Here is a 72089-nt window from a genome sequence, read left to right on the forward strand (position 1 = left end):
TGTGATGTTCTAGAGACGTGATCTTCTGGAGACGGGATTTTCCAGAGATGTGATCTTTTCGAGATGTGATCTTCCTCTGGAGATGTGATCTTCTGGTGATGTGATCTTCTGGAGATGTGATCTTCCTCTGGAGATGTGATCTTCTGGAGATGTGATCATCTCGAGATGTGATTTTCCGGAGATGTGATCTTCTGGCGATGTGATCTTCTCGAGATGTGATCTTCTGGTGATGTGGTCTTCTCGAGATGTGATCTTCTGGTGATGTGATCTTCTCGTGATGTGATCTTCTGGTGATGTGATCTTCTAGAGATGTTATCTTCTGGAGATGTGATCTTCTGGGAATGTGATCTTCTAGAGATGTGATCTTCTGGAGACGTGATCTTCCTCTGGAGATAGCGGCCTACTCATAATACACCGCAATTTACGTAATCGAGCAATACGTTAAAAATGTGACGAACAAATTTGTTAAAATTAAAGCACCATAATATTGATGTTTTCTTTTCATCGACCCTTAGTGTGGTGTTCACTATCCTTAGCGTAGTGTTCATTATCCTTAGTGTTATGTTCACTATCCTTAGTGTGGTGTTCACTATCCTTAGCGTAGTGTTCACTATCCTTGGCGTGGTGTTCACTATCCTAAGTGTGGTGTTCACTATCCTTAGCGTAGTGTTCACTATCCTTAGTGTTATGTTCACTATCCTTAGTGTGGTGTTCACTATCCTAAGTGTGGTGTTCACAATCCTTAGCATAATGTTCACTATCCTTGGCGTGGTGTTCACTATCCTTGAAATGGTGTTCACTACCCTTGGCGTGTTGTTCACTATCCTTAGCGTAGTGTTCACTATCCTTGGCGTGGTGTTCACTATCCTTAGTGTTATGTTCACTATCCTTGAAATGGTGTTCACTACCCTTGGTGTGGTGTTCACTATCCTTAGTGTAGTGTTCACTATCCTTGGCGTGGTGTTCACTATCCTTAGCGTAGTGTTCACTATCCTTGGCGTGGTGTTCACTATCCTTAGCGTGGTGCTCACTACCCTTGGTGTGGTGTTCACTATCCTTAGCGTAGTGTTCACTATCCGTGGTGTGGTGTTCAATATCCTTGGCATGGTGTTCACTATCCTTGGTGTGGAGTTCACTATCCTTTGGTGTGGAGTTCACTATCCTTGGCGTGATGTTCACTACCCTTGGTGTGGTGTTCACTATCCTTCGCGTGGTGTTCACTATCGTTTGTGTGGAGTTCACTGTCCTTAGCGTGGTGTTCACTATCCTTGGCGTGGTGTTCAATATCCTTAGCGTGGTGTTCACTATCCTTGGAGTGGTGTTCACTGAACTTGTCGGGGTGTTCACTATCCTTGGAGTGGTGTTCACTATCCTTGGCGTGGTGTTCACTGAACTAGGCGTGGTGCTCACAATCCTTGGCGTTGTGTTCACTATCCTTTGCGTGGTGTTTATTATCCTTGGCGTGGTGTTCACTATCCTTGGCGTTGTGTTCACTATCCTTTGCGTGGTGTTCACTATCCTTGGCGTGGTATTCACTATCCTTGGCGTGGTGTTCACTATCCTTAGCGTAGTGTTCACTATCCTTGGCGTGGTGTTCACTATCCTTGGCGTGATGTTAACTACCCTTGGTGTGGTGTTCACTTTCCGTGGCGTGGTGTTCACTATCCTTGGCGTGGTGTTCACTATCCTTCGCGTGGTGTTCACTATCCTTGGCGTGGTGTTCACTAACCTTGGCGTGGTGTTCACTGAACTTGGCGTGGTGTTCACTGAACTTGGCGTGGTGTTCACTATCCATGGAGTGGTGTTCACTATCCTTAGCGTGGTGTTCACTGAACTAGGCGTGGTGTTCACTATCCTTAGCGTGGTGTTCACTATCCTTGGCGTGGTGTTTACTATCCAAGGCGTGGTGTTCACTATCCTTGGCGTGGGACGTGTTCACTATCCTTGGAGTGGTGTTCACTATCCTTGGCGTGGTGTTCACTACCCTTGGGGCAGTGTTCACTACCCTTAGCGTAGTGTTCATTATCCTTGGCGTGGTGTTCACTATCCTTGGCGTGGTGGTCACTAGCATTGGTGTGGTGTTCACTATCCATGGCGTGGTGTTCACTATCCTTGTGTGGTGTTCACTATCCTTAACACGGTGTTCACTATCCTTAGCGTGGTGTTCACGATCCTTGTCGTGGTGTTCACTAACCTTGGCGTGGTGTTCACTGAACTTGGCGTGGTGTTCACTATCATTGGAGAGGTGTTAACTATCCTTGGCGTGGTGTTCACTGAACTGGGGCGTGGTGTTCACTATCCTTAGAGTGGTGTTCACTCTCCTTGGTGTGGTGTTTACTATCCATGGCGTGGTGTTCACTATACTTGGCGTGGTGTTCACTTCCCTTAGCGTGGTGTTCACTAATCTTAGCGTGGTGTTCACTATCCTTTGCGTGGTGTTCACTACCCCTGGAGTGGTGTTCACTACCCTTCACGTTTAGTTCACTACCCGGGGCGTGGTGTTCAGTACCCTTATCATGGTGTTCACTACCCTTGGCATAGTGTTCACTCCCCTTAGCGTGGTGTTCACTACCCTTGGCGTGGTGTTCACTACCTTTGACGTGGTGCTCCCTACCCTTAGCGTGGTGTTCAGTACCTTTGGCCTGGTGTTCACTACCCTTGGCGTGGTGTTAACTACCCTTGGTGTGGTGTTCACTACCCTCTGCATGGTATTCACTGAACGTTGCGTGGTGTTCACTGAACTTGGCGTGGTGATCACTGCCCTTGGCGTTGTACGTGTTCACTACCCTTGGTTTGGTGTTCACAGAGCTTGGCGTGGTGTTCACTATCCTTAACGTGGTGTTCACTATCCTTGGAGTGGTGTTCACTATCCTTGGCGTGGTGTTCACTGAACTAGGCGTGGTGTTCACTATCCTTGGCGTGGTGTTCACTATCCTTGGCGTGGTGTTTATTATCCTTGGCGTGGTGTTCACTATCCTTGGCGTGTGTTCACTATCCTTTGCGTGGTGTTACTATCCTTGCGTGGTGTTCACTATCCTTGGGTGTATTACTATCCTTGCGTGGTGTTCACTACCCTTGGTGTGGTGTTCACTATCCTTGTGTGGTGTTCACTATCCTAGGCGTGGTGTTCACTATCCTTGGCGTGGTGTTCACTGCCCTTGGTGTGGTGTTCACTATCCTTGGCGTGGTGTTCACTATCCTTGGCGTGGTGTTCACTATCCTTGGCGTGGTTTTCACTATCATTGGCGTGGTGTTCACTATCCTTGGCGTGGTGTTCACTATCCTTGGCGTGGTGTTCACTAACCTTGGCGTGGTGTTCACTGAACTTGGCGTGGTGTTCACTATCCATAAAATGCTGTTCACTATCCTTGGCGTGGTGTTCACTGAACTAGGCGTGGTGTTCACTATCCTTAGCGTGGTGTTCACTATCCTTGGCGTGGTGTTTACTATCCAAGGCGTAGTGTTCACTATCCTTGGCGTGGTGTTCACTATCATTGGCGTGGTGTTCACTATCCTTGGCGTGGTGTTCACTACCCTTAGCGTAGTGTTCACTATCCTTGGCGTGGTGTTCACTATCCTTGGCGTGGTGTTCACTAGCATTGGTGTGGTGTTCACTATCCATGGCGTGGTGTACACTATCCTTGTGTGGTGTTCACTATCCTTAACATGGTGTTCACAATTCTTAGCGTGGTGTTCACGATCCTTGGCGTGGTGTTCACTAACCTTAGCGTGGTGTTCACTGAACTTGGCGTGGTGTTCACTATCCTTGGAGTGGTGTTCACTATCCTTGGCGTGGTGTTCACTGAACTAGGCGTGGTGTTCACTATCCTTAGCGTGGTGTTCACTCTCCTTGGTGTGGTGTTTACTATCCATGGCGTGGTGTTCACTATCCTTTGCGTGGTGTTCACTTCCCTTAGCGTGGTGTTCACAATCAATAGCGTGGTGTTCACTATCCTTTGCGTTGTGTTCACTGAACTTAGCGTGGTGTTCACTGAACTTGGCGTGGTGTTCACTGAACTTGGCGTGGTGTTCACAACCCTTGCCGTGGTGTTCACTACCCTTCGCGTGGTGCTCACAACCCTTGGCGTGGTGATCACTACCATTGGTAAGTTCTTCACTACTCTTGACGTGGTGTTCACTACCCTTGCCTTCATGTTTACTACCCTTGGCTTGGTGTTCACTACCCTTAACCTCGTGTTCACTACCCTTGGCTTGGTGTTCACTACTAATAACATGGTGTTCACTACCCATGACGTCATGTTCATTGCCCTTGGCGTGGAGTTCACTACCCTTGGCGTGGATTTCACTAACCTTGGCGTGGTGTTCACCACCTTTGGCGTGGTATTCACTGCCCTTGGCGTGGTGTTCACTACCTATGGCATGGTGTTCACTACCCAGGGCGTGGTGTTCACTACCCTGGGCGTGGTGTTCACTACCCTTGGCGAGGTGTTCACTAACCTTGGCGCCATGTTCACTACCCTTGGCGTAGTGTTCACTACCCTTGGCTTGGTGTTCACTGCCCTTCGCTTGGTGTTCACTATCATAGGCATGGTGTTCACTACCCTTGGCATGGTGTTCACTACCCTTAGAGTGGTGTTCACTACCCTTGGCGTGGTGTTCACTACCCTTGGCGTGGTGTTCACTACCCTTGGTGTGGTGTTCACTACCCTTGGCGTGGTGTTCGCTACCCTTGGCGTGGTGTTCACTACCCCTGGAGTGGTGTTCTCTACCCTTCACGTGGTTTTCACTACCCTGGGCGTGGTGTTCAGTACCCTTATTATGGTGTTCACTACCCTTGGCATAGTGTTCACTACCCTTAGCGTGGTGTTTCACTCCTCTTGGCGTGGTGTTCAATACCCTTAGCGTGGTGTTCATTTCCCTTGGCATGGTGTTCACTACCCTTGGCGTGGTGTTCACTACCCTTGGTGTTGTGTTCACAACCCTTGGCGTGGCATTTACTGAACGTTGCGTGGTGTTCACTGAACTTGGCGTGGTGTTCACTGCTCTTGGCGTTGTGTTCACTACCCTTGTTTGGTGTTCACTGAACTTGGCGTGGTGTTCACTATCCTTAACGTGGTGTTCACTATCCTTAGCACTGGTGTTCCCTACCCTTAGCATGTTTTTTCACTACCCTTGGTGTGGTGCTCACTACCCTTGACGTGGTGTTCACTACTCATGACGTGGTGTTCACTACTCTTAGCGTGGTGTTCACTACCCTTGGTGTGGTGTTCACTACCCTTGGTGTGGTGTTCACTACCCCTTGGTGTGGTGTTCACTACCTTTGGCGTGGTTTTCACTACCCTTGGCGTGGTTTTCACTACCCTTGACGTGGTGTTCACTACCCTTGGCATGGTGTCCACTACCCTTGGCGTGGTGTTCACTACCCATGACGTGGTGTTCACTACTCTTGGCGTGGTGTTCACTACCCTTGCGTGGTGTTCACTACCCTTTGCGTGGTGTTCACTACCCTTAGCGTGGTGGTCACTACCCTTAACGTTTTGTTCACTACCCTTGGCGTGGTGTTCACTACCCTTGGCATGGTGTTCACTACCCATGACGTGGTGTTCAATACTCTTGGCGTGGTGTTCACTACCCTTGTTGTGGTGTTCACTTCCCTTTGCGTGGTGTTCACTACCCTTAGCGTGGTGATCACTACCATTAACGTTGTGTTCACTACCCTTGGCGTGGTGTTCACTACCCTTGGCACGGTGTTCTCTAGCCTTGGCGTGGTGTTCACTACCTTTGGTGTGGTGTTCACTATCCTTAGCACTGTTTTCATTACCCTTGGCTTTATGTTCACTACCTTGGCGTGGTGTTCACCTCCCTTGACGTCGTGTTCACTACCCTTGGTGTAGTTCAGTATCCTTTGCGTGGTGTTCACTACCCTTAGCGTGGTGTTCACTACCCATAGCTTGGTGTTCACTACCCTTTGCATGTTGTTCACTACCCTTGCGTGGTGTTCCCTTCCCTTAGCATGGTTTTCACTACCCATGGCGTGGTGTTCACTATCCTTGGCGTGGTGTTCCCTACTCTTGACGTGGTATTCACTACCCTTTGCGTGGTGTTCACTTCCCTTGGTGTGTGTTCACTACCCATGACGCGGTGTTCACTACTCTTAGCGTGGTGTTCACTACCCTTCGCGTGGTGTTCACTCCCCTAGGCATGATGTTAACTTCCCTTTGCATGGTGTTCACTACCCTTAGCTTGGTATTTACTAACCTTGGCGTGGTTTCAACTATCCTTGGCATGGTGTTCACTACCCTTCATTTGGTGTTCACTACCCTTGGCGTGGTGTTCACTACCCCCGGCGAGGTGTTCACTACACTTGGCATAGTGTTCACTCCCCTTGGCATAGTGTTCACTTCCCTTGGTATGGTGTTCACTACCCTCAGCATGGTTTTCACTAACCTTGACGTGGTGTTCACTAACCTTGGCGTGGTGTTCACTACCCATGGCATGGTGTTCACTGCCCATGGCGTCATGTTCACTACCCTTGGCGTGGTGTTCATTACCCTTGGCATTATGTTCACTACCCTTGGCGTGGTGTTCACTACCTTTGGCTTGGTGTTTACTACCCTTGGCGTGATGTTCACTACCCTAGGCGTGGTGTTCACTACCCTTGGTGTGGTGTTCACTACCCTTTTCATGGTGTTCACTACCTTTGGCGTGGTGTTCACTACCCTTAACGTGGTGTTCACTACCCTTGGCGTGGTTTTCACTACCCTTGACGTGGTGTTCACTACCCTTGGCGTGTGTTAACTAACTATGACGTGGTGTTCACTACTCTTGGCGTGGTGTTCCCTCTCCTTATTGTGGTGTTCACTACCCTTGGCGTGGTGTTCACTTCCCTTAGCGTGGTGATCACTACCCTTGGCGTTGTTTCACTACCCTTGGCGTGATGTTCACTACCCTAGGCATGGTGTTCACTACCCATGGCGTGGTGTTCACTACTTTGGCGTGGTGTTCAGTATCCTTAGCACAGTTTTCATTACCCTTGGCGGTATGTTCACTACCCTTGGCGTGGTGTTCACTACCCTTGGTGTGGTGTTCATTATCCTTGGCGTTGTGTTCACTACCCTTGGCATGGTGTTCACTACCTTTGACGTGGTGTTCACTACCGTTGGTGTAGTGTTCAGTATCTTTTGCGTGGTGTTCACTAGCCTTAGCGTTGTGTTCACTACTAATAGCGTGGTGTTCACTACCCTTTGCATGTTGTTCACTACCCTTGGTGTGTGTTCCCTACCCTTAGCATGGTGTTCACTACCCATGGCGTTGTGTTCACTACCCTTGGCATGGTGTTCCTTACTCTTGATGTGGTGTTCATTTCCCTTTGCGTGGTGTTCACTACCGTTGGCGTGGTGTTCACTACCCTTAGCGTGGTGTTCACTACCCTTGACATGATTTTAACTACCCTTGAAGTTGTGTTCACTACCCTTTGTGTGGTACTCACTCCCCTTGGCGTGGTGTTCACTATCCTTATTGAGGTGTCCACTACCCTTAGCGTTGTGTTCACTACACCTGGCGTGGTGTTCACTAACCTTAACGTGGTGTTCACTACTCTTGACGTCATGTTCACTACCCTTGGCGTGGTTTTCACTACCCTTGGCGTGGGGTTCATTACACTTGGCGTGGTGTTCACTACCCTTAACGTGGTTGTTACGAACCCGGATCCAGCATCCGAGCACGGAGTAGTAACGACTACGCCATCTGTGGGTCAGCTCCCGAAACCCCCGCCAAACGAACGACGACACCGGATGAGGACGGCGAATATCGGCCACAAGGGCCAGTTTCCAGTCCTGTGCAGCTCACAACACAGCCGCTCCTGACCTCTGGTGAGGTGGTGCTCCGACGACAGCGCCATCTATGGACTGGATACGTCAGGTGTTTGTGCCCGAGCCCGTAAGTATTAGTGTCCCGGTTATTGATGACGTGTCTCCTTACAGAGCCGACCTGGGACCACTGTGATGGAAGTGGAGTCAGTCTACCCGAGGCAGCCAGTCTCCATACTGTGAAGTTTGCTGCAGCTGTTGTGACGTCGTCCCCCCGGAAGAACACTGTGGTGTGTTAGCCTGCCAGTGGAGTGGCAGTGAAAGGATTTACCCGGGACCGACTGTTGGAGACGATCATCGACTGGGGTATTGAGGACAGGAGGGTGATTTGTGATATCACACGAGACTCCTGTCTAGGGCGTACCCCTTATATCGTTCGTGGAGTGGCCGTACCAGCCTTGGTGGCTCAGTACCTGCCAGCAGACCAGCTGGACGTGTGGTTGACGGCCTCCACGACGGTGCCCCCAGTGGACCTGCGTTTTGGCTGACCTGTGGCCCGGGTAGGCTCGGCATTCTCAGAGGACACGTCGTGAGGCCACGAAGAAAGCACCAAGGACTCAGCACCAAGTGGTGTGGCACCAGCGTCTTCAGCAGAAGACCACGATTATGGATTAATCCCCTTGTATAGTGTTAATACCCCCCCCCCCCCGTTGTGTAACCGTTTTATATATTATTTATTGGTGACGGACATTATATAATATTAAGTTCTTAGCTTTCTTTCCCTACTCCCTTTAAGTTACTTGCGTCACGGATCTCATCCCTTGATAGCCACTACTGGCTCGGGAACGGATACATATATCTTCCTCTAACAACATCAGAGTAAGGACCCCGTTGCATCCCGAGAGGGCGGTAACAGTGGTGTTCACTACTCTTGACGTAATGTTCACTACCCTTGGCGTGGTGTTCACTTCCCATGGCATGGTGTTCACTACCCATGGCGTGGTGTTCACTTCCCTTTGCGTTGTGCTCACTACCCTTGGCTTGGTGTTTACTACCCTTAGCTTGGTGTTCACTACCATTGGCATGGTGTTCACTACCCTAGTCGTGGTCTTCACTACCCTTGACGTGGTGTTCATTACCATTGGAGAGGTGTTCACTACCCTTGGCATGGTGTTCACTACCATTGGCGTGGTGTTCACGACCCCTGGCTTGGTGTTCACTACCCTTCACGTGGTGTTCACTACCCTGGGCGTGGTGTTCACTACCCATTGTGAGTGATCACAACCCTTTGCCTGGTATTCACTGAACGTAACGTGGTGTTCACTGAACTTGGCGTGGTGTTCACTACCCCTGACATGGTTTTCATTACCCTTGGTGTAGTGCTCACTACCTTTGGCGTGGTGTTCACTAACCTTGGCGTAATGTTCACAACTTTTGGCATGGTGTTCACTACTTTTGGCGTGGTGTTCACTTCCCTTGGCGTGGTGTTCACTACCCATGACGTGGTGTTCACTACTCCTAGCGTGGTGTTCACTACCCTTCGTGTGGTGTTCACTACCCCTGGCGTGGTGTTCACTACCCTTAACGTGGTGTTCACTACCCTTGGCGTGGTTTTCACTACCCTCGGTGTGGTGTTCACTACCCTTGGCATCGTGTTCTCTACCCATGTCGTGGTGTTCACTACCCTTGGCGTAGTGTTCACTACCCTTGGCATAGTGCTCACTACCCTTGGCATAGTGTTCACTACCCTTGACGTGGTGTTCACTACCCTAGGCGTGGGGTTCATTACCCTTGGCGTGGCGTTCACTTCCGTTGGCATGGTGTTCACTTCCCTTTGCATGGTCCTCACTACTCTTGGCATGGTGTTCACTATCCTTCATTTGGTGTTCACTACCTTTGGTGTGGTGTTCACTACCCCCAAAGAGGTGTTCACTACCCTTGGCATAGAGTTCACTTCCCTTGGCATTTTGTTCACTACCCTTTGCATGGTTTTCACTAACCTTGACGTGGTGTTCACTACCCTTGGCGTGGTGTTCACTACCCATGGCATGGTGTTCACTACCCATGGCGTCGTGTTCACTACCCCTGGCGTGGTGTTCACTACCATTGGCGTTATGTTCACTACCCTTGGCGTGGTGTTCAATACCTTTGGCTTGGTGTTCACTACCATTGGCTTCATATACACTACCCTTGGCGTGATGTTCACTACCCTTGGCGTGGTCCTCACTACCCTTGGCGTGGTTTTCACTACCCTCGGTGTGGTGTTCACTACCCTTGGCATCGTGTTCTCTACCCATGTCGTGGTGTTCACTACCCTTGGCGTAGTGTTCACTACCCTTGGCATAGTGCTCACTACCCTTAGCATAGTGTTCACTACCCTTGACGTGGTGTTCACTACCCTAGGCGTGGGGTTCATTACCCTTGGCGTGGTGTTCACTTCCGTTGGCATGGTGTTCACTTCCCTTTGCATGGTCCTCACTACCCTTGGCATGGTGTTCACTATCCTTCATTTGGTGTTCACTACCTTTGGTGTGGTGTTCACTACCCCCAAAGAGGTGTTCACTACCCTTGGCATAGAGTTCACTTCCCTTGGCATTTTGTTCACTACCCTTTGCATGGTTTTCACTAACCTTGACGTGGTGTTCACTACCCTTGGCGTGGTGTTCACTACCCATGGCATGGTGTTCACTACCCATGGCGTCGTGTTCACTACCCCTGGCGTGGTGTTCACTACCATTGGCGTTATGTTCACTACCCTTGGCGTGGTGTTCAATACCTTTGGCATGGTGTTCACAACCATTGGCTTCATATACACTACCCTTGGCGTGATGTTCACTACCCTTGGCGTGGTCCTCACTACCCTTTGCGTGGTGTTCACTACCCCTGGCGTGGTGTTCCCCACCCTTGGCATGGTGTTCACTACCCTTGGCGTGGTTTTCACTACCCTTGGCGTGGTGTGCACTACCCTTGGCATGGTGTTCACTACCCATCGCGTGGTGTTCACTACCCTTGACGTGGTGTTCACTACTCTTGGCGTGGTGTTCACTACCCTTGGTGTGGTGTTCACTACCCATGGCGTGGTGTTCACTACCCTTAGCGTGGTGATCACTAACCTAGGCGCTGTGTTCACTACCCTTATGCGTGTTGTTCGCTTCCCTTGGCATGGTGTTCATTACCCTTGGCGTGGTGTTCACTTCCCTTGGTGTGGTGTTCACTACCCATGACGTGGTGTTCACTACTCCTAGCAGTGGTGTTCACTACCCTTCGTGTGGTGTTCATTGCCCTTGGCGTGGTGTTCACTACCCCTAACGTGATGTTCACTACCCTTAGTGTGGTGCTCACTACCCTTAGCGTCGTGTTCACTGCCCTTTGCGTTGTGATCACTACCCTTGGCGTTGTGTTAACTACCCTTGGCGTGGTGTCCACTACCCTTTGCATGCTGTTCACTACCCTTGACGTGGTGTTCACTACCCTTGGCGTTGGGATCATTACCCTTGGGGTGGTGTTCACGTCCCTTGGCATGATGTTCACTTCCCTTTGCATGGTGTTCACTACCCTTGGCTTGGTATTTACTAACCTTGGCGTGGTGTTCATTACCCTTGACATTGTGTTCACTACCCTTCATTTGGTGTTCACTACCCTTGGCATAGTGTTCACTACCTTTGGCATAGTGTTCACTTCCGTTGGCATGGTGTTCTCTACCCTTACTTAGCATGGTTTTCACTAACCTTGACGTGGTGTTCACTACCCTTTACGTGGTGTTCAATACCCACGGCATGGTGTTCACTACCCATGGCGTCATGTTCACTGCCCTTGGCGTGGTGTTCACTACCCTTGACGTGGTATTCACTGAACGTGGCGTGGTGTTCACTGAACTTAGCGTGGTGTTCACTACCCTTGACATGGTTTTCATTATCCTTGGTGTGGTGCTCACTACCTTTAGCGTAGTGTTCACTACCATTGGCGTAATGTTCACTACTCTTGCGTGGTGTTCACTTCCCTTGGCTTGGTGTTCACTACCCATGACGTGGTGTTCACTACTCTTAGCGTGGTATTCACTACCCTTGGCATGGTGTTCACTACCCATGGCGTGGTGTTCACTACCCTTGACGTGGTGTTCACTAATCTTGGCGTGGTGTTCACTACCCTTAGTGTGGTGTTCACTACCCGTGGCGTGGTGTTCACTACCCTTAGCGTGGTTATCACTAACCTAGGCATTTTGTTCACTACCCTTGGCGTGTTGTTTGCTACCCTTGGCATGGTGTTCATTACCCTTAGCGTGGTGTTCACTACCCTTGGCGTGGTGTTCACTACCCTCGGCATGGTGTTCGCTACCCTTGACGTGGTGTTCACTACCATTGGCGTGGGGTTCATTACCATTGGCGTGGTGTTCACTACCCTTGGCATGGTGTTCACTTCCCTCTGCATGGTGTTCACTTCCCTTGGCTTGGTATTTACTAACCTGGGCGTGGTGTTCACTACCCTTGGCATGGTGTTCACTACCCTTCATTTGGTGTTCACTACCCTTGACGTGGTGTTCCCTACCCCTGGCGAGGTGTTCACTACCCTTGGCATGGCGTTCACTACCCTTGGCATAGTGTTCACATCCCTTGGCATGGTGTTCACTACCCATAGCATTGTTTTCACTAACCTTGACGTGGTGTACACTACCCTTGGCGTGGTGTTCACTACCAATTGTATGGTGTTCACTACTCATAGCGTGGTGTTCACTACCCTTGGCGTGGTGTTCATTATCCTTGGCGTTATGTTCACTACCCTTTGCGTGGTATTCACTACCTTTGGCTTGGTGTTCAATGCAATTGCCCAGCAAACACAAATCATCTACACAACGTTCGCCTATCTCTTGCCATAGGTGTGGGAATGATTTGCATTGAGAATGGTGCAGGAGAGCCTTTGAGAAACTTTTACTCAAAAAATCCAAACACAAAGGTTTAATTATAAATTGTTTTTCTACAATTATTTTCTTCCAAATGTAAAACAAATAGTTTTTACATGTTTAAATATAAAATTTATGGTGTTTTTTTGTAAAATTCATTAATAAATTGTGAATGATATATATTGGCTGAGTGAAACCTTTATAATCCATTTAGTTATAATTTGAACAGAAAAAAGTATTTTTCCAAATTTTCTAAAAATTGCTCTTTTTAACACAATTTGACTCCTTATACATTCCACTAAACACTATATCATGTTTAAATATATAATTTATGTATTATTCTCTAAAATAATTTATATAAATTATATAAGTTGCTGGAAAGTGGTGTTAAGGATTTTGAAAACATTTTGTTGTGTTAATATGTTCTTATTAACTATGTCTCAAGTTCACAGTTTATCAAACAAGAATATTAACATTCGTCAACTCTTAAAATCTTATATGTTATCTTGCTGGTGCAAAAAAGGGTGAATCTTTAGGAACAGCTATAGTATCTATATATCACAAATGGTGTTTTCCCTAACTCAAACAATGTAGGGTTTATTATTCTACACATATTTCTAATGACTCTTAGATGTTTACATTCTCTGAAGTATAATTGTGAAGGCTGTGTCCATCACTCTCAACACAGATTCTTAAACTCGTCTCTGCAGGTTCAACTATATAATTAGTTTCCATTTTGAATTTCCATGGACATTTGTATCCAAAATGAAACCAATGTGGTTTCCTTCAGCGCCTTCAGCCAGCACATTTGCTCATTCATTTCCACAGATTCCAACAAGGTAGGGGATTTACAGAAATTTGTATATTCATATTGTTATATATTAAAAATATGAATGCAGTTCAATATGATAAGACAAATACATGAGTTTATGATAAATTCGTTTTCTGTGATATACCATTGATATGCTCTTTTTTTCTTTAAACGGCAGACTAAACTAAAGTGCTCACATCAACAGATTTGATGTATAAATGGTCAACGCTCAACAGAGTTAGTATAAATGTATTAGTATAAATCTTACTTGTCTCATTGTTAATTCACATTCAATGTCAACTTGTGGTTTTGATGTGGCACGTTTGGCCAAGACACCCCACCCCATTATGCACCCCATACCCATCTTGTGGGCGGTTGTGGAAAGGGTTACAGAGGCACATAATGGGCTCAGGGACTGAACCCCACAATTCATTTAGCTAAGCAAGTTACAATCTTGATGAGCTAGTTACAAAATTCAATATAAGTCATCACATCAACAATGGGTTCGAGATCGACCTCAAGTACAGGTTCTAAATTAAGCAACTGACATATGTGGAGAGCTAGTATCAAAATTTATATGTTTGTCCTGCACACCGTCCCCCATCCAGTGGGCAGCGGTGGATAGGTTACAATCACTTAGTTGTTATCTACAGTTAGCAAACTGGGGATATTTGGCTAAAATTTCTGGTAGCAGATCATTTTGAATGAAATATTGACACATCGCTGGAACATTGGTTATAGAATTGTCTCTAAATTCATGTATCTTTTCGCACTCCATCACATAGTGACGGAGGGTGTGCGAATAATTTTGTTGACACAGTTTACATTTGGTCAGGTCTACATCAGCAGATAATGAGAATTCCCAGAGATACTTGTAACCGAGTCTAAGCCGAGCAGTAGTAACATCTAGAAGTCTGCTGATTTTATTGGATGATCCATAGATGTGTGGCTCCTCTTGTATGATATGTATGATAGATGGAATTACTAGTTCCAGTTTCTAGGCAGGCGATGAGTACTCACAATAACCTTAATTAAGCGTCAAAACAAAAATGTGTATACTCTTTTTACTCTCCTGACCTTAGTTCTCGAGCTATGTATTTCATTTTGGTACCAACGTGTTCGCAATAACATTCTCTAGAAGAAAATCAGCAAAAACGGTCACCAAAAGTTATATGAATACCAGCACCCAATAAATACCTACGTAGATGACTCGCCGTGAGTGCCCAAGAGCAACAAAATGTTTTTACTCTTGGGATTGTTATCACTTCCACACTTGTCCTACAGCGTTAATTTTGGTATCAATGTACTCGCAATGAAATTCCCAACACGGTGATATGAATATAAACGTAGAATAATGGTCGCTGCCCACCCGCAAGAGTGTGGGAAGTGGCGGAACTGTTACCCAGTATTGGTGACAAGACGACACATGGGCGATACAGTGCTTTGAAAGTTTATAATTATATCACTGTCCTGACATTATTATTGTATGTACGTCATTCATTTTTGTGCCAATGTTTTCGCAATAGAATGTTCTATGAGCCCGTAGGTAAAAAAGAGCAACAAAGCGTAAGATAGAATAGCACCATATATAAAACAACGCTGGTACATATCAGTGAGCGTCAAACACACACGAAATGTGTGTGTTTGATGGTGGTCAAACGATGTTTGATGTGTTTGATCAGGTGATGTCCTGATCCGCATAATTAAAGTATGAATTATGTTGAGAAAAAATAAGAAAAAAGGGAAAAAACAGGGGTGGGAGAAACATGACAGAAAAAGAGTAAAAATACAATTTGGTCAACAAAACAGCATTGTTTAAAATAAAAGATATGGATTGACATTTTGGGGGTTAGGTTGGTAGGTTACATTGAGTTAATTAGGTACTTAGTGTTTATCTGTTATAGATAGGAGCTGCCTGGTATGGGCCAATAGGCCTTCTGCAGTTACCTTTGTTTTTATGTTTTTGCCCTGTAACCTAAATGGTTAGAGAGGCACATATATGGGCTTAGGGACTGAACCCCACAATTCATTTAGCTAAGCAAGTTACAATCTTGATGAGCTAGTTACAAAATTCAATATAAGTCATCACATCAACAATGGGTTCGAGATCGACCTCAAGTACAGGTTCTAAATTAAGCAACTGACATATGTGGAGAGCTAGTATCAAAATTTATATGTTTGTCCTGCACACCGTCCCCCATCCAGTGGGCAGCGGTGGATAGGTTACAATCACTTAGTTGTTATCTACAGTTAGCAAACTGGGGATATTTGGCTAAAATTTCTGGTAGCAGATCATTTTGAATGAAATATTGACACATCGCTGGAACATTGGTTATAGAATTGTCTCTAAATTCATGTATCTTTTCGCACTCCATCACATAGTGACGGAGGGTGTGCGAATAATTTTGTTGACACAGTTTACATTTGGTCAGGTCTACATCAGCAGATAATGAGAATTCCCAGAGATACTTGTAACCGAGTCTAAGCCGAGCAGTAGTAACATCTAGAAGTCTGCTGATTTTATTGGATGATCCATAGATGTGTGGCTCCTCTTGTATGATATGTATGATAGATGGAATTACTAGTTCCAGTTTCTAGGCAGGCGATGAGTACTCACAATAACCTTAATTAAGCGTCAAAACAAAAATGTGTATACTCTTTTTACTCTCCTGACCTTAGTTCTCGAGCTATGTATTTCATTTTGGTACCAACGTGTTCGCAATAACATTCTCTAGAAGAAAATCAGCAAAAACGGTCACCAAAAGTTATATGAATACCAGCACCCAATAAATACCTACGTAGATGACTCGCCGTGAGTGCCCAAGAGCAACAAAATGTTTTTACTCTTGGGATTGTTATCACTTCCACACTTGTCCTACAGCGTTAATTTTGGTATCAATGTACTCGCAATGAAATTCCCAACACGGTGATATGAATATAAACGTAGAATAATGGTCGCTGCCCACCCGCAAGAGTGTGGGAAGTGGCGGAACTGTTACCCAGTATTGGTGACAAGACGACACATGGGCGATACAGTGCTTTGAAAGTTTATAATTATATCACTGTCCTGACATTATTATTGTATGTACGTCATTCATTTTTGTGCCAATGTTTTCGCAATAGAATGTTCTATGAGCCCGTAGGTAAAAAAGAGCAACAAAGCGTAAGATAGAATAGCACCATATATAAAACAACGCTGGTACATATCAGTGAGCGTCAAACACACACGAAATGTGTGTGTTTGATGGTGGTCAAACGATGTTTGATGTGTTTGATCAGGTGATGTCCTGATCCGCATAATTAAAGTATGAATTATGTTGAGAAAAAATAAGAAAAAAGGGAAAAAACAGGGGTGGGAGAAACATGACAGAAAAAGAGTAAAAATACAATTTGGTCAACAAAACAGCATTGTTTAAAATAAAAGATATGGATTGACATTTTGGGGGTTAGGTTGGTAGGTTACATTGAGTTAATTAGGTAGTACTTAGTGTTTATCTGTTATAGATAGGAGCTGCCTGGTATGGGCCAATAGGCCTTCTGCAGTTACCTTTGTTTTTATGTTTTTGCCCTGTAACCTAAATGGTTAGAGAGGCACATATATGGGCTTAGGGACTGAACCCCACACTACATTTAGCTAAGCTGGTTACAATCTTGATGATATAGTTACAAAATTCTGTATAAGTCGTCACATTATCAATGGGTTCGAGATCAACCACAATTTCCTGAATAGATATAACAAAGGGGATATTAATAGGGTATTAAAATTGTCAACACAAGATAGAACACGAAACAATGGGTATAAATTGGATAAGTTTAGATTTAGGAAAGACTTGGGTAAATACAGGTAAATAAATACAAATTTATAAATAAATCTATAAATCCAACATTATGTTTGTAAATCAACTATGTATGTATGAAAAAAAATGACTAATACGTTCGGCGAATGACTTTGACTTCAACTTCACTTTGACTTCGTTCATGTCATCGTATTTTCCGTAATATATAAAGGTTATGACAATGCAATTATATTATTGTGTGCAAATAAGTTTGAAATTTCATGTACCCTAAAAATATTAAAATAAAGAATAAGAATAATTAAATAATTGTTGTAGTAAATTGTCACACGTTCATCATACGCAAACGAACACACAGTTTGGAGCGTCAGTACAAGACCGCCGCCATTTTAAAACACGGCTTCGAATGTAAGTAATGTTTTTCTCGTACTAACACTGTGTTATACAATAGATTTGGTCTTGAATTCACAAATTTAGTTGTTACATCTGACAGAGTATGTTAGACGGTGTAATGCTGGTCCATGTTAACGTATTTGTGGGCTTGGTTGGTTTAAATGTGGAGGCGAGGCCTGGCAGTGCTGGTGTATGTGGAGGCGAGGCGAGGCCTGGCAGTGCTGGTGTATGTGGAGGCGAGGCCTGGCAGTGCTGTGTGTATGTGGAGGCGAGGCTGTGATGTGAGGCGAGGCCTGGCTGTGCTAGTGTGTATGTGGAGGCGAGGCCTGGCTGTGCTGGTGTATGTGGAGGCGAGGCCTGGCTGTGCTAGTGTGTATGTGGAGGCGAGGCCTGGCTGTGCTAGTGTGTAGGAGGCGAGGCATGTACAACACTCCCCAATAGGAAGAAAACCCACTGGGTTCTAGGCTAGGTTAGGCTTATCTGTAATAATTGAATTAAGCCTAGCAAAGCCTAGAACCTAGTTCAGTAATTTAAAAAATGTTGTAACTTGAAAAATGCCATTCAATACATTACACAATTTAAATATTTTCAGGCAATCAACACAACCCTCATGTTGGCTAACCCTCTCTCATGTTGGTCAATAATTTAATTATTTTTTTATGGAGTAATTTTTGCTGTTGAAATGTAGTCTTTTTGAGACTACATTTCAAATGTAGTGTGTGTGGAGGCGTGTATGTTAGGTATTACCTAATATACACGGTGTAATATATCTATCTGTGTGAAATAGATTAAATCCATTTATTTGATATTCAGCTAATAGTTCTGTATTTTCTACATTCATCCATGTTTTGGTAAGTGCAATAATATGTATTGTTTCATTGCAGATTAGAGATTCAAGATAGTTCTAGATTTCCGAAGTACTGAAACGCGCGCCATACAGGCTTGGTGGATCTAGGTGCAAGGTAAAATTATTTACATTTACTTTTGTATTTATGTTTTGTATTTATATGCATATATGCATTTATATGCATTATTCTATAGAATAATAGATCTCGTAATAATTTTGCAAAAATAGTGGCATTTACTATTTTTAAAAGATTATTAAAAAATTTACTGATATGGTGCATTCGGAAGGGCGAAGAGGGAGAACGGCCTGTTGACATAGCTCGGGTGCAGGGGGGGGGGGTTGTGTAAAAGCCTGGTTTGTGCCTCGGAGAGGCTATGGGATCCAGTAAGTTCAGTAGAACTTCGGTTTCAACCCTTTTACCCTGTTGTAGCTCAGTCGATTAAGGCAGTGTCTGGGATGCTCCCGGACGCAGGTTCGAATCCTCGTCACGGCCCTTGTGGATTTGTTCATTTGATGCATCACGTTATTGTGATCTGTGTGTGTAATTCTTCACTTGCTACAGCAACAGGAATGTGTGTGTATGTATTTGTGTTGTTGAATATGACCGAAAGTGTAAGATTAATGATTCTAACACAAATCGTCTGAATATTTGTTTTTCTTCACTGTCGAGAGTAGTTAAAAAAATTTACTCGAGTTTATTTTCACACTTTATTTATGGTCCTTAAGTCCCTCTCCTTAATGCTGCTGCTGTTTCTCGCATCTTTGCATCGCTTGTATGTTTGGGGGTTTGGCCTCTTGCTATATATTGATTCCATTTGTGTGTGTTTGGGTCTCAGGCCCTCTCGCAATTTCTGTTGAACAAACCCCTTTTCCTAGTTCTGCATCTCTCCTTTGGTACAAATTTTGTTGTGCTTTATATCATATATTTCACAAAACTTGACATACATTTCATTTACTTCATGTCCTATCAGCAAGTGTTTGTCAAATTCTTTAAGGAAAGTTTATCATCCTGATTGCAGATCTCTAGCGATATTATGTCAACTTCTTGTGGATTCGCAATCATTATTTAATTTACCTTTAGGTGTTCTTTCACCAGCACAGCAACACTGTACCTCTCCCAACCAGTTTAAGATAAAAACTAAGTACTAACTAATTAACTCAATGTAACCTACCTTACCCCCAAAATGACAACCCATGTCTTCTATTTTAAACAATGCTGTTTTGTTGACCAAATTGTATTTTTGTTTTTTTCTGCAATGTTTCCCCCCCCCACCACTCTACCACCACATTGAGTTTAGTAGCTCTGTGCACGTCAGGTGCTGTTTAATATACAGACCTACTCCTCCATTTGACCTAGTTTCTCTATCACATCTATATCACTTTGTGCTTTAGCCCTGGTGGAGCTTGGTCCACCAGGCTGTTGTTTGGAGTGGCCCGCAGATCCACATACAGTCTGCATATGATATACAGTCTGTTGATCAATTAAACTACAGTAGTTAGTTTTTATCATCCGAATGCACCAATATGTGTTCATTCTTCCCAGATGAAGGAACTAGGTAATATTCATCATCTGAATGCACCATCTGATGCTTTAACACACTCATGATACACGAGAGGTTTAAAAAACTTTTAAAACTTTTAAAACTTTTTGACCTATGTATTTAAAAGCAATTCTAAAGTTAAAAAGTGTAGCATAGGCCCCTCGCAGAATGTTCTTAATATGATCCTCAGGTTATAGTTTTCTATCTAAAACCACCCTAGATCTCTTTCTTGATCAGAATTCTTTATAGATCTCAGTGGCTCGATCATAGAAACTGCTCTAAATCCTTGTTGGCCTGGATTGTGGAGGTCATTGGTCTCTATAAAACTAGTAATCTGACTCCTGATCACTCTCAAATAATTTTATTATGTGGGATGTTAGTGCAACTGGTCTATAATTCTTTGCCAATGCTTGTGTTGTGTTGTGTTGTTTTGGTAGTGATGTGCAATGTGTTGTTTTGGTAGTGATTCGTCCAGTTCTGGTAGTAGTGCGGTTGTTGTGTAGTGTAGTACTTGTGTGCTTGTTAATGACTTGTATTCCAGTCTTGTGGGTATCTCCTTTCCCCTACGGGCCAACTGCTTTGTTCTTACCTAGCATTTTGCTTTGTTTGGGTATGAATGTTTGTGTGCCGTATATTTTGCAAAATTTGCCATATATCTCATTATTTACTCCTCTGCCTAGCAACAAGTCTGTCTAATTATACTCATTAACTGTTTTTCAAAGTTCCCCATAGTGTCCTTTATTGAAATCGAGTTCATGAACCGTTTCAATGTTCTTATTTTCTTCTAGATTATATCTTAAAGTATATTTAAATGTTATTGTTATTATTGTTATTAAATGTTATTGTGACATTGCATTGCAATTGAGCTATGTTGTTTACCATACCGTTCATTTCGTGAGTATAAGTATAGATGCCACACTTGTGACAGGTAAAACCATGCCTTTTTTGAAAAACAGCACCGTCTGTTGCACGTAAGAGCAACCCACACTATATTATGTTGCGATATTATTTCAATATTTCCGATTGTATTGATAATTTGAATTTTCATAGATTTCAATTTATTTTCATTTCGATTTAATAATTTTGTGTGACATTGCATTGAAATTGAGCTGTGTTGTTTACCATACTGTTCATTTCATGAGTATAGTTTATTTTTTTATTTTTTTCATTTCATTTTTTTAGCTGTTCTTATTTTTCAGTGATGGGAATATCAGATCATTTGATGTTCCCAATTTTCTGATGGAAGCATCAGACCATTATAGAATGCATCGGATGAGGTAGTTTGGAATGGTGGGGAGGACGAGAGGGGGGTATGGTGGGGAAGACGAGGGGACAGAGGAGAGGGTAATGGTGGGGAGGACGAGGGGACTGGGGAGTTGGGGATGGTGGGGACAGGGGAATGCTGGGGAGGACAAAGGGACAGGTGAATGGGAGATGGTGGGGGAGGAAGAAGGACAGGGGAGGGGAAAATGGTAAGGAGGACGATGGGACAGGGAAGTGGGAATAGTGGGGATGATGTGGGGACAGGGAAGTGGGAAGGACGAGAGGACTGTGGAATGGGGAATAGCAAAGTGAATTATAATTATATATATTAATTAATTCTTATAAATTTCCAGAAGCCTGTATCAACACCCACACTAATGCAACTGAAAGAGATGTTGAGACAAGTATTGCTGATATGTTGAAGAACGCCCCAAACAAACTCGGTGGAAACAGATACAAGGTAAAGTTTGCCAATTTGCTGTAGTCTAATTCAATTTCTTTTAGTAATCTTCGAGAACATTTATGCTATGAATAAGATAAAATAATGTAACTGATTTTGATTTATTTACTATTTATTATTTATTTACCGTTATTAGTATAATAGATCTCGTAATAATTTTGCAAAAATAATGGCATTTACTATTTTAAAAAGCTCGGGTGCAGGGGGGGGGGTTATGTAAAAGCCTGGTTTGTGCCTCGGAGAGGCTATGGGATCCAGTAAGATCGTCCTTCCTTTCCTCCCTAGAATCTGGATGTAGCAGGTGCTCAATTGTCAAAAGTGAAAAATTGGTTTTGTCTTCCGAATGCACCATTTGTGTAAATTTGCTAATAATCTTTTAAAAATAGTAAATGCCATTATTTTTGCAAAATTATTACGAGATCTATTATACTAATAACGGTTTGATAAAATACAGTAGACTGCCTACTGGATAATAGTTCCAGTCCACCTGTAGACAGGGATCTCACATCAGCTTGTATATTATACAAGGATAAGATTTGATTTACTTTTGTATTTATATGCATATATGCATTTATATGCATTATTCTCTAGAATAATAGATCTCGTAATAATTTTGCAAAAATAGTGGCATTTACTATTTTAAAAAAGCTCGGGTGCAGGGGGGGGGGGTTTGTGTAAAAGCCTGGTTTGTGCCTCGGAGAGGCTATGGGATCCAGTAAGATCGTCCTTCCTTTCCTCCCTAGAATCTGGATGTAGCAGGTGCTCAATTGTCAAAAGTGAAAAATTGGTTTTGTCTTCCGAATGCACCATTTGTGTAAATTTGCTAATAATCTTTTAAAAATAGTAAATGCCATTATTTTTGCAAAATTATTACGAGATCTATTATACTAATAACGGTTTGATAAAATACAGTAGACTGCCTACTGGATAATAGTTCCAGTCCACCTGTAGACAGGGATCTCACATCAGCTTGTATATTATACAAGGATAAGATTTGATTTACTTTTGTATTTATATGCATATATGCATTTATATGCATTATTCTCTAGAATAATAGATCTCGTAATAATTTTGCAAAAATAGTGGCATTTACTATTTTAAAAAAGCTCGGGTGCAGGGGGGGGGGGGTTTGTGTAAAAGCCTGGTTTGTGCCTCGGAGAGGCTATGGGATCCAGTAAGATCGTCCTTCCTTTCCTCCCTAGAATCTGGATGTAGCAGGTGCTCAATTGTCAAAAGTGAAAAATTGGTTTTGTCTTCCGAATGCACCATTTGTGTAAATTTGCTAATAATCTTTTAAAAATAGTAAATGCCATTATTTTTGCAAAATTATTACGAGATCTATTATACTAATAACGGTTTGATAAAATACAGTAGACTGCCTACTGGTTTTTACCTGTAATAAGGTTTGATACAGATGATTATGATTATGGTTTTGGCATAATGGAATACATGATGAAGGAATTATCAAAATTGACATTTTTATCAGGGGATATCCTGAATATTGTCAAAATGACGGAAACCCATATGTCAAAAACACATGGAGATATACCAATCCTGGAAGACATTCTTCCATCCCCACTTGAAACTGTTGAGCAGGTGGAAAGTCTGTCACATGAGCTAAAAGTTAACAGTGAATATAAAAAGAGTATGGTAAGTGTTGCTTAATTCTTTTAGCCTGAGTATGGTAAGTGTTGCTGAATTTTTTTAGCCTTGTACATATGTCTTTTGATTAGTTTTTTTGCAGATGAAGGAAGGTGGGGTGGCACATAATTGATTGTTCAGTGTTATGTTTAAGGTACAAATAAAACAAAAGCAAAAGTTACTCAAATTCGTTGATTTTTGTAATAGTTAAGAAGGAAAATATTTTAATGCTATTTATTTAATACAGTTGGAAATTAGAAAATCTAATGTTGAGATTGAAAGATATATATTATTCTCTATTACCTTACAGCTTATGCATTATTTTAACAGGTCCAGACGCTGTCTCAAATGGGCGGTGCAAGCTGTGGAGACACAGTGAGACGAATGATGAGGAGGATAGGGACCTATGGGGTCTGGTCTCAGTATTCACTCGTTGGGCGCAAGAGGAAACGTGTCTTCAAAACCTTGGATATTTGTAATGTAATAATAAGTACGTAAATTTGACATTTTTTTGGATTATATATATGTCTGCATGTATTATGTATTATACTTGCATGCTTGTTAATGACTTGTATTCTAGTCTTGTGGGTATCTCCTTTCTCCTACGGGCCAAATGCTTTGTTCTTACCTAGCATTTTGCTTTGTTTGGGTATGAATGTTTGTGTACCTTCATTGTATATTTTGCAAAATTTGCCATATATCTCATTACTCCTCTGCCTAGCAACAAGTCTGTCTAATTATACTCAATAACTATTTTTCAAAGTTCCCCATAGTGTCCTTTATTGAAATAGAGTTCATGAACCGTTTCAATATCCTTATTTTCTTCTAGATTATATCTTAAAGTATATTTAAATGTTATTGTGACATTGCATTGCAATTGAGCTGCGTTGTTAACCATTCTGTTCATTTCATGAGTATATTTTATTTTCTATTTTTTCATATCATTTTTTTTATCTGTTTTTATTTTTCAGTGATGGGAATATCAGATCATTTGATGTTCCCATCAGAAAATTGGGAAAGTCAGATCTTTTGATGTTCCCAATTTTCAGATGGAAGCATCAGACCATCATGGAATGCATGGGATGAGGTAGTTTAGAATGGTGGGGAGGACGACAGGGGGGATGGTGGGGAAGACGAGGGAACAGAGGAGAGGGTAATGGTGGGGAGGACGAGGGGACAGGGGAATGGAGAATGCTGGGGAGGACAAAGGGGACGAGGGGACGGAGGAAGACTGGAGAACAGGGGAACACCTAAATAAAAGCCAACAATGTTATTACTCTGTGGCTTCTTGTCTCCTGACAAAAAGAATTATAATTATATATATTAATTAATTCTTATAACTTTCCAGAAGCCTGTATCAACACCCACACTAATGCAACTGAAAGAGATGTTGAGACAAGTATTGCTGATATGTTGAAGAACGCCCCAAACAAACACGGTGGAAACAGATACAAGGTAAAGTTTGCCAATTTGCTGTAGTCTAATTCAATCTCTTTTTAGTAATCTTTGTGAACATTTATGCTATGAATAAGATAAATAATGTAATTGATTTTGACTAAATATGTAGATATATTTAATTTTCTGAGCACTAATAATGAAAGAAAACCAAAATAAGAGGTGGCTACTATCTCTAATAATGGGCTGGAATAATACAGGATATAATAATATATATATATATATAAATATATATACATATATTTATATATATATATATTTATTTATATAAATATATATATGATATATATATATTCTATTCTATTAGTCTATTCTATTCTATAGTTTTATATAGATTCTTGTTTTAGTTTTTTTCTATAATATGGAAAGGGTTTTTAATTAATAAATTAAATATTATATAATAAAATAATGTATTATTGAAAACAATTAGTAACAAACAATATTTCATTACAGGGTGGTGAAGCAGGAATACATGTGCATCACATAGCAGAGTCGGATATGACGAAAATAGCGGAGAGCCTGGTGCATGGCATACCGCTGAATCTTCTCTAATGTCTATATAGAAGAATCTTTGTTTCTGTGTGTATATATGTATATATATCATTAATAAAATATATATATATATGTATATATAACCTATATATATATATATATATATATATATATATATATATATATATATATATATATATTTATATATATATATATTTATATTTATATATATATTTATATATATATATATATATTTATATATATATATATATATATTATATATATATATATATTTATATATATATATATATTTATATATATATATATATTTATATATATATATATATTTATATATATATATATATTTATATATATATATATATATTTATATATATATATATATTTATATATATATATATATTTATATATATATATATATTTATATATATATATATATTTATATATATATATATATTTATATATATATATATTTATATATATATATATTTATATATATATATATTTATATATATATATATTTATATATATATATATATTTATATATATATATATTTATATATATATATATTTATATATATATATATATATTTATATATATATATATATTTATATATATATATATATATTTATATATATATATATATTTATATATATATATATATATATATATATATATATATATATATTTATATATATATATATATTTATATATATATATATAAATATATATATATATATTTATATATATATATATATATAAATATATATATATATATTTATATATATATATATATATTTATATATATATATATATATTTATATATATATATATATTTATATATATATATATATATTTATATATATATATATATTTATATATATATATATTAGGTTAGGTTTGGTAGGGTTGGTTAGTTATCATATATCTACGTATAACTAGCTAGTTTTACCTTTATATATATAATATTTATATATATATATATTATATAAAAAGTTTGTGAGGAAGACCTCTGGTGCCAATGTGGGGACCCATAGCATAGGAGAAGAAAATAAAAAGTATTCAGAGGAGACCTTGTGGTCACTCACTAAACACTAATATTATCTTCTACCACCCCCCATTCTTTTGTATGTACACATATATTTGCTTTATTTGAACTTTGTTACAAAGAGGGAGTTACATATAGGTTACAAAGATGGTTATCATATATATATTATTTATATATATATATTATTTATATATATATATTATTTATATATATATATATTATTTATATATATATATTATTTATATATATATATATTATTTATATATATATATATATTATTTATATATAAATATATTATTTATATATAAATATATTATTTATATATAAATATATTATTTATATATAAATATATTATTTATATATAAATATATATATATATAATATATATACTATTACACTACATTCTTATGTATTACACTAATATATATATATATATATATATATATATATATATATATATATATATATATTATATAAATTATTTATATATATATTATATATATAATTATATAGGTCATATGTTTTTGTATTTTTGCTGATTTGTTAGTAAATAATAAAAGAAATATAAATTATTTGATTTTTTTACCCTTAAATTGGTTTTAATATTTAAATTGAAAACACTAATATAATATAAAAAATTTATTATTTAAAATATTTAAAATATTTAAATATATTTAAAAATAAATATTTTTTATTTTCAAGAAATTTAACTTTAAACACAAAGATGTGAAAATGGTTCAGATAAGGCTCAAACCTTTCATAAGAGATTCATATTGGTGTAGGAATGGATTATGAATGACTCATGTTAGGAGTGTAAGTTGCCACAACATCTCAAATTAGTGTTAGATACATATGTCTTGGTTATAAGTTTTGGAAACCTATTTAAGTCCACACACAATATCGTATCTGATACGATAAAACAAACGTTTCCAATACTTTCAAATACTTTCCAGATATGTTGTGGCAACCTAAAATTGTTTGCTGGGTGGCTAGATATTCACTACCCTTGGCGTGGTGTTCACTACCCCTGGCGTGGTATTCACCACCCTTGGCGTGGTGTTCACTACCTTTTGCTTGGTGTTCACTACCATCGCATGGTGTTCACTACCCTTGGCATGGTGTTCACTACCCTTGGAGTGGTGTTCACTACCCCCGGCGAGGTGTTCACTACCCTTGGCATAGTGTTCACTACCTTTGGCATAGTGTTCACTTCCCTTGGCATGGTGTTCACTTCCCTTAGCATGGTTATCACTAACCTTGTGGTGTTCACTACCCTTGGCGTTGTGTTCACTACCCATGGCATGGTGTTCACTACCTATGGCGTCACGTTCACTACCCTTGGCGTGGTGTTCACTACCCTTGGCGTTATGTTCATTACCCTTGGCTTGATGTTCACTACCTTTGGAGTGATGTTCACTACCCTTGGCGTGGTCTTCACTACCTTTTGCGTGGTGTTCACTACCCCTTAGTGGCGTAACACTAAGGGTAGTGAACACCCCGCCAAGAGTCGTGAACACCACGTCAAGGGTAGTGAACACCACGCTATGGGTAGTAAACACCATGCGAAGGGTAGTGAACACCACGCCAAGGGTAGTGAAAACGACGCCAAGGGTAGTGAATACCACGCTAAGAGTAGTGAACACCACGTCATGGGAAGTGAACACCACGTCATGGGTAGTGAACACCAAGCCAAGGGAAGTTAACACCACGCCAAGAGTAGTGAACATTAAGCCAAGGGTAGTGAACACTACGCTAAAGGTAGTGAACACTACGCTAAAGGTAGTGAGCACCACACCAAGGATAATGAAAACTAGGTCAAGGGTAGTGAACACCACCCCAAGTTCAGAGAACAATACGCCAAGTTCAGTGAAAACCACGTCAAGGGTAGTGAACACCACGTCAAAGGTAGTGAACACTACGCCATGGGTAGTGAACACCATGCTAAGGGTAGGGAACACTACGCCAAGGGTAGTGAACAACCTGCCAAAGGTAGTGAACCCCACGCCATGGGTAGTGAACACCACGCTAAGGATACTGAACACCACGCGAAGGGTACTGAACACCACATAAAGGGTAGTGAACATCACGTCACGGGAAGTGAACACCATGCGAAGGGTAGTGAACACCACACCAAGGGTAATGAACACCACACTAAGGGTAGTGAACACCACGTCAAGGGTAGTGAAGACTACACCAAGGGTAGTGAACACTACACAAAGGGTAGTGAACACCACGTCAAGGTTGGTGAAAACTATGCAAAGGGTAGTGAACACCATGCCAAGGGAAGTGAACACCTCGTCAGGGATAGTGAGCACCCCGCCAAGGGTAGTAAACACCAAATGAAGGGTAGTGAACACCATGCCAAGGGTAGTGAACACCATGCCAAGGTTAGTAAACACCAAGCCAAGGGTAGTGAAGACCATGCAAAGGGAAATGAACAACATGCCAAGGGTAGTGAACACCACTCCAAGGGTAATGAACACCATGCAAAGGGTAGTGAACACCACGCCAAAGGTAGTTAACACAACGCCAAGGAGAGTGATCACCACGCTAAGGGTAGTGAACAGCACGTTAGGGGTAGTGAACACCACGCCAAGGGTAGTGAACACCACACGAAGGGTAGTGAAGACTACGCTAATAGTAGTGAACACCACGTCATGGGTCGTGAACACCACCCTAAGGGTAGTGAACACCATGCCAAGGGTAGTGAACACCTTGCCAATGGTAGTGAAGACCACGCTAAGGGTAGTGAAGACCACACCAAGGGTAGTGAAGACCACGCCAAGGGTAGTGAACACCACGCTAAGGGTAGTGAACACCATGCCACGGGTAGTGAACACCATGCCAATGGTAGTGAACACCAAGCCATTGGTAGTGAACACCAAGCCAAGGGTAGTGAAGAACATGCAAAGGGTAGTGAGCATGATGCCAAGGGTAGTGAACACTACGCAAAGGGTAGTAAACAGCACGTCATTGGTAGTGTACACCATGTAATGGGAAGTGAACACCACGCCAAGGGTAGTGAACACCACGCCAAGTGTGGTGAACACCACGCCAAGGTTAGTGAATTCCATGCCATGAGTAGTGAACACCACGCCAAGAGTACTGAACACCACGCGAAGGGTACTGAACACCACATAAAGGGTAGTGAACACCACGTCAAGGTTAGTGAACACCATGCGAAGGGTAGTGAACACCACGCCAATGGTAATGAACACCACACTAAGGATAGTGAAAACCATGTCAAGGGTAATGAACACCACACTAAGGGTAGTGAACAATACACAAAGGGTAGTGAACTCCACGCTAAGGGTAGTGAACACCTCGTCAGGGATAGTGAGCACCCCGCCAAGGGTAGTAAACACCAAATGAAGGGTAGTGAACACCATGCCAAGGGTAGTGAACACCTCGTCAGGGATAGTGAACACCACCCAACACCACGTCAAGGTTATTGAAAACTATGCTAAGGGTAGTGAACACCATGCCAAGGGAAGTGAACACTATGCTAATGGTAGTGAACACCATGCCAAGGGTAGTGAACACCTCGTCAGGGATAGTGAGCACCCCGCCAAGGGTAGTAAACACCAAATGAAGGGTAGTGAACACCATGCAAAGGGTAGTGAACACCTCGTCAGGGATAGTGAGCACCCCGCCATGGGTAGTAAACACCAAATGAAGGTAAGTGAACACCATGCCAAGGGAAGTGAACACCACATCAAGGGTAGTGAACACCTCGCCAGGGGTCGTGAACACCACCCTAAGGGTAGTGAACACCATGCCAAGGGTAGTGAACACCTTGCCAATGGTAGTGAAGACCACGCTAAGGGTAGTGAAGACCACACCAAGGGTAGTGAAGACCACGCCAAGGGTAGTGAACACCACGCTAAGGGTAGTGAACACCATGCCACGGGTAGTGAACACCATGCCAATGGTAGTGAACACCAAGCTATTGGTAGTGAACACCAAGCCAAGGGTAGTGAAGAACATGCAAAGGGTAGTGAGCATGATGCCAAGGGTAGTGAACACTACGCAAAGGGTAGTAAACAGCACGTCATTGGTAGTGTACACCATGTAATGGGAAGTGAACACCACGCCAAGGGTAGTGAACACCACGCCAAGTGTGGTGAACACCACGCCAAGGTTAGTGAATTCCATGCCATGAGTAGTGAACACCACGCCAAGAGTACTGAACACCACGCGAAGGGTACTGAACACCACATAAAGGGTAGTGAACACCACGTCAAGGTTAGTGAACACCATGCGAAGGGTAGTGAACACCACGCCAATGGTAATGAACACCACACTAAGGATAGTGAAAACCATGTCAAGGGTAATGAACACCACACTAAGGGTAGTGAACAATACACAAAGGGTAGTGAACTCCACGCTAAGGGTAGTGAACACCTCGTCAGGGATAGTGAGCACCCCGCCAAGGGTAGTAAACACCAAATGAAGGGTAGTGAACACCATGCCAAGGGTAGTGAACACCTCGTCAGGGATAGTGAACACCACCCAACACCACGTCAAGGTTATTGAAAACTATGCTAAGGGTAGTGAACACCATGCCAAGGGAAGTGAACACTATGCTAATGGTAGTGAACACCATGCCAAGGGTAGTGAACACCTCGTCAGGGATAGTGAGCACCCCGCCAAGGGTAGTAAACACCAAATGAAGGGTAGTGAACACCATGCAAAGGGTAGTGAACACCTCGTCAGGGATAGTGAGCACCCCGCCAAGGGTAGTAAACACCAAATGAAGGGTAGTGAACACCATGCCAAGGGAAGTGAACACCACATCAAGGGTAGTGAACACCTCGCCAGGGGTCGTGAACACCACCCTAAGGGTAGTGAACACCATGCCAAGGGTAGTGAACACCTTGCCAATGGTAGTGAAGACCACGCTAAGGGTAGTGAAGACCACACCAAGGGTAGTGAAGACCACGCCAAGGGTAGTGAACACCACGCTAAGGGTAGTGAACACCATGCCACGGAAAGTGAACACCATGCCAATGGTAGTGAACACCAAGCTATTGGTAGTGAACACCAAGCCAAGGGTAGTGAAGAACATGCAAAGGGTAGTGAGCATGATGCCAAGGGTAGTGAACACTACGCAAAGGGTAGTAAACAGCACGTCATTGGTAGTGTACACCATGTAATGGGAAGTGAACACCACGCCAAGGGTAGTGAACACCACGCCAAGTGTGGTGAACACCACGCCAAGGTTAGTGAATTCCATGCCATGAGTAGTGAACACCACGCCAAGAGTACTGAACACCACGCGAAGGGTACTGAACACCACATAAAGGGTAGTGAACACCACGTCAAGGTTAGTGAACACCATGCGAAGGGTAGTGAACACCACGCCAATGGTAATGAACACCACACTAAGGATAGTGAAAACCATGTCAAGGGTAATGAACACCACACTAAGGGTAGTGAACAATACACAAAGGGTAGTGAACTCCACGCTAAGGGTAGTGAACACCTCGTCAGGGATAGTGAGCACCCCGCCAAGGGTAGTAAACACCAAATGAAGGGTTGTGAACACCATGCCAAGGGTAGTGAACACCTCGTCAGGGATAGTGAACACCACCCAACACCACGTCAAGGTTATTGAAAACTATGCTAAGGGTAGTGAACACCATGCCAAGGGAAGTGAACACTATGCTAATGGTAGTGAACACCATGCCAAGGGTAGTGAACACCTCGTCAGGGATAGTGAGCACCCCGCCAAGGGTAGTAAACACCAAATGAAGGGTAGTGAACACCATGCAAAGGGTAGTGAACACCTCGTCAGGGATAGTGAGCACCCCGCCAAGGGTAGTAAACACCAAATGAAGGGTAGTGAACACCATGCCAAGGGAAGTGAACACCACATCAAGGGTAGTGAACACCACGCCAGGGGTCGTGAACACCACCCTAAGGGTAGTGAACACCATGCCAAGGGTAGTGAACACCTTGCCAATGGTAGTGAACACCACGCTAAGGATACTGAACACCACGCGAAGGGTACTGAAAACCACATAAAGGGTAGTGAACACCACGTCAAGGGAAGTGAACACCATGTGAAGGGTAGTGAACACCACACCAAGGGTAATGAACACCACACTAAGGGTAGTGAACACCACGTCAAGGGTAGTGAAGACTACACCAAGGGTAGTGAAGACTACACCAAGGGTAGTGAACACTACACAAAGGGTAGTGAACACCACGTCAAGGTTGGTGAAAACTATGCAAAGGGTAGTGAACACCATGCCAAGGGTAGTGAACACCTCGTCAGGGATAGTGAGCACCCCGCCAAGGGTAGTGAACACCTCGTCAGGGATAGTGAGCACCCCGCCAAGGGTAGTAAACACCATATGAAGGGTAGTGAACACCATGCCAAGGGTAGTGAACACCATGCCAAGGTTAGTAAACACCACGCTAAGGGTAGTGAAGACCATGCAAAGGGAAATGAACAACATGCCAAGGGTAGTGAACACCACTCCAAGGGTAATGAACACCATGCAAAGGGTAGTGAACACCACGCCAAAGGTAGTTAACACAACGCCAAGGAGAGTGATCACCACGCTAAGGGTAGTGAACAGCACGTTAGGGGTAGTGAACACCACGCCAAGGGTAGTGAACACCACACGAAGGGTAGTGAAGACTACGCTAATAGTAGTGAACACCACGTCATGGGTCGTGAACACCACCCTAAGGGTAGTGAACACCATGCCAAGGGTAGTGAACACCTTGCCAATGGTAGTGAAGACCACGCTAAGGGTAGTGAAGACCACGCCAAGGGTAGTGAAGACCACGCCAAGGGTAGTGAACACCACGCTAAGGGTAGTGAACACCATGCCACGGTTAGTGAACACCATGCCAATGGTAGTGAACACCAAGCCATTGGTAGTGAACACCAAGCCAAGGGTAGTGAAGAACATGCAAAGGGTAGTGAGCATGAAGGGTAGTGAACACCATCCCAAGGGTAGTGAACACCATGCCAAGGTTAGTAAACACCACGCCAAGGGTAGTGAAGACCATGCAAAGGGAAATGAACAACATGCCAAGGGTAGTGAACACCACTCCAAGGGTAATGAACACCATGCAAAGGGTAGTGAACACCACGCCAAAGGTAGTTAACACAACGCCAAGGAGAGTGATCACCACGCTAAGGGTAGTGAAGACTACGCTAATAGTAGTGAACACCACGTCATGGGTCGTGAACACCACCGTAAGGGTAGTGAACACCATGCCAAGGGTAGTGAACACCTTGCCAATGGTAGTGAAGACCACGCTAAGGGTAGTGAAGACCACGCCAAGGGTAGTGAAGACCACGCCAAGGGTAGTGAACACCACGCTAAGGGTAGTGAACACCATGCCAATGGTAGTGAACACCAAGCCATTGGTAGTGAACACCAAGCCAAGGGTAGTGAAGAACATGCAAAGGGTAGTGAGCATGATGCCAAGGGTAGTGAACACTACGCAAAGGGTAGTAAACAGCACGTCATTAGTAGTGTACACCATGTAATGGGAAGTGAACACCACGCCAAGGGTAGTGAACACCACGCCAAGTGTGGTGAACACCACGCCAAGGTTAGTGAATTCCATGCCATGGGTAGTGAACACCACGCCAAGAGTACTGAACACCACGCGAAGGGTACTGAACACCACATAAAGGGTAGTGAACACCACGTCAAGGTTAGTGAACACCATGCGAAGGGTAGTGAACACCACGCCAATGGTAATGAACACCACACTAAGGATAGTGAACACCATGTCAAGGGTAATGAACACCACACTAAGGGTAGTGAACAATACACAAAGGGTAGTGAACTCCACGCTAAGGGTAGTGAACACCTCGTCAGGGATAGTGAGCACCCCGCCAAGGGTAGTAAACACCAAATGAAGGGTAGTGAACACCATGCCAAGGGTAGTGAACACCTCGTCAGGGATAGTGAACACCACCCAACACCACGTCAAGGTTATTGAAAACTATGCTAAGGGTAGTGAACACCATGCCAAGGGAAGTGAACACTATGCTAATGGTAGTGAACACCATGCCAAGGGTAGTGAACACCTCGTCAGGGATAGTGAGCACCCCGCCAAGGGTAGTAAACACCAAATGAAGGGTAGTGAACACCATGCAAAGGGTAGTGAACACCTCGTCAGGGATAGTGAGCACCTCGCCAAGGGTAGTAAACACCAAATGAAAGGTAGTGAACACCATGCCAAGGGAAGTGAACACCACATCAAGGGTAGTGAACACCACGCCAGGGGTCGTGAACACCACCCTAAGGGTAGTGAACACCCTGCCAAGGGTAGTGAACACCTTGCCAATGGTAGTGAACACCACGCTAAGGGTAGTGAAGACCACGCCAAGGGTAGTGAAGACCACGCCAAGGGTAGTGAACACCACGCTAAGGGTAGTGAACACCATGCCACGGGTAGTGAACACCATGCCAATGGTAGTGAACACCAAGCCATTGGTAGTGAACACCAAGTCAAGGGTAGTGAACAACATGCAAAGGGTAGTGAGCATGATGCCAAGGGTACTGAACACCACGCAAAGGGTAGTAAACAGCACGTCATTGGTAGTGTTCACCATGTAATGGGAAGTGAACACCACGCCAAGGGTAGTGAACACCACGCCAAGTGTGGTGAACACCTTGCCAATGGTAGTGAACACCAAGCTAAGGGTAGTGAAGACCACGCCAGGGGTCGTGAACACCACCCCAAGGGTAGTGAACACTATGCCAAGGGTAGTGAACACCTTGCCAATGGTAGTGAACACCAAGCTAAGGGTAGTGAAGACCACGCCAAGGGTAGTGAAGACCACGCCAAGGGTAGTGAACACCATGCTAAGGGTAGTGAACACCATGCCTCTCTTGACCTCTGCATCCCTCTCTTGAGCCTCTGCATCCCTCTTTTAAGCCTATGCATCACTCTCTTATGCCTCTGCATCACTCTCTTAAGCCTCTGAATCACTCTCTTGAGCCTCTGCATCACTCTCATTATCCTCTGCATCCTTCTCTTAAACCTCTGCATCAATCTCTTTAGCCTCTGCATCACTCTCTTGAGCCTCTGCATCACTCTCTTGAGCCTCTGCATCACTCTTATGAACCTCAGCATCACTCTCTTAAGCCTCTGCATCACTCTCTTGAGCCTCTGCCTCCTTCTATTAAACCTCTGCATCACTCTCTTTAGCCTCAGCATCATTCTCTCTAGCCTCTGCATCCCACTCTAGAGCCTTTGCATCACTCTCTTAAGCCTCTGCATACCTCTCTTGAGCCTCTGCATCCCTCTCTTGAGCCTCTGCATCCCTGTCCTGAGCCTGTTCATCCCTCTCTTGAGCCTCTGCATCCCTTTCTTGAGCCTCTGCACCACTCTCTTAAGCCTCTGCATCACTCTCGTAAGCCTCTGCCTCACTCTCTAAAGCCTCTGCATCACCTCTGCATCCCTCTTTTGAGCCTCTGCATCACTTTCTGAGGGATGCAGAGGCTCAAGAGAGGGATGCAGAGGCTTAAGAAAGTGATGCAGAGGCTCAAAATAGGGATATAGAGGCTTAAGAGGGTGATGCAGAGGCTCAAGAGAGTGATGCAGAGGCTCAAGAGAGGGATGCAAGGGCTCAAGAGATTGATGGAGAGGCTCAAGAGAGTGATTCAGAGGTTTACGAGAGTGATGCAGAGGCTGAAGAGAGTGTTGCAGAGGCTCATGAGAGGTATGCAGGAGTTCAAGAGAGGGATGCAGAGGCTCATGAGAGGGATGCAGGAGTTCAAGAGAGGGATGCAGAGGCTCAAGAGAGTGATGCAGAGGCTTAAGAGAGGTATGCTGATGCTCCAGAGAGGGATGCAGAGGCTAAAGAGAGTGATGCAGAGGGTGAAGAGAGAGATGCAGAGGCTTAAGAGAGTGATGCAGAGGCTCAAAAGAGTAATGCAGAGGCTCAAGAGAATAATGTAGAGGCTTTAGAGAGGGATGCAGAGGCTAAAGAGAGTGATGCAGAGGGTGAAGAGAGAGATGCAGAGGCTTAAGAGAGTGATGCAGAGGCTCAAAAGAGTAATGCAGAGGCTCAAGAGAATAATGTAGAGGCTTTAGAGAGGGATGCAGAGGCTCACGAGAATGATGCAGAGGCTCAAGAGAGTGATGCAGAGGATCACTCTCTTGATCGTCTGCATCACCCTCTTGAGCCCTCTGCATGACTCTCTTTAGCCTCTCTATCACTCTCTTTAGCCTCTGCATCACTCTCTTGAGCCTCTGCATCACTCTCTTAAGCCTCTGCATCCCGCTCTTGATCCTCTGCTTCACTCTCTTGAGCCTCTGCATCATTCTCTTGAGCCTCTGAATCACTCTCTTGAGCTTCTGTATCACTCTCTTAAGCCTCTGCCTTTTACTCTTGAGCCTCTGCATCACTCTCTTGAGCCTCTGCATCCCTCTCTGGAGCCTCAGCATCCCTCTCTTGAGCCTCTGCAGCACTCTCTTGAGCCTCTGCATCACTCTCTACATGATCCCAATTTTACATGCTGTGCCACAGAGTGGGCCTCTCGTGCAGGCCCATCACCTCAACCACCATCCCCAAAAGCCCACAAGCAATCCAGCTGGGATGGCCCCATTGTAGACAAAGTTGCTGCAGATTGCCTGTGGGCTGCAACAACACAACACGACATTGACTCGCCTCACAGCAGTAGCAGCCCCACATGCAGGGGATTTCCTGTTAGCAACCCCAATGTCGGCAACTGGCACGCATCTCACACCACACGCCCTCCGAATTGCTGTGGCCCTCCGCCTTGCAGCCCCAATCCACACCAGATATAGGTGTATTTGCGGCGAGGTGGTGGCTGACACGTGCGGCCACTATGGCCTACTCTGCCAAAGCACAGGGGGATGGCACTCGAGGCACAGTGAAGTTAACGACATCATCAAGAGGAGCCTCACCACAGCTGGATGCCTAGCTGAAAGAGAGCCCCGTTACCTAACGCCCCGTAACTCTGATGCTCTTATTGGTTGCCCGGATGGTATCACAGTGAGCCCCTGGAAGAATGGCAAGCAGTTAGTATCGGACTACACGTGCGTATCAATTCTGGCTAACACCTACATTGACCTCAGTGTTGCACAACCAGGTGGCGCTGCCACCCACAGGGAAGCAGCCAAATCCCGTAAGTATAGAGAACTGGATCACCACTACAATTTTGTCCCCATTGCTTCTGAGACACTCAGCGCCTGGGGTAAAAGTGCTACCATTTTTTTGAAGGAACTGGGTTCTAGGCTCATTGAAACAACAAGGGACCCTAGAGCTGCCAGCTTTCTTTTCCAGCGCCTCAGCGTGGCGATACAGAGGGGAAATGCGCACTGCATCCAGGGTTCCTGCCCGCCATCTGAGGAGCTGGAGGAACTCGACAACCTATGAGAACCATCTTTGTAACCTATATGTAACTCCTTTTTTGTAACAAAGTTCAAATGAAGCAAATATATATGTGTGTATATATATATATATATATATATATATATATATATATATATATATATATATATATATATATATATAAATGACTGGGGTGTGAGTTTATATATATATATATATATATATATATAAATATATATATATATATATATATATATATATATATATATATATATATATATATATATATATATATATATATATATATGTGAACGCCAAGAAATCCGGACTCCACCTGCCAAAGATCATTGGGGAATATAAACCTGGATATGCGTATGGAAATGTCAAGACGCACAAGCCTGGAAACCCACTTCGGCCAATCATTAGCCAGATACCCACACCCACGTACAGATTGGCGAAGCGACTCAACGGCCTGCTGACTCCTTATGTTCCTTGCGCCTTCAGCCTGAAGTCTCCAAAGGAATTTGTGGACTTACTGCGGGGCGCACGGGCCACAGGGATAAGAGCCTCGTTGGACGTAGAATCGCTGTTTACCAACGTACCTGTGGACGAGACAATCGGAATGATAGCCGACAGAGTGTATCGTGATCCAGCCTGTACTCCTCTTGACATGCCAGAAAGTATTCTGAGGAAACTACTCCAAGCTTGTACTAAAGAGGCACCCTTCTTGAGCCCGGATGGGCACATGTATAAGCAAGTAGATGGGGTCGCTATGGGTTCTCCCCTAGGTGTCCTGTTTGCAAACTTCTACATGGGTACCATCGAGCAAAAAGTCTTAGTCGACATGAACTTGAAACCGGCCATATACTGCAGGTATGTTGACGACATTTTTACACAGGTACCTGATGTCAGACATCTGCAGGAGCTGAAGGAGGCATTTGAGCAGAGTTCCGTGCTGCGTTTCACTTACGAGACGGAAAAGGATGGGAAGCTGCCTTTTCTAGATGTAACAGTCATGGAAAAGGGCGGAGGTTTCCACACTGCAGTCTACACAAAGGAAACAAACATAGGAATGTGCCTAAATGCCAACAGCGACTGCCCTGACAGGTACAAGAGGAGTGTTGTTAACGCATACGTCGACCGTGCTCTCAGCCACAGCTCAGAATGGAAGCAAGTCGACGAAGAACTCTGTAGGGTAAGGCAGGTTCTAGTCAATAACGGCTTCTCCAATGGTTTCATCGAAGACATCATAAGAAGGAAAGTGAAAAGCCATGCAACCTCCGAAGAGACAACTAACACAACACCTATACCCCCTATTAGACTATTTTACAGGAACTTCTTTTCCACAGCTCATAAAACAGAGGAAAGGGTCCTGAAAGATATTGTTAATAGAAACGTTATCCCTACAGACAAAAATCAGAGGATACAACTGACGATTTACTATAAAACCAGAAAAACGGCCAGCCTACTCATGAGAAACTCTCCAGACACGAAACAGAACGCTTTAAAAGAGACTAACGTCGTCTATGCCTTCAAATGCCCACTTGGGGACTGTAAGCTCCAAAAAACCCAGTATATAGGCAAGACAACAACATCTCTTTCTAGGCGTTTAACGATGCATAAACAACAGGGCTCCATTAAGGAACATATAATCTCTTCCCATAACCAAACCATCGCCAGAGAAATCCTAGTAAACAACACAGAAATCATCGATAGATACAGCGATAGCAGGCGGCTAGACGTTTGCGAGGCACTACACATCAAGAAGTCAACACCAGCAATCAACAGCCAATTATATATATATATATATATATATATATATATATATATATATATATATATATATATATATATATATATATATATATATTTATATATATATATATATATATATATATATATATATATATATATATATATATATATATATATATATTTATATATATATATATATATATATATATATATATATATATATATATATATATATATATATATATATATATATATTGTTGGGGTTTACACTTACTCTTGCTCTTACTCTGGGTGAGCAACGGTATCTCAAGGTCACTCACCGTAGCCCTGCGGGTCTTCACTCTAATCCTCTCGGCGCCACTGCACGCCAGGAGAGTATCCCAGTCAATTCCAACCGGCCTTCAGATTGAGAAGGAGTGGGAACACACTTCTTGTTTACTTAACTGTTGTGTGGCCCGTCCCAACAAGAGGGCTTTACTATTAACCACAAGGTCACCAACTGGTGTTTTCGGTGTCCAGTAACACCTCAGTGGACTGGTTGAATTAGTGGTAGCCTTGGCAAGGTCACACTCAAAAGATCAGGAATCAGGCAGGTACTTACTTTTATCACTCTTTGCTTTCTAGTATAATATAGCCACAAGATCAATGTCGGGGATGATATAAACACAAAAGTAATTTTGTATTTTACTTAAAATTCATGAAAGATGTCACAAGGTAATATCAATAAATAAATCAGCTGATCTTGGCTGTAGCCGGTCGTTCCCACGAATATTATGCACTCACTAAGTGGCAACACCTCCCCCTCTCGTCAATGTCAAGAACAGCTGAGCGCCTGGCTCCGCGTGAAAGTTTATTGTTTGTTTTTCTAGATTCACGCGCGCTGTTTCTTTAAATTCTCCAATATTGCTAGAAACTCGCACACTCGATATTGGCAACAATAGCACGTATTACTTAGTTACACTGTACTCGGGCTCAAATATTCGTTTCTACAATCAATGCGACAATGACTCACTGTAATGGTTTGACCTGCCCTTCATTCAATGATATATTATGAAGTATTTAACACTGGAGTTTTCAGTACTTTCTCTCGTGGGCGATAACACAATAATTCACTGTACTCACAAATGATTAATCACTGCATGAACATAGACATATATAATGTATATAAATCAGACATCAATAAATGGTAAATAAATAGTTTCTGGGCACATAGCCTAACTTCCAAATACTGGCATAATATTATCTATAATTTATCACTATATGTTCACATTAAAGTCTCTAGAAAGATATACACAACACAGTAAATTTATCACTTGTTCCGGGTGCCTGTACACACCAATAATAGACATGAATATTACAAGTACTCTTGATAGTACTACACTGCACACTGGTGCCTTACTGTGACACAGGTGAGACTTGCTCACGACATACAAAATCCTCAGGCTGAATAATATAGCCGCAAACTATAGCTGACTAAAGGGGAATGGGGAGGAAAACTAGAAACACCTACTTCCACCTATCCTCCGATGAGAGTTGAGTTGTAGCTCCTGGTCCTGGTGTCGGGAACGCCCCCACACACACGTTGTCGTGTCCTTCCAGGAAACCACTCGCTGTCCCACCGTTTAGCGCGTCGTCTCCGTGCCTTCTTCCCTGTAGGTCCGTCCTCCTCCTCGACTTCTGGTAGTGTTGGAGTCGGTCTCCTGGCCGTCGACTTCTCCCAGCAACGGCTGCCGCCTACGTCTCAGCTGCAGTCGTCCGGATTCCCAACTAGTCCTCTTCTTCTTCTGCTACCCAGTGGCTCTGTCAGCCACTACGCCGTCACGAATGGGTGAACTGCCTCAGACGTCGCCTACGTCACTGCACAGTCTTCACTTCTTCTCGCACAGTACCTGACTGGAGCACTTGTTGCTCAATAACCGTCGATTCCCTCTCTGGTTCAACACATGAACTAGGGAAGACCTCACAGAGTAGCAGACTTCAGGTGACGCGTAAATCCACGGGAGCGGGAAACAACTGTCAAACTGACAGGACCAATCGTCGCACGTCCAACCTCCTTGACGTGTCGTGTCTGACTGCTGGCGCCAGTGCGGCGCGCTGCCCGGACCCCCTTCCTTTCGTGACGTCACTTTCGCCACGGGAAGTTCTCATTGGCTCCCGGTGCCACATTGCTGTCGGAGACCAATCCTGTGCCACTGACGTCACACCGTTTTGGTGGGGAATCAGGAGAGCCAGCGCCATCTTGGCTTCCTAAAGGGCCTATACCGCAGGCCAAAATATTACTGTTTCACAAATTTCTCGGCTCTCCGAGAACACTCCACTCTCTCCCATATATCAAATTGATGCCTGCTACGTAGAGAACGCTTGGGAAAAGTAGACATGACTCTTACTGCAGGCGTGGGAGAAATATAAGGGGGGGGGGGGGGAACACCGTCACATACCTCTCCCCTTAAAATAAGAGTCATGTCTGGTTAGTGTATGCGGGATAGGGCATCTGCTACTACGTTGTCCTTCCCCTTGACGTGCTTGACCTTGATCTTTGTCAGACTCTCAGTGTTGGTGAGACGGGTGCCGTCCGCCCTGGACCACTTTCCTTCCTCCTCCTGGAGTTCTCGGTCCCCCAGTACACACAGAACCGTCTTCCGCTGGGGTTCTCGGGACATCGTTCCGTCTTGCCTGGCGGCTCCTCCTTCCACAGTAAAGAAAGGTTTCAGGCGGTCTACGTGACACACCTGTTTCTTTCGGGGTCTGTCCGGTTTCCCAATCTCGTACGACACTGGACCCAACCGTCGCAGCACCTGGAATGGTCCCTCGAACCGCGTCTCGGTCGCCCTACCTTTACCTGAAAGCAAAACCATCACTTGGGATCCGACCTGGAAATCCCTCTGCGTCGCTCTTTTGTCGTACCACTCCGACATCTTACGCTGCGCCTCTTTCAGGTGTTTCCCAGCTAGTTCCTTCGCTCGAGTGAGACGTTCTTTGAACTTCTGGACATATTCATTCACCGTTCCCACGGTCGCTCCTGGTGTCCATTGTTCCCTCAGCATGGATAGCATGGCACATATAATATAGATAAATGGAAAGTAAGCCTTCTCAGGACCAACACGTCCTCCTTTGGCCTCACTAATAATTTCGGGGAACTCTTCCTGCTGCAACTCTCCAAGACGAGTGCGGTCCACCCCTAGAGAACTGGTGAGGGTCACCTGCAACTCACCATTCGGGCTACCTTTGCCCTCCGCTCGTTCTCCGGGTCCTGCGAAGAGGTGATCTATTCCCAGGCTGTCGGACGTCTCCTCAGCCCCATCAGATCCACAACCTCCTTGTTCTTCGCGCTGTCTCGGCCTCACAGCACAAACTGGGAACGCCACCGCTGCGATTCCCTTCTCGCCCCCACAGGCGTCTAACTCTCCGCCTGTCTCCTTGTATTGTTCTAGGCACTCTTCGCCTTTCACGAGATGCGGGAGGACATATCCTCCACATGCGTCATTCCCCAAGATGACCTGTGCTTCCATCTTGGGCATTGATGTACAGACCCCTACCACTAGGGTCTGGCATCCATAATCGGAATTCAACGTTACCTGGTGTAGGGGCATCCTCACTGGGCCTCCCACAGTGGTCACACTTGCCACCCCCACACTGGTATTCTCGTAACCCTCAGGGAACAGGGTTTCACTCACCAGGGTAAAATCAGCCCCAGTGTCTCTTAATATTTTCACTGGGATGGGGTCTGCGTCCCCCATCCTTACGGTTCCTTGGCACACGAATGGGTGAACTTTCTTCTCCCCACTCAGCACAGGTTCATCCCGCACTCTCTCGGCCCTCTGGTCCTCGAACATCACTAAAGCAACGTGTCCCCGTTGCTTAGGGCGTCTGCATTCCCGCGCGACGTGTCCGATTATTCCGCAGTTGTAGCAGCGGACCCTCGGCGGAGACCATCCGCCACCGCTCGCCTTAGCACTGCCTTCAGAGGCCGTCACTCCCTGTGTCTTTCTCGCTCCACTTGTCGTTTCCTTCGTTGCAGAAACAGCTCCCGAGCTCTCAGCTTGGTTCTTCTCTATCGGCTCTACAGCACCTTTTGTTCCTCTGTCGTCCCAACTCGAGAGGTGGGACTTGGGAGAACTCGCTTCTGTCCTCCATCCATCCGTCCTCCTATAATTCCTACTGCTTCCGGAGTACACGGGTGATCGGTGCTGTCCCTCTCGGCTTGGGCGTAGTGCTTCCTCTAACATGTCGGCTCGGTCGGCTGCGGCCCTCAGATCCTTTATGTCCGCCTCCTTTACTCTCACCCTGATCTCAGGAGAGAGCACGGACATAAACTTTTCCATGACCATTAGCTCCTTGACCTCTTCGACCGACCTCGCTCCTTCAGAGTCCAGCCACTTAAGGAACTTTCGCTCCATGTCCCTCGCCGTCTCCGCATAAGACTTTCCTGGTGAACGGGTACATTCCCTGAAACTCTTTCTGTAACACTCCGGCGTGAGCTTGAAGGAATGGAGCACAGCTCTTTTTACCGCATCGTAGTTGGTGCATTCTTGGAAGTCGAGCATAGTGTAGGCTTCACGAGCTTCACCCGTGAGCCTCCCTTGAACCAATTCCGCCCACTCCGCCCTCGGCCACCTCTTCAAAGCTGCAGCCCTTTCATAGTGATCGAAGAAACTTTCGGCTACACTAGGCACAAGATCGGTAGATCTCGTTCCCTCACTCGTCGGTCTTCCTGTGGCGGCGGAGCAGGTGCACCTAGTCCTAGTTCAGCTTGCTTCAGCTCCACCTCCTTGTTGGCTTCTATTTCCAGTTGTCTCAGTCTAACCTCTCGCTCGTGTTCTTTCCCGCGTAGCTGTGCTTCTCGCTCTTGTTCTTCCCTGCGTAGCTGTGCTTCTCGCTCCTCACGCCTCAGCGCGCTTCTGCTTCTCGCTCTTCCCTGCGCTGCTGTGCATCTCGCTCTTCATTGCGCTGCTGTGCTTCTCGCTCTTCTTTGCGCTGCTGTGCTTCTCGCTCTTCTCTGCGCTGCTGTGCTTCCTCTCTCCTCAGCTGCGCTTCTCGCTCTTCACGCTTCAGTTGTACTTCCAGCTGCAACTTCATTATTTCCAGCTTAATGCTGTGCCTGCTGCCGCTGGATCCCCTGCTGCTTCCACCAATACTCAGGTGTTCTCCCACACTGGCAGGTGTTTGGGGCCGTTCCTCCCCCAAAGCTTCGTCTCGTGCCCTGAGCTGTGCCATTATCTCTAGTCTTCTTTCACCAACTCTGGCAGATCTCAGCTTTATTCCAAAATGATCCGCTATTGCCTGTAACTGTGCCTTGGTGCACTCCTCCAGCACTTGTTCATCTCGAGTGTCAATAAACCTTGCTACCTTATCATCCTCCATCTTGTGCTATGAGTGATACCCTGCACCTGATCTCTAATACCACTGCCAAGTAACACCACTGCAACCTTTATTTCGATCGATATCCTGGCAAGGTCGCCAATGTTGGGGTTTACACTTACTCTTGCTCTTACTCTGGGTGAGCAACGGTATCTCAAGGTCACTCACCGTAGCCCTGCGGGTCTTCACTCTAATCTTCTCGGCGCAACTGCACGCCAGGAGTGTATCCCAGTCAATCCCAACCGGCCTTCAGATTGAGAAGGAGTGGGAACACACTTCTTGTTTACTTAACTGTTGTGTGGCCCGTCCCAACAAGAGGGCTTTACTATTAACCACAAGGTCACCAACTGGTGTTTTCGGTGTCCAGTAACACCTCAGTGGACTGGTTGAATTAGTGGTAGCCTAAGCAGTGATGTGATGGAGGCTGACTCCATACACAGTTTCAAATATAGATATGATAGAGCCCAGTAGGCTGAGGAATCTATACACCAGTTGATTGACCGTTGACAGGCGGGACCAAAGAGCCAAAGCTCAACCCCCGCAAGCACAAATAGGTGAGTACAACTAGGTGAGTACGCACACTCACACACACAGCAAAACACTGGCAGAGGTCTCCAGCAACACACTGGCAGGGGTCTCCAGCAACACACTGGCAGAGGTCTCCAGCAACACACTGCCAGAGGTCTCCAGCAACACACTGGCAGAGGTCTCCAGCAACACACTGGCAGGGGTCTCCAGCAACACACTGGCAGGGGTCTCCAGCAACACACTGGCAGGGGTCTCCAGCAACACACTGGCAGAGGTCTCCAGCAACACACTGGCAGAGGTCTCCAGCAACACACTGGCAGGGGTCTCCAGCAACACACTGGCAGAGGTCTCCAGCAACACACTGGCAGGGGTCTCCAGCAACACACTGGCAGAGGTCTCCAGCAACACACTGGAAGGGGTCTCCAGCAACACACTGGCAGGGGTCTCCAGCAACACACTGGCAGAGGTCTCCAGCAACACACTGGCAGGGATCTCCAGCAACACACTGGCAGGGGTCTCCAGCAACACACTGGCAGAGGTCTCCAGCAACACACTGGCAGAGGTCTCCAGCAACACACTGGCAGAGGTCTCCAGCAACACACTGGCAGGGGTCTCCAGCAACACACTGGCAGAGGTCTCCAGCAACACACTGGCAGAGGTCTCCAGCAACACACTGGCAGAGGTCTCCAGCAACACACTGGCAGAGGTCTCCAGCAACACACTGGCAGAGGTCTCCAGCAACACACTGGCAGAGGTCTCCAGCAACACACTGGCAGGGGTCTCCAGCAACACACTGGCAGAGGTCTCCAGCAACACACTGGCAGAGGTCTCCAGCAACACACTGGCAGAGGTCTCCAGCAACACACTGGCAGGGGTCTCCAGCAACACACTGGCAGGGGTCTCCAGCAACACACTGGCAGGGGTCTCCAGCAACACACTGGCAGGGGTCTCGAGCAACATACTGGCAGAGGTCTCCAGCAACACACTGGCAGAGGTCTCCAGCAACACACTGGCAGAGGTCTCCAGCAACACACTGGCAGGGGTCTCCAGCAACACACTGGCAGAGGTCTCCAGCAACACACTGGCAGGGGTCTCCAGCAACACACTGGCAGAGGTCTCCAGCAACACACTGGAAGGGGTCTCCAGCAACACACTGGCAGGGGTCTCCAGCAACTCACTGGCAGAGGTCTCCAGCAACACACTGGCAGGGATCTCCAGCAACACACTGGCAGGGGTCTCCAGCAACACACTGGCAGAGGTCTCCAGCAACACACTGGCAGAGGTCTCCAGCAACACACTGGCAGAGGTCTCCAGCAACACACTGGCAGGGGTCTCCAGCAACACACTGGCAGAGGTCTCCAGCAACACACTGGCAGAGGTCTCCAGCAACACACTGGCAGAGGTCTCCAGCAACACACTGGCATAGGTCTCCAGCAACACACTGGCAGGGGTCTCCAGCAACACACTGGCAGAGGTCTCCAGCAACACACTGGCAGAGGTCTCCAGCAACACACTGGCAGAGGTCTCCAGCAACACACTGGCAGGGGTCTCCAGCAACACACTGGCAGGGGTCTCCATGCAACACACTGGCAGGGGTCTCCAGCAACACACTGGCAGGGGTCTCGAGCAACATACTGGCAGAGGTCTCCAGCAACACACTGGCAGAGGTCTCCAGCAACACACTGGCAGGGGTCTCCAGCAATACACTGGCAGAGGTCTCCAGCAACACACTGGCAGAGGTCTCCAACAACACACTGGCAGAGGTCTCCAGCAACACACTGGCAGATGTCTCCAAGAACATACTGGCAGAGGTCTCCAGCAACATACTGGCAGGGGTCTCCAGCAACACACTGGCAGAGGTCTCCAGCAACACACTGGCAGGGGTCTCCAGCAACACACTGGCAGAGGTCTCCAGCAACACAATGGCAGGGGTCTCCAACAACACACTTTCAGGGGTCTCCAGCAACACACTGGCAGAGGTCTCCAGCATCACACTGGCAGGGGTCTCCAGCAACACACTGGCAGAGGTCTCCAGCAACACACTGGCAGGGGTCTCCAACAACACACTGGCAGGGGTCTCCAGCAACACACTGGCAGGGGTCTTTCACGCTTTACCCGACGCTTTATCCGACGTTTACCTGACGGTTTACCCGACTGTTTACCCTGACAGTTTACCCGACTTTTTATCCGACGTTTACCCGACGGTTTACCCGACGCTTTACTCTGACAGTTTACCCGACGGTTTACCCGACGGTTTACAATGACGGTTTACCCGACGTGTTTAGTTTACAGTTTACACGTCAGTTATCATGAGAACAGATTTTTTACTATTTTATTTTATTTATTCGACGACTTACACGGCGGGTTTACCTGTCGGGTTTACCCGTTTTTACACGGGTAAAAAACGGGTAAAAATTACCCGACGATTTACCCGACAATTTACGATTCATTCGGCGATTCATTCGGCGCTTTATTTATTCATTTTTATATATTCATTTTTATTTAGTTTATTTTTATTAAATTAAATTAAATTAAATTAAAAATTAATTTTTTTTTTTATTTATTTTATAGACATTTTATATATATACATTACATTAGATATACAGATTACATTAGATATTACATTGCATTACATTACATTAGATATTAGGTTAGAGACATTAGATATAGACATATTATTTATTTTATTATATAGACATTACATATATATTACATTAGATATACAGATTACATTAGAGATTACATTACATTAGATATACAGATTACATTAGATATTACATTACATTAGATATACAGATTACATTAGATATTACATTACATTAGATATACAGATTACATTAGATATTACATTACATTAGATATACAGATTACATTAGATATTACATTACATTAGATATTAGGTTACAGACACTAGATATAGACATATTATTTATTTTATTATATAGACATTACATATACAGATTACATTAGATATTACATTGCATTACATTACATTAGATATTAGGTTAGAGACATTAGATATAGACATATTATTTATTTTATTATATAGACATTACATATATATTACATTAGATATACAGATTACATTAGAGATTACATTACATTAGATATACAGATTACATTAGATATTACATTACATTAGATATTCAGATTACATTAGATATTACATTACATTAGATATACAGATTACATTAGATATTACATTACATTAGATATACAGATTACATTAGATATTACATTACATTAGATATTAGGTTACAGACACTAGATATAGACATATTATTTATTTTATTATATAGACATTACATATATATTACATTAGATATTACATTACATTACATTACATTACATTACATATTACATTACATTACATTACATATTACATTACATTACATTACATTACATATTACATTACATTACATATTACATTACATATTCTTTTTTATACATATTACATTACATTACATATTACATTACATTACATATTACATTACATTACATATTACATTACATTACATATTACATTACATTACATATTACATTACATATTACATTACATATTACATTACATATTACATTACATTACATATTACATTACATTACATTATATATTAGATTACAGACATTAGATATAGACATATTATTTATTTTATTATATAGACACGACCTGACCCGACACGACCTGACCTCGCCTTGCCTAATCTAACTCGGGTCCAGGTGTGGGTCCGTGAGCCCCCGGACTTTCACCCTTCCCCACATCCCAGGGTCAGGTCAGGTCAGGTCAAGTTTTAGCTACCCAGAGACCTCACAGTCGAGATGGACGGACACAGCTACAGGACGGGACACACACAAATCTGTGCCCTGTAGTTACACCGTTTTGACAGACTCGAACACACGTCAGTTCTCATGAGAACAGATTCCCATCCGACTAGGCCATTCTGGGGTCGCCAAGTTTTCCAAAGCTGGTTCTTATATTTATATTGAGTAATTTGGTAACATGTCGTCGGCGGTTTAATGCTCCAATATTCCAGCTGAACAAAAAATATATTTGGCTGCAACAGTTAACTTTGATACGTTTGAGTAAATAATATCTGTAATTATTGTATTTGGGCGTTAATAAACAGGGTAAAGCTCCAACGCTTTGGGGAGGAGGAGGAGGAGGATGACGTCTTGACTGGAAGCTGAAGGGGGAGTGTGAAGCCCAGAAGGAGACCAACACGTTGATAACTTAGACAATATTGAGGGCATTTTTCGACATTTAAATTAATATACACGGAAGTAAAATTTAAAGAGAGAGACTCAAGTGTTTTTTTGTCTCATGAAGGTTAATAATTTACTAACTTTTATGGTACTGAAAGGGACTATTTTCACTTTGTGAGAGAAGTTGTAGGAATTGTGGTAAGCTATTAGTTAGAAAAAAAGGGCAATCAACATTGTAAGAGTTTTTTCTCCTTATCTGCAGAGTAGGAGTGAGGACAGCTAATTTATACAAACAGGCTGTTGCCGTTCTCTCGCTGTCTCTCTCTCTGATCTTCCTCTGATCTTCCTCTCTTCTGTTCTCTTTCTGACTTTGTATGTTATGCCTGTTTCTTTCTCTGTATTTCTGCCTCTCTCGCTCTCCCATGATACCAGTTCACAACATGCTGACTTAACTCCTGGCTACCAATTTACTGCTAGGTGAACAGATGCATTTAATGAGAGGAAATGTGCCCAAACATTTTATGTCGTGAACGGCTTAGTAGGTCCAATTACTACCCTACCCCACGATACAACCCCACAACATGCTGACTAAGTACTGGGTTCATATTTACTGCTAGGTGAACAGATGCATTAGGTGAGAGGAAATGTGCCCAAGCCATTTCTGCAGCCACTGGTAATCGAACCTAGAATTCCGGATTTTGAGTCAACAATAAACACGTAAAACTTTCATATTTGTCTCAGTTTGAGTATATGTGTGCTTGTGTGGCTTACTCTCTGTCTCCATGTCGTCCTCTCTCTATACATATCTTTCTCTTTATCTCATTATATATCATAAAACAGTTAAACTTCGATATTTCTGGTACGTACAGACTCGTACGATCAGGAATAAATGTGGTTCACAAGGATTCTCTCACACATGCTACTGGAACAAAGATACTATCACCCTCATATGTCAGTCATGGTTTAGGTAATGACATCTAACCTGACTCAACATGACCTGACGCAACCTGACCTGACGCAACCTGACCTGATACAACCTGACCTGACACTACCTGACCTGACGCAACCTGACATGATGCAACCTGACCTGACGCTACCTGTCCTGACTCAACCTGATCTGACGCAACCTGACCTGACGCAACCTGACCTGACCTGACGCTACCTGACCTGACGCAACCTGACCTGACGCTACCTGACCTGACCCTACCTGACCTGACCTGACGCTACCTGACCTGACGCTACCTGACCTGACGCAACCTGACCTGACGCAACCTGACCTGACGCAACCTGACCTGACGCAACTTAACCTGACCCTACCTGACCTGACGTAACCTGACCTGACGCAACCTAACCTGACGCAACCAGACCTGACCTGACGCAACCTGACCTGACGCACCCTGACCTGACAAAACCTGACCTGACGCAACCTGATCTGACGCTACCTGACCTGATTCAACCTGACCTGACACAACCTGACCTGACCTGACCTGACCTTCAGTAATTGGCCTATTTTCTGTATAAAAAGTCGTAATTTCAAACTGCGAATACGTGCAGAGAGCCAGAATTTGAATCCAAAATATGGCTCAAGTGTAGAATTTGGGATGTTTGGGATATTTTGAAAACAGCAGGGAGGGTTAGGGCAAAATGTGATCCATCGCTGCATTCAAGAAATTGGCACATTTTCGGTATAAAAATCGTAATTTCAAACTGCGAATACGTGCAGAGAGCCAGAATTTGGCTCCAAAATATGGCTCAAGCGTCGAATTTGGGATGTTTATAATATATTGAAAACTGCAGGGGGGTTTGGGCAAAATGTGACCCATCGCCGCTCTCAGTAATTGGCATATTTTCGGTAAAAAAATTCGTATATTCAAACTGCTAATACGTGCAGAGGGCCAGAATTTGGCTGCAAAATAGGGCTCAGGCGTCGAATTTGGGATGTTTGGAATATTTTGAGAACTAAAGAGAGGGTTTGGGCAAAATGTGATCCATCGCCGCTTTCAGTAATTGGCATATTTTCGGTATAAAAATTCGTAATTTCAAACTGCGAATACGTGCAGAGAGCCAGAATTTGGCTCTAAAATATGGGTCAAGGGTCGAATTTAGAATGTTTGGGATATTTTGAAAACTGGAGGGGGGTTTGGGCAAAATGTGACCTATTGCTGCTCACAGTTATTGGCTTATTTTCGGAAAAAAATCGTAATTTAAAACTTCGAATACGTGCAGAGAGCAAGAATTTGGCTCCAAAATATGGCTCAAGCGTCGAATTTGGGATGTTTGGGATATTTTGAAAACTGCAGGGAGGTTTGGGCAAAATGTGTTCCATCGCCGCTCTCAGTAATTGGCATATTGATCTTCTCGAGATGTGATCTTCTGGTGATGTGATCTTCTGGAGATGTGATCTTCTGGTGATGTGATCTTTTGGAGATTTGATCTTCTGGAGATGTGATCTTCTCAAGATGTGATCTTCTCGAGATGTGATCTTCTGGTGATGTGATCTTCTGGAGATGTGATCTTCTGGTGATGTGATCTTTTGGAGATTTGATCTTCTGGAGATGTGATCTTCTCGAGATGTGATCTTCTCGAGATGTGATCTTCTGGTGATGTGATCTTCTGGAGATCTGATCTTCTGGTGATGTGATCTTTTGGAGATTTGATCTTCTGGAGATGTGATCTTCTCGAGATGTGATCTTCTCCAGATGTGATCTTCTGGTGATGTGATCTTCTGGAGATGGGATCTTCTGGAGATGTGATCTTCTGGTGATGTGATCTTCTGGAGATGTGATGCTCTGGAGATGTGATCTTCTGGAGATGTGATCTTCTGGAGATGTGATCTTCTGGGGATGTGATCTTCTGGTGATGTGATCTTCTGGAGATGTGATCCTCTGGAGATGTGATCTTCTCGAGATGTGATCTTCTGGAGATGTGATCATCTGGAGATGTGATTATCTGGTGATGTGATCTTCTCGAGATGTGATCTTCTGGAGATGTAATCTTCTGTAGATGTGATCTTATGGAGATGTGATCTTTTGGGGGATGTGATCTTCTCGAGATGTGATCTTTTGGAGATGTGATCTTCTCGAGATGTGATCTTCTGCTGATGTGATCTTCTCGAGATGTGATCTTCTGCTGATGTGATCTTCTCGAGATGTGATCATCTGGTGATGTGATCTTCTGGAGATATGATCTTCTTGAGATGTGATCTTCTAGAGATGTGATCATCTGGTGATGTGATCTTCTGGAGATGTGATCATCTGGTGATGTGATCTTCTGAAGATGTGATCTTCTGGAGGTGTTATCTTCTAGAGATGTGATCTTCTCGAGATGTGATCTTCTGGTGATGTGATCATCTCGAGATGTGATCTTCTCCAGATGAGATCTTCTGGTGATGTGATCTTCTGGAGATGTGATCATCTGGAGATGTTATCTTCTGGTGATGTGATCTTCTGGAGATGTGATGTTCCCGAGATGTGATATTCTGGAGATGTGATCTTCTGGAGATGTGATCATCTGGAGATGTGATGTTCTAGAGACGTGATCTTCTGGAGACGGGATTTTCCAGAGATGTGATCTTCTCGAGATGTGATCTTCCTCTGGAGATGTGATCTTCTGGTGATGTGATCTTCTGGAGATGTGATCTTCCTCTGGAGATGTGATCTTCTGGAGATGTGATCTTCTCGAGATGTGATTTTCCGGAGATGTGATCTTCTGGCGATGTGATCTTCTCGAGATGTGATCTTCTGGTGATGTGGTCTTCTCGAGATGTGATCTTCTGGTGATGTGATCTTCTGGTGATGTGATCTTCTGGTGATGTGATCTTCTAGAGATGTTATCTTCTGGAGATGTGATCTTCTGGGAATGTGATCTTCTAGAGATGTGATCTTCTGGAGTTGTGATCTTCTGGAGATGTGATATTCTCGTGATGTGATCTACTTGTGATGTGACCTTCTGGAGATGTTATCTTCTGGAGATGTGATCTTCTGGGAATGTGATCTTCTCGAGATGTGATCTACTGGAGATGTGATCTTCGGGGAATGTAATCTGCTGGTAATGTGATCATTCTGTGATGTGATCTTCTCGAGATGTGATCTTCCTGTGATGTGATCTTCTCGAGATGTGATCTTCTCGAGATGTGATCTTGTAAAGATGTGATCTTTCTGTGATGTGATCTTCTCGAGATGTGATCTTCCTCTGGAGATAGCGGCCTACTCATAATACACCGCAATTTACGTAATCGAGCAATACGTTAAAAATGTGACGAACAAATTAGTTAAAATTAAAGCACCATAATATTGATGTTTTCTTTTCATCGACCCTTAGTGTGGTGTTCACTATCCTTAGCGAAGTGTTCATTATCCTTAGGGTTATGTTCACTATCCTTAGTGTGGTGTTCACTATCATTAGCGTAGTGTTCACTATCCTTGGCGTGGTGTTCACTATCCTAAGTGTGGTGTTCACTATCCTTAGCGTAGTGTTCACTATCCTTAGTGTTATGTTCACTATCCTTAGTGTGGTGTTCACTATCCTAAGTGTGGTGTTCACTATCCTTAGCACAATGTTCACTATCCTTGGCGTGGTGTTCACTATCCTTGAAATGGTGTTCACTACCCTTGGCGTGTTGTTCACTATCCTTAGCGTAGTGTTCACTATCCTTGGCGTGGTGCTCACTATCCTTAGCGTGGTGCTCACTACCCTTGGTGTGGTGTTCACTATCCTTGGCGTGGTGTTCACTATCCTTAGCGTAGTGTTCACTATCCTTAGTGTTATGTTCACTATCCTTGGCGTGGTGTTCACTATCCTTAGCGTAGTGTTCACTATCCTTGGCGTGGTGTTCACTATCCTTAGCGTAGTGTTCACTATCATTAGTGTTATGTTCACTATCCTTAGTGTGGTGTTCACTATCCTAAGTGTGGTGTTCACTATTCTTAGCATAATGTTCACTATCCTTGGCGTAGTGTTCACTATCCTTGAAATGGTGTTCACTACCCTTGGCGTGTTGTTCACTATCCTTAGCGTAGTGTTCACTATCCATGGCGTGGTGTTCACTATCCTTAGCGTGGTGCTCACTACCCCTGGTGTGGTGTTCACTATCCTTAGCGTAGTGTTCACTATCCTTGGCGTGGTGTTCACTATCCTTAGCGTAGTGTTCACTATCCTTGGCGTGGTGTTCACTATCCTTAGCGTGGTGCTCACTACCCTTGGTGTGGTGTTCACTATCCTTAGCGTAGTGTTCACTATCCTTGGTGTGGTGTTCACTATCCTTGGCATGGTGTTCACTATCCTTGGTGTGGAGTTCACTATCCTTTGGTGTGGTGTTCACTATCCTTGGCGTGATGTTCACAACCCTTGGTGTGGAGTTCACTATCCTTCGCGTGGTGTTCACTATCCATGGAGTGGTGTTCACTATCCTAGGCGTGGTGTTCACTGAACTAGGCGTGGTGTTCACTATCCTTAGCGTGGTGTTCACTATCCTTTGCGTGGTGTTTACTATCCAAGGCGTGGTGTTCACTATCCTTGGCGTGGTGTTCACTATCCTTGGAGTGGTGTTCACTATCCTTGGCGTGGTGTTCACTACCCTTGGGGCGGTGTTTACTACCCTTAGCGTAGTGTTCATTATCCTTGGCGTGGTGTTCACTATCCTTGGCTTGGTGTTCACTACCCTTGGGGCGGTGTTTACTACCCTTAGCGTAGTGTTCATTATCCTTGGCGTGGTGTTCACTATCCTTGGCTTGGTGTTCACTAGCATTGGTGTGGTGTTCACTATCCATGGCGTGGTGTTCACTATCCTTGTGTGGTGTTCACTATCCTTAACATGGTGTTCACTATCATTAGCGTGGTGTTCACGATCCTTGTCGTGGTGTTCACTAACCTTGGCGTGGTGTTCACTGAACTTGGCGTGGTGTTCACTATCATTGGAGAGGTTTTAACTATCCTTGGCGTGGTGTTCACTGAACTAGGCGTGGTGTTCACTATCCTTGGTGTGGTGTTTACTATCCATGGCGTGGTGTTCACTATACTTGGCGTGGTGTTCATTTCCCATAGCGTGGTGTTCACTAATCTTAGCGTGGTGTTCACTATCCTTTGCGTGGTGTTCACTACCCTTGGAGTGGTGCTCACTACCCTTCACGTGGAGTTCACTGCCCAGGGCGTGGTGTTCAGTACCCTTATCATGGTGTTCACTACCCTTGGCATAGTGTTCACTCCCCTTAGCGTGGTGTTCACTACCCTTCGCGTGGTGTTCACTACCTTTGACGTGGTGCTCCCTACCCTTAGCGTGGTGTTCACTACCTTTGGCCTGGTGTTCACTACCCTTGGCGTGGTGTTCACTACCCTTGGTGTGGTGTTCACTACCCTCTGCATGGTATTCACTGAACGTTGCGTGGTGTTCACTGATATTGGCGTGTTGTTCACTGCCCTTGGCGTTGTGTTCACTACCCTTGGTTTGGTGTTCACAGAGCTTGGCGTGGTGTTCACTATCCTTAACGTGGTGTTCACTATCCTTGGCGTGGTGTTCACTGAACTAGGCGTGGTGTTCACTATCCTTGGCGTGGTGTTCACTATCCTTTGCGTGGTGTTTATTATCCTTGGCGTGGTGTTCACTATCCTTGGCGTGGTGTTCACTATCCTTGGCGTGGTATTCACTATCCTTGGCGTGGTGTTCACTACCCTTGGTGCGGTGTTCACTATCCTTGTGTGGTGTTCACTATCCTAGGCGTGGTGTTCACTATCCTTGGTGTGGTGTTCACTGCCCTTGGTGTGGTGTTCACTATCCATGGCGTGGTGTTCACTATCCTTGGCGTGGTGTTCACTATCCTTGGCGTGGTGTTCACTATCATTGGCGTGGTGTTCACTATCCTCGGCGTGGTGTTCACTAACCTTGGCGTGGTGTTCACTGAACTTGGCGTGGTGTTCACTATCCATAAAATGCTGTTCACTATCCTTGGCGTGGTGTTCACTGAACTTGGCGTGGTGTTCACTATCCTTAGCGTGGTGTTCACTATCCTTGGCGTTGTGTTTACAATCCAAGGCGTGGTGTTCACTATCCTTGGCGGGGTGTTCACTATCATTGGCGTGGTGTTCACTATCCTTGGCGTGGTGTTCACTACCCTTAGCGTAGTGTTCACTATCCTTGGCGTGGTGTTCACTATCCTTGGCGTGGTGTTCACTAGCATTGGTGTGGTGTTCACTATCCATGGCGTGGTGTACACTATCCTTGTGTGGTGTTCACTATCCTTAACATGGTGTTCACAATTCTTAGCGTGGTGTTCACAATCCTTGGCGTGGTGTTCACTGAACTAGGCGTGGTGTTCACTATCCTTAGCGTGGTGTTCACTCTCCTTGGTGTGGTGTTTACTATCCATGGCGTGGTGTTCACTATCCTTTGCGTGGTGTTCACTTCCCTTAGCGTGGTGTTCACAATCAATAGCGTGGTGTTCACTATCCTTTGCGAGGTGTTCACTGAACTTAGCGTGGTGTTCACTGAACTTGGCGTGGTGTTCACTGAACTTGGCGTGGTGTTCACAACCCTTGCCGTGGTGTTCACTACCCTTCGCGTGGTGCTCACAACCCTTGGCGTGGTGATCATTACCATTGGTAAGTTCTTCACTACTCTTGACGTGGTGTTCACTACCCTTGCCGTCATGTTTACTACCCTTGGCGTGGTGTTCACTACCCTTAACGTGGTGTTCACTACCCTTGGCTTGGTGTTCACTACTAATAACGAGGTGTTCACTACCCATGACGTCATGTTCACTGCCCTTGGCGTGGAGATCACTACCCTTGGCGTGGATTTCACTAACCTTGGCGTGGTGTTCACCACCTTTGGCGTGGTATTCACTGCCCTTGGCGTGGTGTTCACTACCTATGGCATGGTGTTCACTACCCAGGGCGTGGTGTTCACTACCCAGGGCGTGGTGTTCACTACCCTTGGCGAGGTGTTCACTAACCTTGGCGTCATGTTCACTACCCTTGGTGTTGTGTTCACAACCCTTGGCGTGGCATTCACTGAACGTTGCGTGGTGTTCACTGAACTTGGCGTGGTGTTCACTGCCCTTGGCGTTGTGTTCACTACCCTTGGTTTGGTGTTCACTGAACTTGGCGTGGTGTTCACTATCCTTAACGTGGTGTTCACTATCCTTAGCACTGGTGTTCCCTACCCTTAGCATGTTTTTCACTACCCTTGGTGTGGTGCTCACTACCCTTGACGTGGTGTTCACTACTCATGACGTGGTGTTCACTACTCTTAGCGTGGTGTTCACTACCCTTGGTGTGGTGTTCACTACCCTTGGTGTGGTGTTCACTACCCTTGGCGTGGTTTTCACTACCCTTAGCGTGGTTTTCACTACCCTTGACGTGGTGTTCACTACCCTTGGCATGGTGTCCACTACCCTTGGCGTGGTGTTCACTACCCATGACGTGGTGTTCACTACTCTTGGCGCGGTGTTCACTACCCTTTGCGTGGTGTTCACTACCCTTTGCGTGGTGTTCACTACCCTTAGCGTGGTGTTCACTATCCTTGAAATGGTGTTCACTACCCTTGGCGTGTTGTTCACTATCCTTAGCGTAGTGTTCACTATCCTTGGCGTGGTGCTCACTATCCTTAGCGTGGTGTTCACTACCCTTGGTGTGGTGTTCACTATCCTTGGCGTGGTGTTCACTATCCTTAGCATAGTGTTCACTATCCTTAGTGTTATGTTCACTATCCTTGGCGTGGTGTTCACTATCCTTAGCGTAGTGTTCACTATCCTTGGCGTGGTGTTCACTATCCTTAGCGTAGTGTTCACTATCATTAATGTTATGTTCACTATCCTTAGTGTGGTGTTCACTATCCTAAGTGTGGTGTTCACTATTCTTAGCATAATGTTCACTATCCTTGGCGTAGTGTTCACTATCCTTGAAATGGTGTTCACTACCCTTGGCATGGTGTTCACTACCCTTAGAGTGGTGTTCACTACCCTTGGCGTGGTGTTCACTACACTTGGCGTGGTGTTCACTACCCTTAGCGTGGTGTTCACTACCCTTGGCGTGGTGTTCACTACCCTTGGCGTGGTGTTCACTAGCCCTGGAGTGGTGTTCACTACCCTTCACGTGGTTTTCACTACCCTGGGCGTGGTGTTCAGTACCCTTATCATGGTGTTCACTACCCTTGGCAAAGTGTTCACTACCCTTAGCGTGGTGTTCACTCCTCTTGGCGTGGTGTTCAATACCCTTAGCGTGGTGTTCATTTCCTTTGGCATGGTGTTCACTACCCTTGGCGTGGTGTTCACTACCCTTGGTGTTGTGTTCACAACCCTTGGCGTGGCATTCACTGAACGTTGCGTGGTGTTCACTGAACTTGGCGTGGTGTTCACTGCCCTTGGCGTTGTGTTCACTACCCTTGGTTTGGTGTTCACTGAACTTGGCGTGGTGTTCACTATCCTTAACGTGGTGTTCACTATCCTTAGCACTGGTGTTCCCTACCCTTAGCATGTTTTTCACTACCCTTGGTGTGGTGCTCACTACCCTTGACGTGGTGTTCACTACTCATGACGTGGTGTTCACTACTCTTAGCGTGGTGTTCACTACCCTTGGTGTGGTGTTCACTACCCTTGGTGTGGTGTTCACTACCCTTGGCGTGGTTTTCACTACCCTTAGCGTGGTTTTCACTACCCTTGACGTGGTGTTCACTACCCTTGGCATGGTGTCCACTACCCTTGGCGTGGTGTTCACTACCCATGACGTGGTGTTCACTACTCTTGGCGCGGTGTTCACTACCCTTTGCTTGGTGTTCACTACCCTTTGCGTGGTGTTCACTACCCTTAGCGTGGTGTTCACTATCCTTGAAATGGTGTTCACTACCCTTGGCGTGTTGTTCACTATCCTTAGCGTAGTGTTCACTATCCTTGGCGTGGTGCTCACTATCCTTAGCGTGGTGTTCACTACCCTTGGTGTGGTGTTCACTATCCTTGGCGTGGTGTTCACTATCCTTAGCATAGTGTTCACTATCCTTAGTGTTATGTTCACTATCCTTGGCGTGGTGTTCACTATCCTTAGCGTAGTGTTCACTATCCTTGGCGTGGTGTTCACTATCCTTAGCGTAGTGTTCACTATCATTAGTGTTATGTTCACTATCCTTAGTGTGGTGTTCACTATCCTAAGTGTGGTGTTCACTATTCTTAGCATAATGTTCACTATCCTTGGCGTAGTGTTCACTATCCTTGAAATGGTGTTCACTACCCTTGGCGTGTTGTTCACTATCCTTAGCGTAGTGTTCACTATCCATGGCGTGGTGTTCACTATCCTTAGCGTGGTGCTCACTACCCTTGGTGTGGTGTTCACTATCCTTAGCGTAGTGTTCACTATCCTTGGCGTGGTGTTCACTATCCTTAGCGTAGTGTTCACTATCCTTGGCGTGGTGTTCACTATCCTTAGCGTGGTGCTCACTACCCTTGGTGTGGTGTTCACTATCCTTAGCGTAGTGTTCACTATCCTTGGTGTGGTGTTCGCTATCCTTGGCATGGTGTTCACTATCCTTGGTGTGGAGTTCACTATCCTTTGGTGTGGTGTTCACTATCCTTGGCGTGATGTTCAATACCCTTGGTGTGGTGTTCACTATCCTTCGCGTGGTGTTCACTATCGTTTGTGTGGAGTTCACTGTCCTTAGCGTGGTGTTCACTATCCTTGGCGTGATGTTCACTACCCTTGGTGTGGTGTTCACTATCCTTCGCGTGGTGTTCACTATCGTTTGTGTGGAGTTCACTGTCCTTAGCGTGGTGTTCACTATCCTTGGCGTGGTGTTCAATATCCTTAGCGTGGTGTTCGCTATCCTTGGAGTGGTGTTCACTGAACTTGTCGGGGTGTTCACTATCCTTGGAGTGGTGTTCACTATCCTGGGCGTGGTGTTCACTGAACTAGGCGTGGTGCTCACAATCCTTGGCGTTGTGTTCACTATCCTTTGCGTGGTGTTTATTATCCTTGGCGTGGTGTTCACTATCCTTGGCGTTGTGTTCACTATCCTTTGCGTGGTGTTCACTATCCTTGGCGTGGTATTCACTATCCTTGGCGTGGTGTTCACTATCCTTAGCGTAGTGTTCACTATCCTTGGCGTGGTGTCCACTATCCTTTGCGTGATGTTCACTACCCTTGGTGTGGTGTTCACTATCCGTGGCGTGGTGTTCACTATCCATTGGCGTGGTGTTCATTATCCTTCGCGTGGTGTTCACTATCCTTGGCGTGGTGTTCACTAACCTTGGCGTGGTGTTCACTGAACTTGGCGTGGTGTTCACTGAACTTGGCGTGGTGTTCACTATCCATGGAGTGGTGTTCACTATCCTAGGCGTGGTGTTCACTGAACTAGGCGTGGTGTTCACTATCCTTAGCGTGGTGTTCACTATCCTTTGCGTGGTGTTTACTATCCAAGGCGTGGTGTTCACTATCCTTGGCGTGGTGTTCACTATCCTTGGAGTGGTGTTCACTATCCTTGGCGTGGTGTTCACTAACCTTGGGGCGGTGTTTACTACCCTTAGCGTAGTGTTCATTATCCTTGGCGTGGTGTTCACTATCCTTGGCGTGGTGTTCAGTAGCATTGGTGTGGTGTTCACTATCCATGGCGTGGTGTTCACTATCCTTGTGTGGTGTTCACTATCCTTAACATGGTGTTCACTATCCTTAGCGTGGTGTTCACGATCCTTGTCGTGGTGTTCACTAACCTAGCCGTGGTGTTCACTGAACTTGGCGTGGTGTTCACTATCATTGGAGAGGTGTTAACTATCCTTGGCGTGGTGTTCACTGAACTAGGCGTGGTGTTCACTATCCTTGGTGTGGTGTTTACTATCCATGGCGTGGTGTTCGCTATACTTGGCGTGGTGTTCACTTCCCTTAGCGTGGTGTTCACTAATCTTTGCGTGGTGTTCACTATCCTTTGCGTGGTGTTCACTACCCTTGGAGTGGTGTTCACTACCCTTCACGTGGAGTTCACTGCCCGGGGCGTGGTGTTCAGTACCCTTATCATGGTGTTAACTACCCTTGGCATAGTGTTCACTCCCCTTAGAGTGGTGTTCACTACCCTTGGCGTGGTGTTCACTACCTTTGACGTGGTGCTCCCTACCCTTAGCGTGGTGTTCACTACCTTTGGCCTGGTGTTCACTACCCTTGGTGTGGTGTTCACTACCCTCTGCATGGTATTCACTGAACGTTGCGTGGTGTTCACTGATATTGGCGTGGTGTTCACTGCCCTTGGCGTTGTGTTCACTACCCTTGGTTTGGTGTTCACAGAGCTTGGCGTGGTGTTCACTATCCTTAACGTGGTGTTCACTATCCTTGGAGTGGTGTTCACTATCCTTGGCGTGGTGTTCACTGAACTAGGCGTGGTGTTCACTATCCTTGGCGTGGTGTTCACTATCCTTTGCGTGGTGTTTATTATCCTTGGCGTGGTGTTCACTATCCTTGGCGTTGTGTTCACTATCCTTTGCGTGGTGTTCACTATCCTTTGCGTGGTGTTCACTATCCTTGGCGTGGTATTCACTATCCTTGGCGTGGTGTTCACTACCCTTGGTGTGGTGTTCACTATCCTTGTGTGGTGTTCACTATCCTAGGCGTGGTGTTCACTATCCTTGGCGTGGTGTTCACTGCCCTTGGTGTGGTGTTCACTATCCATGGCGTGGTGTTCACTATCCTTGGCGTGGTGTTCACTATCCTTGGCGTGGTGTTCACTATCATTGGCGTGGTGTTCACTATCCTTGGCGTGGTGTTCACTATCCTTGGCGTGGTGTTCACTAACCTTGGCGTGGTGTTCACTGAACTTGGCGTGGTGTTCACTATCCATAAAATGCTGTTCACTATCCTTGGCGTGGTGTTCACTGAACTAGGCGTGGTGTTCACTATCCTTAGCGTGGTGTTCACTATCCTTGGCGTGGTGTTTACAATCCAAGGCGTGGTGTTCACTATCCTTGGCGTGGTGTTCACTATTATTGTCGTGGTGTTCACTATCCTTGGCGTGGTGTTCACTACCCTTAGCGTAGTGTTCACTATCTTTGGCGTTGTGTTCACTATCCTTGGCGTGGTGTTCACTAGCATTGGTGTGGTGTTCACTATCCATGGCGTGGTGTACACTATCCTTGTGTGGTGTTCACTATCCTTAACATGGTGTTCACAATTCTTAGCGTGGTGTTCACGATCCTTGGCGTGGTGTTCACTAACCTTAGCGTGGTGTTCACTGAACTTGGCGTGGTGTTCACTATCCTTGGAGTGGTGTTCACTATCCTTGGCGTGGTGTTCACTGAACTAGGCGTGGTGTTCACTATCCTTAGCGTGGTGTTCACTCTCCTTGCCGTCATGTTTACTACCCTTGGCGTGGTGTTCACTACCCTTAACGTGGTGTTCACTACCCTTGGCTTGGTGTTCACTACAAATAACGTGGTGTTCACTACCCATGACGTCATGTTCACTGCCCTTGGCGTAGAGATCACTACCCTTGGCGTGGATTTCACTAACCTTGGCGTGGTGTTCACCACCTTTGGCGTGGTATTCACTGCCCTTGGCGTGGTGTTCACTACCTATGGCATGGTGTTCACTACCCAGGGCGTGGTGTTCACTACCCAGGGCGTGGTGTTCACTACCCTTGGCGAGGTGTTCACTAACCTTGGCGTCATGTTCACTACCCTTGGCGTAGTGTTCACTACCCTTGGCTTGGTGTTCACTACCCTTGGCGAGGTGTTCACTAACCTTGGCGTCATGTTCACTACCCTTGGCGTAGTGTTCACTACCCTTGGCTTGGTGTTCACTGCCCTTCGCTTGGTGTTCACTACCTTAGGCATGGTGTTCACTACCCTTGGCATGGTGTTCACTACCCTTAGAGTGGTGTTCACTACCCTTGGCGTGGTGTTAACTACCCTTGGCATGGTGTTCACTACCCTTAGCGTGGTGTTCACTACCCTTGGCGTGGTGTTCACTACCCTTGGCGTGGTGTTCACTAGCCCTGGAGTGGTGTTCACTACCCTTCACGTGGTTTTCACTACCCTGGGCGTGGTGTTCAGTACCCTTATCATGGTGTTCACTACCCTTGGCATAGTGTTCACTACCCTTAGCGTGGTGTTCACTCCTCTTGGCTTGGTGTTCAATACCCTTAGCGTGGTGTTCATTTCCCTTGGCATTTTGTTCACTACCCTTGGCGTGGTGTTCACTACCCTTGGTGTTGTGTTCACAACCCTTGGCGTGGCATTCACTGAACGTTGCGTGGTGTTCACTGAACTTGGCGTGGTGTTCACTGCCCTTGGCGTTGTGTTCACTACCCTTGGTTTGGTGTTCACTGAACTTGGCGTGGTGTTCACTATCCTTAACGTGGTGTTCACTATCTTTAGCACTGGTGTTCCCTACCCTTAGCATGTTTTTCACTACCCTTGGTGTGGTGCTCACTACCCTTGACGTGGTGTTCACTACTCATGACGTGGTGTTCACTACTCTTAGCGTGGTGTTCACTACCCTTGGTGTGGTGTTCACTACCCTTGGTGTGGTGTTCACTACCCTTGGCGTGGTTTTCACTACCCTTAGCGTGGTTTTCACTACCCTTGACGTGGTGTTCACTACCCTTGGCATGGTGTCCACTACCCTTGGCGTGGTGTTCACTACCCATGACGTGGTGTTCACTACTCTTGGCGCGGTGTTCACTACCCTTTGCGTGGAGTTCACTACCCATTGCGTGGTGTTCACTACCCTTAGCGTGGTGATCACTACCCTTAACGTTGTGTTCACTACCCTTGGCGTGGTGTTCACTACCCTTGGCATGGTGTTCACTACCCATGACGTGGTGTTCACTACTCTTGGCGTGGTGTTCACTACCCTTGTTGTGGTGTTCACTTCCCTTTGCGTGGTGTTCACTACCCTTAGCGTGGTGATCACTACCCTTAACGTTGTGTTCACTACCCTTGGCGTGGTGTTCACTACCCTTGGCACGGTGTTCACTAGCCTTGGCGTGGTGTTCACTACCTTTGGTGTGGTGTTCACTATCCTTAGCACTGTTTTCATTACCCTTGGCTTTATGTTCACTACCCTTGGCGTGGTGTTCACCTCCCTTGACGTCGTGTTCACTACCCTTGGTGTAGTGTTCAGTATCCTTTGCGTGGTGTTCACTACCCTTAGCGTGGTGTTCACTACCCATAGCTTGGTGTTCACTACCCTTTGCATGTTGTTCACTACCCTTGGCGTGGTGTTCCCTTCCCTTAGCATGGTTTTCACTACCCATGGCGTGGTGTTCACTATCCTTGGCGTGGTGTTCCCTACTCTTGACGTGGTATTCACTACCCTTTGCGTGGTGTTCACTTCCCTTGGTGTGGTGTTCACTACCCATGACGTGGTGTTCACTACTCTTAGTGTGGTGTTCACTACCCTTCGCGTGGTGTTCACTCCCCTAGGCATGATGTTAACTTCCCTTTGCATGGTGTTCACTACCCTTAGCTTGGTATTTACTAACCTTGGCGTGGTTTCACTACCCTTGGCATGGTGTTCACTACCCTTCATTTGGTGTTCACTACCCTTGGCGTGGTGTTCACTACCCCCGGCGAGGTGTTCACTACACTTGGCATAGAGTTCACTACCCTTGGCATAGTGTTCACTTCCCTTGGTATGGTGTTCACTACCCTCAGCATGGTTTTCACTAACCTTGACGTGGTGTTCACTAACCTTGGCGTGGTGTTCACTACCCATGGAATGGTGTTCACTGCCCATGGCGTCATGTTCACTACCCTTGGCGTGGTGTTCATTACCCTTGGCATTATGTTCACTACCCTTGGCGTGGTGTTCACTACCTTTGGCTTGGTGTTTACTACCCTTGGCTTGATGTTCACTACCCTAGACGTGGTGTTCACTACCCTTGGTGTGGTGTTCACTACCCTTTTCATGGTGTTCACTACCTTTGGCGTGGTGTTCACTACCCTTAACGTGGTGTTCACTACCCTTGGCGTGGTTTTCACTACCCTTGACGTGGTGTTCACTACCCTTGGCGTGGTGTTCACTAACTATGACGTGGTGTTCACTACTCTTGGCGTGGTGTTCCCTCTCCTTATTGTGGTGTTCACTACCCTTGGCGTGGTGTTCACTACCCTTAGCGTGGTGATCACTACCCTTGGCGTTGTGTTCACTACCCTTGCCGTTATGTTCACTACCCTTGGCGTGGTGTTCACTACCCTTGGTGTGGTGTTCATTATCCTTGGCGTTGTGTTCACTACCCTTGGCATGGTGTTCACTACCTTTGACGTGGTGTTCACTACCGTTGGTGTAGTGTTCAGTGTCTTTTGCGTGGTGTTCACTAGCCTTAGCGTTGTGTTCACTACTAATAGCGTTGTGTTCACTACCCTTTGCATGTTGTTCACTACCCTTGGCGTGGTGTTCCCTACCCTTAGCATGGTGTTCACTACCCATGGCGTTGTGTTCACTACCCTTGGCATGGTGTTCCTTACTATTGGTGTGGTGTTCACTTCCCTTTGCGTGGTGTTCACTACCGTTGGCGTGGTGTTCACTACCCTTAGCGTGGTGTTCACTACCCTTGACATGATTTTCACTACCCTTGAAGTGGTGTTCACTAACCTTTGTGTGGTACTCACTTCCCTTGGCGTGGTGTTCACTACCCTTATTGAGGTGTCCACTACCCTTAGCGTTGTGTTCACTACACTTGGCGTGGTGTTCACTACCCTTAACGTGGTGTACACTACTCTTGACGTCATGTTCACTACCCTTGGCGTGGTTTTCACTACCCTTGGCGTGGGGTTCATTACACTTGGCGTGGTGTTCACTACCCTTAACGTGGTGTTCACTACTCTTGACATAATGTTCACTACCCTTGGCGTGGTGTTCACTTCCCATGGCATGGTGTTCACTACCCATGGCGTGGTGTTCACTTCCCTTTGCGTTGTGCTCACTACCCTTGGCTTGGTGTTTACTACCCTTAGCTTGGTGTTCACTACCATTGGCATGGTGTTCACTACCCTAGTCGTGGACTTCACTCCCCTTGACGTGGTGTTCATTACCATTGGAGAGGTGTTCACTACCCTTGGCATGGTGTTCACTACCATTGGCGTGGTGTTCACGACCCCTGGCTTGGTGTTCACTACCCTTCACGTGGTGTTCACTACCCTGGGCGTGGTGTTCACTACCCATTGCGAGTGATCACAACCCTTTGCCTGGTATTCACTGAACGTAACGTGGTGTTCACTGAACTTGGCGTGGTGTTCACTACCCCTGACATGGTTTTCATTACCCTTGGTGTAGTGCTCACTACCTTTGGCGTGGTGTTCACTAACCTTGGCGTAATGTTCACTACTTTTGGCGTGGTGTTCACAACTTTTAACGTGGTGTTCACTTCCCTTGGCGTGCTGTTCACTACCCATGACGTGGTGTTCACTACTCCTAGCGTGGTGTTCACTACCCTTCGTGTGGTGTTCACTACCCTTGGCGTGGTTTTCACTACCCTCGGTTTGGTGTTCACTACCCTTGGCATCGTGTTCTCTACCCATGGCGTGGTGTTCACTACCCTTGGCGTAGTGTTCACTACCCTTGGCATAGTGCTCACTACCCTTTTCATAGTGTTCACTACCCTTGACGTGGTGTTCACTACCTTAGGCGTGGGGTTCATTACCCTTGGCGTGGCGTTCACTTCCGTTGGCATGGTGTTCACTTCCCTTTGCATGGTGCTCACTACCCTTGGCATGGTGTTCACTATCCTTCATTTGGTGTTCACTACCTTTGGTGTGGTGTTCACTACCTTTGGTGTGGTGTTCACTACCCCCAAGGAGGTGTTCACTACCCTTGGCATAGAGTTCACTTCCCTTGGCATTTTGTTCACTACCCTTTGCATGGTTTTCACTAACCTTGATGTGGTGTTCACTGCCCTTGGCGTGATGTTCACTACCCATGGCATGGTGTTCACTACCCATGGCGTCGTGTTCACTACCCCTGGCGTGGTGTTCACTACCATTGGCGTTATGTTCACTACCCCTGGCGTGGTGTTCAATACCTTTGGCTTGGTGTTCACTACCATTGGCTTCATATACACTACCCTTGGCGTGATGTTCACTACCCTTGGCGTGGTCCTCACTACCCTTTGCGTGGTGTTCACTACCCCTGGCGTGGTGTTCCCCACCCTTGGCATGGTGTTCACTACCCTTGGCGTGGTTTTCACTACCCTTGGCGTGGTGTGCACTACCCTTGGCATGGTGTTCACTACCCATCGCGTGGTGTTCACTACCCTTGACGTGGTGTTCACTACTCTTGGCGTGGTGTTCACTACCCTTGGTTGGTGTTCACTACCCATGGCGTGGTGTTCACTACCCTTAGCGTGGTGATCACTAACCTAGGCGTTGTGTTCACTACCCTTATGCGTGTTGTTCGCTACCCTTGGCATGGTGTTCATTACCCTTGGCGTGGTGTTCACTTCCCTTGGTGTGGTGTTCACTACCCATGACGTGGTGCTCACTACTCCTAGCAGTGGTGTTCACTACCCTTCGTGTGGTGTTCATTACCCTTGGCGTGGTGTTCACTACCCCTAACGTGATGTTCACTACCCTTAGTGTGGTGCTCACTGCCCTTAGCGTGGTGTTCACCACCCTTAGCGTTGTGATCACTACCCTTGGCGTTGTGTTAACTACCCTTGGTGTGGTGTCCACTACCCTTTGCATGCTGTTCACTACCCTTGACGTGGTGTTCACTACCCTTGGCGTTGGGATCATTACCCTTGGTGTGGTGTTCACTTCCCTTGGCATGATGTTCACTTCCCTTTGCATGGTGTTCACTACCCTTGGCTTGGTATTTACTAACCTTGGCGTGGTGTTCATTACCCTTGGCATTGTGTTCACTACCCTTCATTTGGTGTTCACTACCCTTGGCATAGTGTTCACTACCTTTGGCATAGTGTTCACTTCCCTTGGCATGGTGTTCACTACCCTTACTTAGCATGGTTTCCACTAACCTTGACGTGGTGTTCACTACCCTTTACGTGGTGTTCAATACCCATGGCATGGTGTTCACTACCCATAACGTCATGTTCACTGCGCTTGGCGTGGTGTTCACTACCCTTGACGTGGTATTCACTGAACGTGGCGTGGTGTTCACCGAACTTAGCGTGGTGTTCCCTACCCTTGACATGGTTTTCATTATCCTTGGTGTGGTGCTCACTACCTTTAGCGTAGTGTTCACTACCATTGGCGTAATGTTCACTACTCTTGGCGTGGTGTTCACTTCCCTTGGCTTGGTGTTCACTACCCATGACGTGGTGTTCACTACTCTTAGCGTGGTATTCACTACCCTTGGCATGGTGTTCACTACCCATGGCGTGGTGTTCACTACCCTTGACGTGGTGTTCACTAATCTTGGCGTGGTGTTCACTACCCTTAGTGTGGTGTTCACTACCCGTGGCGTGGTGTTCACTACCCTTAGCGTGGTTATCACTAACCTAGGCATTTTGTTCACTACCCTTGGCGTGTTGTTTGCTACCCTTGGAATGGTGTTCATTACCCTTAGAGTGGTGTTCACTACCCTTGGCGTGGTGTTCACTACCCTGGGCATGGTGTTCACTACCCTTGACGTGGTGTTCACTACCCTTGGCGTGGGGTTCATTACCATTGGCGTGATGTTCACTACCCTTGGCATGGTGTTCACTTCCCTCTGCATGGTGTTCACTTCCCTTGGCTTGGTATTTACTAACCAGGGCGTGGTGTTCACTACCCTTGGCATGGTGTTCACTACCCTTCATTTGGTGTTCACTACCCTTGACGTGGTGTTCCCTACCCCTGGCGAGGTGTTCACTACCCTTGGCATGGCGTTCACTACCCTTGGCATAGTGTTCACATCCCTTGGCATGGTGTTCACTACCCATGGCATTGTTTTCACTAACCTTGACGTGGTGTACACTACCCTTGGCGTGGTGTTCACTACCAATTGTATGGTGTTCACTACTCATAGCGTAGTGTTCACTACCTTTGGCGTGGTGTTCATTATCCTTGGCGTTATGTTCACTACCCTTTGCGTGGTATTCACTACCTTTGGCTTGGTGTTCAATACAATTGGCTAGATATTCACTACCCTTGGCGTGATGTTCACTACCCTTGGCGTTGTCTTCACTATCCTAGGCGAGGTGTTCACTACCCCTGGCGTGGTATTCACCACCCTTAGCGTGGTGTTCACTACCTTTTGCTTGGTGTTCACTACCATCGCATGGTGTTCACTACCCTAGGCATGGTGTTCACTACCCTTGGAGTGGTGTTCACTACCCCCGGCGAGGTGTTCACTACCCTTGGCATAGTGTACACTACCTTTGGCATAGTGTTCACATCCCTTGGCATGGTGTTCACTACCCTTAGCATGGTTTTCACTAACCTTGACGTGGTGTTCACTACCCTTGGCGTGGTGTTCACTACCCATGGCATGGTGTTCACTACCTATGGCGTCACGTTCACTACCCTTGGCGTGGTGTTCACTACCCTTGGCGTTATGTTCATTACCCTTGGCTTGATGTTCACTACCTTTGGAGTGATGTTCACTACCCTTGGCGTGGTCTTCACTACCTTTTGCGTGGTGTTCACTACCCCTTAGTGGCGTAACACTAAGGGTAGTGAACACCCCGCCAAGAGTCGTGAACACCACGTCAAGGGTAGTGAACACCACGCTATGGGTAGTAAACACCATGCGAAGGGTAGTGAACACCACGCCAAGGGTAGTGAAAACGACGCCAAGGGTAGTGAATACCACGCTAAGAGTAGTGAACACCACGTCATGGGAAGTGAACACCACGTCATGGGTAGTGAACACCAAGCCAAGGGAAGTTAACACCACGCCAAGAGTAGTGAACATTAAGCCAAGGGTAGTGAACACTACGCTAAAGGTAGTGAACACTACGCTAAAGGTAGTGAGCACCACACCAAGGATAATGAAAACTAGGTCAAGGGTAGTGAACACCACCCCAAGTTCAGAGAACAATACGCCAAGTTCAGTGAAAACCACGTCAAGGGTAGTGAACACCTCGTCAAAGGTAGTGAACTCTACGCCATGGGTAGTGAACACCATGCTAAGGGTAGGGAACACTACGCCAAGGGTAGTGAACAACCTGCCAAAGGTAGTGAACCCCACGCAATGGGTAGTGAACACCACGCTAAGGATACTGAACACCACGCGAAGGGTACTGAACACCACATAAAGGGTAGTGAACACCACGTCAAGGGAAGTGAACACCATGCGAAGGGTAGTGAACACCACACCAAGGGTAATGAACACCACACTAAGGGTAGTGAACACCACGTCAAGGGTAGTGAACACTACACCAAGGGTAGTGAACACTACACAAAGGGTAGTGAACACCACGTCAAGGTTGGTGAAAACTATGCTAAGGGTAGTGAACACCATGCCAAGGGTAGTGAACACCTCGTCAGGGATAGTGAGCACCCCGCCAAGGGTAGTAAACACCAAATGAAGGGTAGTGAACACCATGCCAAGGGTAGTGAACACCATGCCAAGGTTAGTAAACACCACGCCAAGGGTAGTGAAGACCATGCAAAGGGAAATGAACAACATGCCAAGGGTAGTGAACACCACTCCAAGGGTAATGAACACCATGCAAAGGGTAGTGAACACCACGCCAAGGGTAGTTAACACAACGCCAAGGAGAGTGATCACCACGCTAAGGGTAGTGAACAGCACGTTAGGGGTAGTGAACACCACGCCAAGGGTAGTGAACACCACACGAAGGGTAGTGAAGACTACGCTAATAGTAGTGAACACCACGTCATGGGTCGTGAACACCACCCTAAGGGTAGTGAACACCATGCCAAGGGTAGTGAACACCTTGCCAATGGTAGTGAAGACCACGCTAAGGGTAGTGAAGACCACGCCAAGGGTAGTGAAGACCACGCCAAGGGTAGTGAACACCACGCTAAGGGTAGTGAACACCATGCCACGGGTAGTGAACACCATGCCAATGGTAGTGAACACCAAGCCATTGGTAGTGAACACCAAGCCAAGGGTAGTGAAGAACATGCAAAGGGTAGTGAGCATGATGCCAAGGGTAGTGAACACCACGCAAAGGGTAGTAAACAGCACGTCATTGGTAGTGTACACCATGTAATGGGAAGTGAACACCACGCCAAGGGTAGTGAACTCCACGCCAAGTGTGGTGAACACCACGCCAAGGTTAGTGAATTCCATGCCATGGGTAGTGAAGACCACGCCAAGAGTACTGAACACCACGCGAAGGGTACTGAACACCACATAAAGGGTAGTGAACACCACGTCAAGGTTAGTGAACACCATGCGAAGGGTAGTGAACACCACGCCAATGGTAATGAACACCACACTAAGGATAGTGAACACCATGTCAAGGGTAATGAACACCACACTAAGGGTAGTGAACAATACACAAAGGGTAGTGAACTCCACGCTAAGGGTAGTGAACACCTCGTCAGGGATAGTGAGAACCCCGCCAAGGGTAGTAAACACCAAATGAAGGGTAGTGAACACCATG

The 72089-nt window shown here is 45.5% G+C and overlaps 1 long non-coding RNA gene across 1 annotated transcript; it reads left to right on the forward strand.

The window, feature by feature from the left end:
• Positions 1 to 23728: 23728 nt before the first annotated feature.
• Positions 23729 to 25459, forward strand: LOC138369879 (uncharacterized). Its single transcript, XR_011230007.1, has 3 exons — positions 23729 to 23906; positions 24765 to 24871; positions 25325 to 25459. It is a non-coding gene; the product is annotated as an uncharacterized lncRNA (long non-coding RNA).
• Positions 25460 to 72089: the final 46630 nt, after the last annotated feature.

The sequence above is a fragment of the Procambarus clarkii genome, chromosome 30 (genome assembly GCF_040958095.1).
Source record: "Procambarus clarkii isolate CNS0578487 chromosome 30, FALCON_Pclarkii_2.0, whole genome shotgun sequence".
Taxonomy (NCBI): domain Eukaryota; kingdom Metazoa; phylum Arthropoda; class Malacostraca; order Decapoda; family Cambaridae; genus Procambarus; species Procambarus clarkii.